The 60948-nt window shown below is 44.2% G+C and overlaps 1 protein-coding gene across 1 annotated transcript; it reads right to left on the reverse strand.

Annotated features, from left to right (window-relative positions):
- Window positions 1-18729: 18729 nt before the first annotated feature.
- Window positions 18730-57385, reverse strand: LOC115150876 (protein SHQ1 homolog). The gene is made up of 12 exons (XM_029694650.1): window positions 57279-57385; window positions 53129-53317; window positions 52868-52932; window positions 51110-51232; window positions 49922-50085; window positions 49648-49760; window positions 49414-49511; window positions 44552-44709; window positions 43376-43429; window positions 34353-34476; window positions 30839-30959; window positions 18730-19672 (listed from the first exon to the last, which is right to left on the reverse strand). The coding sequence occupies exons 2-12, from the start codon at window positions 53269-53271 to the stop codon at window positions 19009-19011; spliced, it is 1827 nt and encodes a 608-aa protein (XP_029550510.1). The 5' UTR covers window positions 53272-53317; window positions 57279-57385; the 3' UTR covers window positions 18730-19008.
- Between the last annotated feature and the right edge of the window lie 3563 nt (window positions 57386-60948).

Here is a 60948-nt window from a genome sequence, read left to right on the forward strand (position 1 = left end):
TTTTTGGTTCCAGGTAAACACCTTTTTGGTTCCAGAAATAGTGGAAATAGTTTTACCCACTGGACACAGAAGTCTGTAAAACAACATTTTTTAAATGTACATTTGGCTGAATTGTCAACTAACATGAATTCAACGTGAAATCCTGAAAAAAATTACACACAATGTCATTGGATTTAGGTTAAAAGTTGGGTGAAAAAAAATACAAAGTGTCCAGTGTGTACATGGAACCCAAAATGGTTCTACTTGGAACCAAAAAGGGTTATTCAAAGGATTCTCCTATGGGGACTGTCAAATAACCCAATTATGTTCGTAGATAGCAATTTCTAAGCGAGTGTAAGATTATCTTATGCTGCACATTTCCAAAACTCCAAAATGTCTGTATGATGTAAAATGTGTCCCGGTGCTACCCCATGCAGCTGCTCTGGGGGAAAGGGAAGGTGTGTGAGTATTCATTTGTGGTTCTTCAACACTAATAAATCTGGGAGCAATGCTAACACTGCACAGATGTGAGGAGGCTGGAGTTTTCCCTGGCTTTAAACTGGGAGCCCAAAGTCTACCACTACAGGAGATGAATGGTGTGTGGGTGGCCGCCTCATTGATTTTGTGTCGGAAAGATTAGTGCATGTTAAGGTTACACACTCAGGGATGGGATATACTTAGTGGAACATACCCCTTTAGCCCCATTGCAAATTCCTCCCATCCTCAGCTCAGAGACTGGTCTCGTCCCAGTCAGGAGTTGTGTCTGCGCTAGTGTTAAGCTTCCAGGAGACAGAGAGGATTCTTCTGCCTGCCCGTCTCTCCTCTCAGCTCTGCCTAGTGCTTAATCATCACATCTACCTCTGGAATGGATCTCCAGAACTGCATATTCCTCTAACACCACAATCAGCTGTGCTGGGCAATGCTGACTTGTGAGAATAGCTTTCGAACCATATTTTTCCCAGATAACAGCTTTAAAAAATGTAATAGTCCAAGTGATGCAGTCCGCAGACTACCCCTAATAAACAAACAACAGATTCACACACAGGCCCACTTAATTATCAACAAGCGCCATTGAATGCCCCATCTAAAGGTCAGTCCCAGCATGCACTTACTTGAGGTCCAGAGTTCCATGGCCTCTTTCTAAGAGCCTGTTGGCCAATAGCGCTCCTTTCCCAAGTGGAGCTCCTACAGTGAGCAGAGCAGTTTTATTACCAATTAGTACTCTTTATTGCATCTGACATACTTTCCAGGGCGTGACACAATGTAGACTAAAACACTTAGCATACTGCATGGGTATTACATTGCTGAATGTCAGGAAAATTCCACAAACTGCTAGCTGAGCAACACTCAACTTAGTTTCTTATATCGAGGCGGAGTTGAGTTTTGATATCTGGTCACAGGATCTGCTAGCAACAACATTGAGTCACCATCAAATAAAATACAATTTTATTTGTCACATGTTCCGAATACAACAGGTGTAGCCCTTACTGTGAAATGCTTACTTACAAGCCCTTAACCAACAATGCAGTTGATACTTGTAAAAATGTCAATTCTGAAAATGCTTACCTGTACCCATGTTTGTCCTGTACAACTGCGGTCCTTCTGCGGGATGCTGAAATTCATACTTTAAATGAAAACTTTTAACGAATACAACCACTGCATTTTCAGAATTGACATTTTTACAAGAATCGACTGATGGTGACTCAATGTTGTTGCTATCAAAACTCAACTCTGCCTTGATATAAGAGAACAGAGTTGAGCGTTCCTCAGCTAACAAACTGCCAGTCACACCACAGTAGACGTACAGTACAAAGAGGAACTAAGGCCTGTGCTTTACCATACAGACTACTTAAAGAGCTGACATCCCAATGTTGTTGTTCCTGTCTTTCTTCTAACACGCTTATTTTGCGCATTTCGTTTAGCCTCAGGTCTAATCCTTTGATGATAATCAGGAGGTCCCTGGGACCCATCTAAAGAAACAGAGAGGAAGTGCGAGGCTCAAACAGCCATGTGACATGTTCTAATGACATGCCACGCTGATGGGAATCTGCTGTTCCCTCCCACATCTCCTCCCACTTGTCTTAATCTCCCCGCTCCCCCCCCCACCATCCCCCCGTCTAAACCTCTTCCCCCTCTCCTCCTCTCTGGTGCTGCTGGTGTGTGTTGGCTGAGATCCTCTCTCGGCATGCCATGCAGATGTAATCTACACCTCTTAGTGCTGAGAGCAGCGATTGAATCACAGAGGGCGCCGCCTCGGTGAAGGGCTGACAGGTTTGGCGTAGCGACATGTAAGGGGATCTGCTTTCATACATGTCGTCCCAAGGGGCCGGAGCGAGAGCGACCTTTGTGATGCATACAGGGGTGAAACTGAGAGGCGGCGGAACACTGGAGGCGTGTGACAGCCAGGCTCAGGGCAGAGACAGAGAAAGGGAGTGAGAGACAGAGGGAAACATTCAGAAAAGGAGTGAGAGAGGCCTGGTGAGACAAGGACTGAGAGACTGCGAGAGACAGAGTGAGAGACATTGAGAAAATTAGAACTTGAGAGACTGAGATTAAGGGAGCCCTTTGAAGAGAGAAAGACTGATTGACAAAGATACTGATAAAGGGAGAGGGACTGGGAGAGAGAAACCCCCTAAGCTTAGAAAGTGAGGTACTAGAGACAGCACTCAGTGCCCCTGTCACATACTCCAGTATCCATGCACATTGTACATTTGGTACTGGCTCTGACCGTGTACATAGCTTCCTATTTCATGTATTATTTCTCATGTTTTTATTTGTATTATTTTGTTTATTAGTTATACTATTTTGAAGACTGCACTGTTGGGTAGGGCTTGCAAGTTAAGAGTTTCACTGTACTGGTGCATGTGACAAATAAAACTTGAGCATCGAGGGTGGATTATTATTGCAGTGGAAAGCCCATGCAGTTGTTTGCTCAGAGCTAATGACAGGAGCAGGAGCCCTTTAGACTGTAGAGCCGATTTACAGGGGGTGTATGTGTGTAGAATCCTCTCAGAAGCCTGTGTTTAGAGTGTCAAGGGAGAGCCTTGGTTCCAGGCCTGTTAGCTACATGCTAACGTCCGTGAGGCATCATTAGAGTGCAGACTGGTCTGTGCCCAGCGCAGAACGAAAAGGGGAGAACAGACACAGGCACTTCAGAGAGAGTCCAGAGGTCAGTGTCCCCTGGACACACCAACCACAGAACAAAACACAGCCCCTGCTATGCTGACTGCCTCTAAGGCTGATATGTGAGCCTCCCGCTTTGCTCAGTGCTACAGTGCAGCGACTCTTTTGCTTTGAAGAAGAAATATGTGTTGAAACGTGTAAGCACCTTTATGATGATTGTAAATCCGGCGCTCGGCTTAAAATGAAGTGATCCATCAAGAGCTCATTGACGTTATGAGACCTGTCCCTGGTTTACTTTTTCTTCTTCATCCGGCACTAGTTCATTTCAGGACTCATAAAATAAGCACTTTGAAGCACGATGAAAAAACAGAGGAGAGGATAGGAGAAGACAGAGGGAGGAAGCGAGAGTGAACATCGGAGCAGCTTTGGCTTGTTGTTTAAATACTCCCACAGCACTTACTGGCTCCCTCCAGCAGTATCTCATGCTAAAATATTAATCATGTTTGACAGCTGTTTAAACTATAAAAACAAATAAAAGAATGTGGCTGGGAAAGCAAAAAAATCCCAGATGAGGACTGGAAATAGCTAAAAAGTCAGAGACAAGAGGTTTTATTATATTCCGTGCGGCATCATTCAAAACATTCCAGGTAGAATGTTAATATGACCCTATGACCTGTCCTGGTGTAAAAGAACCCTGCTGGTATCTCCATCTCATGACTCTTTCTCTGGAACTGCCGGGAAAAGCAGTGTCAATGGAGACGGACAGTGTTTAATGAGATAAATGGGGTATAATCACGAGAGAGGTGTGCGATGATGTGCTAGTGCACACATGCTGACACATACATGCGGACAAACACACAGCCCGAGCAAGGCAGAAGTAATTTGCTGCATTTAGCAGCCTGATAGCACACGTCCACTGAGAATGGGGAGTGATTTAACAGACATTGTTCATACCAATTAGGGTGAATCAGTGAGCCAGCGCTGCGGCAGACAAGTGGATACAGGCCCCGTCAACACACAAACACAATGCATGGAGGTATCCTGTTCCGCCTGAAACAGCCTCCAACATTCCATAGTGCAATAAACATTACTCATAGAAGGCCAACAGTTCAGTGCTATAACATAGCCTACAGTGCCTTGCGAAAGTATTCACCCCACTTGGCATTTTTCCTATTTTGTTGCATTACAACCTGTAATTTAAATTGATTTTTATTTGGATTTCATTGAATGGACGTACACAAAATAGTCCAAATTGGTGAAGTGAAAAAAATTACTTGTTTAAAAAATAATAATAATAATTAAAACGGAAAAGAGGTGCGTGCATATATATTCACCCCCTTTGCTATGAAGCCCCTAAATAAGATCTGGTGCGACCAATTACCTTCAGAAGTCACCTAATTAGCTAAATAAAGTTTACCTGTGTTCAATCTAAGTGTCACATGATCTGTCACGATCTCAGTATATATATATATATATATATATATATATATATATATATATACACATACACACACACACCTGTTCTGAAAGGCCCCAGAGCCTGCAACACCACTAAGCAAGGGGAACCACCAAGCAAGCGGCACTATGAAGACCAAGGAGCTCTCCAAACAGATCAGGGTTGGGTTATAAAAAAATATCCGAAACTTTGAACATCCCACGGAGCACCATTAAATCCATTATTAAAAAATGGAAAGAATATGGCACCACAACAAACCTGCCAAGAGAGAGCCGCCCACCAAAACTCACAGACCGGGCATGGAGGGCATTAATCAGAGGCAACAAAGAGACCAAAGATAACCCTGATGGAGCTGCAAAGCTCCACAGCGGAGATTAGAATATCTGTCCATAGGACCACTTTAAGCCATACACTCCACAGAGCTGGGCTTTACGGAAGAGTGGCCAGAAAAAAGCCATTGCTTAAAGAAAAAAATAAGCAAACACGTTTAGTGTTCACCAAAAGGCATGTGGGAGACTCCCCAAATATATGGAAGAAGTTACTCTGGTCAGATGAGACCAAAATTTTGCTTTTGGCCATCAAGGATAACGCTATATCTGGCGCAAACCCAACACCTCTCATCGCCCTGAGAACACCATCCCCACAGAGAAGCATGGTGGTGGCAGCATCTTGCTGTGGGGACGTTTTTCATCGGTAGGGATTGGGAAACTGGTCAGAATTGAAGGAATGATGGATGGCGCAATATACAGGGAAATTCTTGAGGGATACCTGTTTCAGTCTTCCAGAGATTTGAGAGTGGGACAGAGGTTCACCTTCCAGCAGGACAATGACCCTAAGCATACTGCTAAAGCAACACTCAAGTGGTTTAAGGGGAAACATTAAAATGTATTGGAATGGCCTAGTCAAAGCCCATACCTCAATCCAATTGAGAATCTGTGGTATGACTTAAAGATTGCTGTACACCAGCGGAACTCATCCAACTTGAAGGAGCTGGAGCAGTTTTACCTTGAAGAATGGGCAAAACTCCCAGTGGCTAGATGTGCCAAGCTTATAAAGACATACCCCAAAAGACTTGCAGCTGTAATTGCTGCAAAAGGTGGCTCTACAAAGTATTGACTTTGGGGGGGTGAATAGTTATGCACGCTCAAATTTTCAGTTTGTCATATTTCTTGTTTGTTTCACAAGAAAAAATATTTTGCCGCTTCAAAGTGGTAGGCATGTTGTGTAAATCAAATGATACAAACCCCCCAAAAATCCAATTTAATTCTAGGTTGTAAGGCAACAAAATAGGAAAAATGCCAAGGGGAGTGAATACTTTCGCAAGCCACTGTATATATCAACCATGTGAAGATGCTACAGAATGGCTGAGAGAGACAGACAGTCCCAAGTACACCAACACACCACTTCTCCTGGTTCCCTTCCTGTCCTCTGAAGCTGGAGCTGGAGCTGCTCTTGGTTTCAGCGCCATGCAGCCTAGGGAAAGATGATACTGTAGACCAGGGCCACAAAGGGAGAACGGAGCCCGCCTGCCTGCCTGCGCCACATAGCAGCATGTTAGAAAGAGGGAGCACAAAATAAATTATATTTACACACCTATTGGAGGAGTCAAGCCCTGGAGACCACCTGATACATTTCTTCTTGAGGGCTATTCATATTTTCAAGCACAAGAATCACTATGCCTCTCAGGAAGGGGAGATGAGATTGAGTTTTCTATTAGTATGAACCAAAGCCGCTGCTCTGTATGTGTGAGAGGACTGCGACTACGCTGTCCTTGCCCCCCACCCTCCCATTGAAAACAGGAGAGGAAATGTGTTTTCCCGTCTGGAATAATGCAGTAAAGGTACATTTTTATGTAGGATTTCCCACCTTTACAGTGTGTTTAGTACTGAGGAGCAACAAGGTCTCAGCAAATACAGTAAGCATTAGCAGTGACAGTAAACAACTTCCTCTGTAAGAATCCACTATTGGTCCTCCTCTGCAGAACATGTGTCTTCAGAGACATTTGACCCAAGACATTCTTTGTACTGTTGGTCTTCCATCGGTTCAAACCCAATTGATGATCTACTCACACAAAGCAGATGTCACCACCAGTCCCAACTACACTCTGGTCTGACCCTCTCTTCTTATCTTCAGCAGTGATGGATAGATCGTCCTTTGTAGCTGCCTGCCACCAATCTCTCACATTAGTCCAGACCAAAGAGTAATTACTGCGGTGTGTTGACCTCTGGGGTCAAAGGGCAAGCACACTGCCAAAAAAGGTGGGCCTATTTATCAAATCTCAGTCAAAACACAGCATACGCATTCCATTAATTAATGTCTTGTATAATTTATAAGGCACATTACTTAAACTGTAGTCCATTGAAAAATGTTCCTTGGTGACCAGTATTAATTGCAGAAGCACAAACTGAAATGCAGAGCTTGGCTGTGGTCCTCTTGTCGAGCTCTGAGAAGGCTGCGGTAATGGGAGATACCGAGGCCACTTTAAGATGAAAAACGGCTACGGAACCTAGTGTCACTTAATCAATGTGAAACCCCAGTAGGGAGAGGTAGCCACGTCCCGCAGGGCCACACAGTCCCCAGAATGGAGGAGGTTTTAAAATGGGCCACAGTCTCATACTGCACCTCATCCCAGTCACACTGATTATTAGGCACCTAGGGGCTGGTAGGGAGGTTACCTGTTCTTGGGACTCACTTAACGACACCATCCATCTCCCTAACCCAATACTACAGAGACCACCTACCTAAGAAACCATCATGACCACTGACTCCTGAGCCTTACTTCTGCAATATCCTTCAGGAAATATTCTGGTCTGCCAACCATGTGCTACAATGATGCACGATCACTCCCTCGCTCACCCACTAATCACTTGAGTTATACTGTAGACCACAGGAGGTTGGTGGCACCTTAATTGGGGAGGACGGACTGATAGTCACGACTGGAATGGAATAGATGGAATGGTAATCTAACTCAAACACATGGTTTCCATGCGTTTGATACCATTCCATTCCAGCCGTCCTCGTCTCAGCAGCCTCCTGTGTTGTTGGCATCATAAACCCTGGTAAGTTCTCCCATCAAAGCAGTGGTGGCCAACACTCTTCTTGGAGAGCTATACTTCTGATTGACGCTGATTTGAGCATGTCCTAGTGCTAGTACAGTATGTGGTAGATCACTGCAGAACTCGTACGCATGTATCGTATGTGTATCGGTATGTATGGAGTGTGGCGGTTTGTCTCTGCCTGCTCTCTGGCCACCTATCTATGCGCTGCTTGAGGCGCTATTATCGCCCAAACAAACAGCTCCTGTTCTCAGCTCCACACAGAGCCCTCATCTATCTGCCTGACGTGACATGTGCTTCCTTGTTTGTTTTCCATCCTCACCCATGAGATGCAAGCAGTTGATGATATTGAGCTGTGTCGACGGCACTCCTCCACTCATGCCAGATAAATCAATCACCCCTCCTGCACGCTGCTGTGTCCCCGTTTAGACACCAATCTCATCTACTCCGCTCCGATCAATCTGGAGCTTCTGTAGGGGCTTACTGTACTGCTGCCTCTCAGAGCGAAAATAGCAAATCGCTTCCCGGCAAGGCACCCCAGCAGCTGACTGATAGAACAGAGGGGTCTTCAACCTTTTGTTCCCAAGGGACGCCCTCCGAGGCAAACCGGCCACTCAGGGACCCCCATCAAACGTTAGCAAAAATGTTGTCTATCATCAGGCCAATGATCATTTCAAGGAGAAGTAATTTACATTTCAAAATTAATAGATTTGGTAGATAAGAGTTCAGGTGAGCCTTAGTGCTTCAGCAAACAAAGGAAAGCTCTACACTGCAGCTGAATCTGGTAATGAATGGTATGGCTTTTGAACAAGTGGAGGAAACTAAATGACTTGGTGTTACCTTAGACTGTAAACTGTCATGGTCAAAACATATAGATTACATTTTGTAAAGATAGGGAGATGTGTCCATAAAAGAGATGCTGTGCTTTTTTTGACACCACACTCCAAAAATCAAGTCGTGCAGGCTCTAGTTTTGTCTTATCTTGATTATTGTCCAGTCATGAGGTGAAGTGCTGCAAAGAAAGACCTAGTTAAGCTGCAGCTGGCCCAGAACAGTGCGGCACATCTTGCTCTTCATTGCAATCAGAGGGCTGATATAAATACTATGCATGCCAGTCTCTCTTGGTTAAAGTTAAGGAAAGACTGAGGCTGAGTATAGCCCACGAAGCTCTCCTCCACCACAAGAGTCAGAGGAGGTGCAAAAACAGACAGGAAATATCATGTCGGTGACTCAACCCACTCAAGTAGAGTATAAGGAAAAAAAGCCTGGCACGACATGATGCACCCTTCCTAGGGACGGCATGGAAGAGCACTAGGAAGCCATTGACAACCCCCGTAATAGGCAGAGAATCCCAGTAGAGAAGGGAGCCGGCCAGGCAGAGACAGTAAGGGCGGTTCGTCACTCCAGTGCCTTGCCATTTACCTTCGCACCCCTGGGCCGACCACACTCAATCAAATCAAATTGTATTGCTCACATACACATATTTAGCAGATGTTTGTGTTCCTAGCTCCAACAGCTCAGTAGTATCTAAAGATTCACAACAATACACAGAAATCTAAAAGTGAAAGAATGGAATTAAGTAATATATAAATATTAGGATGAGCAATGTCTGAGCGGCATTGACTAAAATACAGTAGAGTACAGTATATACATATGAAATGAGTAAAACAGAATGTAAATATTATTAAAGTGACCAGTGACTCCATGTCTATGTACATTTATTATTTTATTTTACCTTTATTTAACTAGGCAAGTCAGTTAAGAAGAAATTCTTATTTTCAATGAAGGCCTAGGAACAGTGGATTTACTGCCTTGTTCAGGGGCAGAACGACAGATTTTTACCTTGTCGGCTCGGGGATTTGACCTTGCAACCTTTCGGTTACAAGTCCAACACTCGCCCCATAGGGCAGTAGCCTCTAAGGAACAGGGTTGAGTAACCGGGCGGAAGCCAGCTAGTGATGGCTATTTAACAGTCTAATGGCCTTGAGACTGAAAAACAGCTGCTGTCTCTCGGTCACAGCTTTGATGCACCTGTACTGACCTCGCAGTGATGCATTGGGCAGAGTAGCACCACCCTCTGGAGAGCCCTGCGGTTGTGGCCTGTGCAGCTGCCGTACCAGGTGGTGATACAGCCCGACAGGATGCTCTCAATTGTACATCTGTAAAAGTTTGTGAGGCTCTTAGGGGCCAAGCCAAATGTCATCAGCCTCTTGAGGTTGAAGAGGCGCTGTTGCACCTTCTTCACCATATTGTCTGTGTGGGTGGACCATTTCAGATTGTCAGTGAGGTGTACGCTGGGGAACTTGAAGCTTTTCACCTTCTCCACTGCGGTCCCGTCGATGTGAATAGGGGTGTGCTCTTCCTGTTTTCTCCTGAAGTCCACGATCAGCTCCTTCGTTTTGTTGATGTTGAGGTTATTTTCCTGGCACCACTCTGCCAGGGCCCTCACCTCCTCCCTGTAAGCGGTCTCGTCATTTGTTGGTAATCAGGCCTACTACTGTTGTCTGCAAACTTGATGATTGAGTTGGATGCGTGCTTGGCCCCTAAGACCCTCATGGGTGAACAGGGGGCACAGGAAGGGGCTGAGCACGCACCCTTGTGGCGTCCTTGTGTTGAGGATCAGTTGATTGAAGGTGTTGTTTCCTACCTTCACCACCTGGGGGCGGCCCGTCAGGAAGTCCAGGACCCAGTTGCACAGGGCGGGTTTCACACCCAAGTTTAATGATGAGCTTGGAGGGTACTACGGTGTTGAAGGCTGAGCTATAGTCAACGAACAGCATTCTTACATTGGTATTCCTCTTGTCCAGATGGGATAGGGCAGTGTGCAGTGCAATGGCGATTGCATCATCTGTGGATCTATTGGGGCGTTACTGAAATTGAAGTGGGTCTAGGGTGTCAGGTAATGTGGAGGTGATATGATCCTTAACTAGCCTCTCTAAGCACTTCATGATGACAGAAGTGAGTGCTACAGGGCAATAGTCATTTAGTTCAGTTACCTTTGTTTTCTTGGGTACAGGAACAATGGTGGACTTCTTGAAGCAAGTGGGGACAGCAGACTGGGATAGGGAATATGTCCGTAAACACTCCAGCCAGCTGGTCTGCGCATGCTCTGAGAATGCGGCTAGGGATACCGTCAGAACTGGCAGCCTTGCAAAGGTTAACACGCTTAAAATGTCTTACTCACATCGGTCACGGAGAATGAGAGCCCATAGTCCTTGGGAGCAGACCGTGCTGATGGCACTGTGTTATCCTCAAAGCGGGCGAAGAAGGTGTTTAGCTTGTCAGGGAGCAAGACGTCGGTGTCCGCGACGTGGCTGGTTTTCCCTTTGTAATCCGTGAATGTCTGTAGACCTTACCACATACGTCTCGTGTCTGAGCCGTTGAATTCCGACTCCACGTTGTCTGTACTGACATTTTCCCCTTTTGATTGCCTTACGGAGGAAATAATTACACTCTTTGTATTCAACCATATTCCCAGTCACCTTGCCGTGGTTAAATGCTGTGGTTTGCGCTTTCAGTTTTGCGCGAATGCTGCCATCTATCCAGTTTTTGGTTTGGGTAGGTTTTAATAGTCACAGCGGGAACAACATCCCCTATATGTCAATGTTATTCTCAGAGGCAACCCGGAACATATCCCAGTCCGCGTGATCAAAACAATCTTGAAGCATAGATTCTGATTGGTCAGACCAGCGTTGAATAGACCTTAGCACGGGTACTTCCTGTTTGAGTTTCTGCCTATAGGAAGGGAGGAGCAAAATGGTGTCGTGATCTGATTTGCCGAAGGGAAGGCAGGGAAGGTTCTTGTAGCCATCCCGGAAGGGAGAGTAACAATGGTTGAGATTTTTTGTAGCGCGAGTACTACAGGCAATGTGTTGATAGAACTTCGGTGTAGTTCCTTGAGGGCCGTCGAGGTATCAGCTTGAGGGGGAATATACACGGCTGTGACTATAACCGAAGACAATACTCTTGGGAGGTAATACGGCCGAGTGAACAAAAGGACTTGAGTTACTGTACGTTATCACAATCACACCATGAGTAGTTAATCGTGAAACATACACCACCGCCTTTCTTCATCACGGAGAGTTCTTTATTCCTGTCTGCATGATGTACTGAGAACCCAGCTGGCTGTATGGACGGGGACAGTATATCCGGAGAGAGCCATGATTCCTTGAAACAGAGTATGTTACAGTCCCTGATGTCTCTCTGGAAGGAGATCCTCGGCCTGAGCTCATCTACTTTATTGTCCAAGGACTAAACATTAGCGAGTAAAATACTCAGAAGCGGTGGATGGTGTGCACGCCTCCTGAGTCGGACTAGAAGTCCACTCCAAATACCTCTTCTCTGCCGGCGGCATCTTGGAGCAGCCTCTGGGTTAAGTTAAATTGCCCTGGGGGGTATGAACATAGGTTCCAATTTGGAAAAGTCCGATTTCTGGTCGTAATGCTGGTGAGTTTTTTTGCTATTGTTTTTACCCCCCTTTCTCCCCAATTTCGTTATATCCAAATTGGTAGTTACAGTCTTGTCCCATCGCTGCAACTCCCGCACGGACTCCGGGAGAGGCGAAGGTTGAGAGCCATACGTCCTCCGAAACACGACCCTGCCAAACCACACTACTTCTTTACACACTGCAAGCTTAACCCTTAAGCCAGCCTCACCAATGTGTCAGAGGAAACACCGTACAACTGGAGACCGTGTCAGCGTGCATGCGTCTGGCCCCCCACAGGAGTCGCTAGAGCGCGATGGGACAAGGACATCCCAGCCAGCCAAACCCTCCCCTAACCCTGACGACGCTGGGCCAATTGTGCGCCGCCTCACGAGTTTCCTGGTCGCGGCTGGCTGCGACACAGCCCGGGATCGAACCTGGATCTGTACTGATGCCTCTAGCACTGTGATGCAGTGCCTTAGACCGCTGTGCCAATTGGGAGGCATAACGCTGGTGAGTTACAGCCACTCTGATATCCAAAAGTAACTTCCGTCTGTATGTAATAACATAAAACGTTCTGGGCTAATAATGTAAGAAATAACACACCAAAAAAATGAAATACTGCAAAGTTGCTTAGGAGCTAGAAGCAGAGCTTCCATGTCTGTCGGCACCATCTTGCAGTATAATAGGACCTACTGAAGAGATTAGTCTTCAGCAAAGACTTAAAGGCTGAGATCGAGTCTGCGTCTCTCACATGGATAGGCAGACCATTCCATAGAAATGGAGCTCTATAGGAGAAAGCTCTGCCGCCAGCTGTTTGTTTAGAAATTCTAGGGACAATAAGGAGGCCTGCGTATTGTGACTGTAGCATACGTGTAGTTATGTATGGCAGGACCAAATCGGAGAGATAGGTAGGAGCAAGTCCATGTAATGCTTTGTAGGTTAGCAGTAAAACCTTGAAATCACCCCTAGCCTTAACAGGAAGCCAGTGTAGAAGCGCTAGCACTGGAGTAATATGATACAAGTTTGGGGTTCTAGTCAAGAATCTAGCAGCTGTATTTAGCACTAACTGAAGTTTATTTTGTGCTTTATCTGGGTAGCCAGAGAGTAGAGCGTTGCAGTAGTCTAATCTAGAAGTGACAAAAGCATGGATGAGTTTTTCTGCATAATTTTTGGACAAAAGCAGTGAAATATGCATTTGTTGCTGGCATATCATGCCTAAATTTGACAAGATAAGCAATGAAAGTCATTAAAGTAGTTGGCAATATTAGTGGGTTTTGTGATGAATCTGATTCAATGAATGATGGAGCCGAGTTTACCCTTTTCCCCAAAATTTCATTTAAGGTGCTCCAAAGCTTTTTACTATCATTCTTTAAATAATTTATTTTACCAATAGTTCAAATATTTCCAGGTCAAGGTTTAACTTTTTCAGGAGAGGCTTTATTACTGCAACTTTTAGTGAGTTTGGTACACATCCGGAGAACAGGGAGCCATTTATTGTGTTCAACATAGGAGGGCCAAGAACAGGAAGTAGAGCTTTCAGTAGTTTAGTTGGAATAGGGTCCAGTAGGCAGCTGGAAGGTTTAGAGGCCATTACTATTTTCGTAAATGTGTCGAGAAATACAGAATGAAAAACTTGAGTCTCCATTGATCCTAGGTCCTGGCAGTTCTGTGTAGAGGTTTGGAGAAATATGCAGATTCAAAGAGGAGTCCATAATTTGCTTTCTAATGACTATGATCTTTTCGTCAAAGAAGTTCATGAATTCATCACTGCTGAAGTGAAGGCCATCCTCACTTAAGGAAAGCTGCTTTTTAGTTAGCTTTGCGACAGTAACAAATAATACATTTAGGATTGTTTTTATTCTCAATGATGTAGGAAAAGTAGGCTGATCGAGCAGCAGTGAGGGCTCTTTGAAATTGCACGGTACTGTCTTTCCAAGCTAGTCGGAAGAATTCCAGTTTGGTGGAGCACCATTTCCGCTCCAATTTTCTGGAAGCTTGCTTCAGGACTTCGACGTCCTTGGGTAGGTGGAGGGAGTCTGGAAGGGCATCTAGGAATACATGGGTTGTCAGAATTTATTGCACTGCTTTTGATAATCCTTGGTTCGGATTTGAGCAGATTATTTGTTGCGACTGCAAACATAAAATGGTGGTCCGATAGTCCAGGATTATGAGGAAAACCATTTAGATACACAATATTTATTCCACGAGACAAAACTAGATCAGGGCATGACTGTGGCAATGTGTAGGTCCGGAGACATGTTGGACAAAATCCACTGAATTGATTATGGCTCCGAAAGCCTTTTGGAGTGGGTATTTGGCCTTTTCCATGTGAATATTGAAGTCACCAAAAATGAGAAGATTATCTGCCATGGCTACAAGGTCAGAAAGCAATTCAGGAAAGTCAGTGAGGAACGCTGTATACGGCCCAGGAGGCCTGTAAACAGTAGCTATAAAAAAAGCGATTGAGTAGGCTGGATAGATTTCATGACTAGAAGCTCAAGACAGAAACGCAGTAATTATTGTTTCCGTAATTTGGAAAAAGGTGGCAGGTTTCGGCGGCTCAGACCCAGTAACGAGCGGAGCAGAGACCCGAGAATGCTCGGGCTCTGACTCCGAATCATTGCTTAGTGGGGAAAACTGGTTTAATGCTTCTATCTATGAATGAGCAACAACAATTGAGCATGCTGAAAGCATTTCTTTCCAGAAGCTATGAGAAAATTGTCCGGCTGAGGGGACTGTGCAGGGTGTTTAACACTACTACCTGTATTTACTGGTGGCACAGACGCTGTACCATCAAATCCTACACTTAAATTTGCCCTTGCCTAACGGCTGCATCTGAAGCCAAGCTTGCAAAGCGGCTATCCTCACCATAAGGGCGGTAGTTGTGTACAGCGACTGCAATGAGAATTATATATCTATATTTTTTTACCTTTATTTAACTAGGCAAGTCAGTTAAGAACAAATTCTTATTTTCAATGACGCCTAGGAACAGTGGGTTCAGTCTATTAATGTTATGTATTGTGTCATATTTCATGTGGACCCCAGGAAGAGTAGCTGCTGCTTTCACAACAGCTAATGGGAATCCTAATAAAATACCAAATATCAAGGAGCTCAACAACAATGACAAAAATCATGAAACGGGCTTACCATGAAAAATTTCCAAAAAGACTAATTCGAGGGAGAAGAGTTGGAGCACTCAACTAAAAATGACAGATAATATATTTTAGCTCACTTTAAACCATTGTTCAGGATCAGTACAGGTGACTAACGTTTCTTCACTGAATAAAATGTCAGCTTGATGTCAAAACGTCAGTTTCTTCATTATTTTCACCTCCCAATAATTAAAAGAGGAAGTGTAAACTCTAACATAACCTATTAGCTGGAAAGGTAGCGTCAAACATATTTTCGCTAAGAGCAGCTGTTGAGCTGGTTGAACAATGGTTAGCCATGTGTTGGCAAAAATCTCCAAGTCAAGAAAGCTTACTAGCCGCCACTGGTAGCCTATTCGCGGGTGCTCAAAGCCTATGTCAGATACTCCAGACATATATTTTCCTCTTTTCTACTGTAGGTAGGTCATTCAAAATGGTTTATTCTGTTGTTTCTAGCGATATTCATTAAAACAAAATATATAGATTTTCCATATACACATATATAGACACACAAAAGTATGTGGATATCCTCTGACATGAGTGAATTCAGCTATTTCAGCCACACCAGTTGCGTACAGGTGTATAAAATCGAGCACACTGCCATGCAATCTCCAAAGACAAACATTGGCAGTAGAATGGCCTTACTGAAGAGCTCAGCGACTTTCAACGTGGCACAGTCATAGGATGCCACCTTTCCAACAAGTTGGTTAGTCAAATTTCTGCCCTGCTCGAGCTGCCCCGGTCAACTGTAAGTGCTGTTATTGTGAAGTGGAAACGTATAGGAGCAACAACGGCTTAGCTGCAAAGTAGTAGGCCACACAAGCTCACAGAACGGGATAGCTGAACGCTGAAGCGCATAAAAATAGTCTGTCCTCGGTTGCAACACTCACGACCGAGTTCCAAACTGCTTCTGGAAGCAACGTCAGCACAATAACTGTTTGTCAGGAGCTTCATGGCAGTGTAGCCACACACAACCCTAAGATCATCATGCACATGGCCAAGCGTCAGCTGGAGTGGTGTAAAGCTCGCTACCATCAGACTCTGGAGCAGTGGAAGCGCATTCTCTGGAGGGATAATCACGTTTCACCATCTGGCAGTCCGACGGACAAATCTGGGTTTGGAGGATGCCAGGAGAATGCGATGTACCCCAATGCATAGTGCCAACAATTTTGTAATTAAAGTTCAGACAGTAACAATGTGTGAACACGAGTTTAAACTAACGTTTTTAGTGTTGGCAGGGTACAATGAATTGTACCAGTGTTGGCGGTAAAGTCACTGCATTCTACATGAGAACTCAATGTCTCAAGTAGAGGTCGACCGATTATGATTTTTCAATGTCGATACCGATTATTGGAGGACCAAAAAAAGCCGGTACCGATTAAATCAGCCAATTTTTTAAATGTATTTGTAATAATGACAATTACAGCAATACTGAATGAACACTTAATAACTTAATATAATACATTAATAAAATCAATTTAGCCTCAAATAAATAATGAAACATGTTATATTTGGTTAAATTAATGCAAAAACAAAGTGTTGGAGAAGAAAGTAAAAGTGCAATATGTGCCATGTAAAAAAGCTAACCTTTAAGTGCCTTGCTCAGAACATGAGAACATATGAAAGCTGGTGGTTCCTTTTAACATGAGTCTTCAATATTCCCAGGTAAGAAGTTTTAGGTTGTAGTTATTATAGGAATTATAGGACTATTTCTCTCTATACGATTTGTATTTCATATACCTTTGACTATTGGATGTTCTTATAGGCACTTTAGTATTGCCAGTGTAACAGTATAGCTTCCGTCCCTCACCTCGCACCTACCTGGGCTCGAACCAGGAACGCATCGACAACAGCCACCATTGAAGCAGCGTTACCCATGCAGAGCAAGGGAAACAACTACTCCAAGTCTCAGAGCGAGTGACGTTTGAAACGCTATTAGCGCGCACCCCGCTAACTAGCTAGCCATTTCACATCAGTTACACCAGCCTAATCTCGGGAGTTGATAAACAGCGCAATGCTTGAAGCACAGCGAAGAGCTGCTGGCAAAACGGACGAAAGTGCTGTTTGAATGAATGCTTACGAGCCTGCTGCTGCCTACCACCGCTCAGTCAGACTGCTTTATCAAATCATAGACTTAATTCTAACATAATAACGCACAGAAATACGAGCCTTTGGTCATTAATATGGTCGAATCTGGAAACTATCATCTCGAAAACGAAACGTTTTTCCTGACAGTGAAATACGGAACCGTTCCCTATTTTATCTAACGGGTGGCATCCCTAAGTCTAAATATTCCTGTTACATTGCACAACCTTCAATGTTATATCATAATTACGTAAAATTCTGGCAAATTACTTCGCAACGAACCAGGCGGCCCAAACTGTTGCATATACCTTGACTCTGCGTGAAATGAACGCAAAATGACAATTTCACCTGGTTAATATTGCCTGCTAACCTGGATTTCTTTTAGCTAAATATGCAGGTTTAAAAATATATACTTCTGTGTATTGATTTTAAGAAAGGCATTGATGTTTATGGTTAGGTACAGTCGTGCAACGATTGTGCTTTTTTCGCAAATGCGCTTTGTTAAATCATCCCCCGTTTGGCGAAGTTGGCTGTCTTTGTTAGGAAGAAATAGTCTTCACAGTTCGCAACGAGCCATGCGGCCCAAACTGCTGCATATACCATGACTCTGTTGCAAGAGAAGTGACACATTTTCCCTAGTTAAAAGAAATTCATGTTAGCAGGCAATATTAACTAAATATGCAGGTTTAAAAATATATACTTGTGTATTGATTTTAAGAAAGGCATTGATGTTTATGGTTGGAGCAACGTGTACCTAAGCAATTATATGCAACGCAGGACAGGCTAGATAAACTAGTAATATCATCAACCATGTGTAGTTAAGTAGTGATAATGATTGATTGATTGTTTTTTATGAGATAAGTTTAATGCTAGCTAGCAACTTACCTTGGCTTCTTACTGCATTTGCGTAACAGGCAGGCTCCTCGTGGAGTGCAATGTAAAGCAGGTGGTTAGAGTGTTGGACTAGTTAACCGTAAGATTGCAAGATTGAATCCCCGAGCTGACAAGGTAAAAATCTGTCGTTCTGCCCCTGAACAAGGCAGTTAACCCACCGTTCCTAGGCCGTCATTGAAAATAAGAATGTGTTCTTAACTGACTTGCCTAGTTAAATAAAGGTGTAAAAAAAAATGAAAGAAAATCGGACAAATTGGCGTCCCAAAATACCGATTTCTGATTGTTATGAAAACTTGGAAATCGGCCCTGATTAATCGTCCATTCCGATTAATCGTCCATTCCGATTAATCGGTCGACCTCTAGTCTCAAGAGAAATTCTGAAGCAGCAGCTGACATTTCCTGTTGGGGTCTGTCCCATTTCTTATCTCCCAACAACCACCTCTTCTCCTTTCTTGGGAGGAAATGGCTGTGCATGAAATGCATATGCTAATCTAAGAGCCTACAAACAAAGTGCAACGCAATGGCTGCATCCCCTTGAATAGATTTGAGTAATCTGCATAATTCATATAATCAGTTTTATTATCAAAATGCTTAGCTTGGTATGAAAAGCTTTGCACATAGACACAAAGTATGGAAGCTTTTGAAACTCCTCAAGTTAGCTATAACACTAAACTGAGCCATGCTATATATCTATAAATTAATCAACATTTCCATGTTAGAAGTTAGAAAATACAAAAATAATACAGAAGTCATTATTGATTGTGGGCAAATAAGCATCCGCGACATCAGCTGTCATGCATGCATGTAAAAGTTCCTTAACGACATGTTCTGTGACATCTGCTAATAGTCCTCCTCATCGATATCATCCTCATCAAGATCATCACCAGTATCTGTTTTGACAATCAGAAGAGGGTTTCTGCGAGGACTCAGCTCTAGGAAAGTCCTTGTACGGGCAGTATCTGTGGCAGTGGCTGTGGCAGTCGCAGACTGTGAACAGTCTCTCTCTGCCTCTCCCTGTGCACTGCTCCTGGAAAGCCTGCTGCCCTGAGGCTGTACTGAAATCCACAGCCCCTCCTCCACCCTCTCTCCCAGCTCCTGGATCAGCTGGCTGGGGCAGGCCACAGCAGATGGGAGGGTGCTGGGCTTCCTCTCGGCTGATGTCAGAACAGCACAGGACTCCTGGTGGATGGGAGGGGCAGCAGGCTGGGGATGTATGGGGATGACCTCGGCTCTCTCTCCTCCTCCCTCTGTTCTGTCAGCACAGTCCTTCCCTTCAGCCTCCTCACTCTCCTCAGATGAGTCGCTGCTACTGTCGTCGCTGTCGGACTCCTCTCCGCTGTGTGACAAAGGAGTTCTACTGGGGCTTTTCCCCCCGTCCTCCACCTTCTCTTCTTCCTCTACCAGCGTTGCCGCCGTCTCCAGCACCTCCAACTCCAGCTCCAGGTCTCCTTTCCGTAGGGACACTTTCCGTAAGGGATCGGCCAGAGCTGTCACCTTCCTGGACCTGACAAAGAGAGAGAAAGAACGTGATGAGACAGTAAGGAAAGTACAGCAAAGGTGGATCAGTTTCTCGTTTTCAACTTGTGGAAGTAAATATTTACAAATCCCCCCCAAAAAACTACAGAATCTATTTCAAGAGCTACTTGTCCAACACTGATGAGTAGTAGGTATTACGACTATGCTATATGTATGACTGCACTTCCTACAAAAAAAATATAGCAACGAGATCTCAATCTACAAATCTAATATCCATTACCCAAATCCCAGCCTCATCTGAATGCTAAGTAGACAGCGATTCACAGAGGCATGAGCTCAATGAAATATGGAAATCATGTTTAATAATGTAGGAAGATGAGCGTGTCTGATATGCAGGTTCTGCCCCTAAAGTCTCCCACTGAAGCTCTCCCTGCAGGAGATAAGAGCGAGGCGGATGACAGAGTGATACACGCCTTATAGATTATTCATGAAGCTAAACCAGCGCAGGATGTTGCCAAAACTCAAGTGGCTGCTATTCTTCCACGGTGCAGCCGATCGGCCTTCATTGCCATGATGATTACCAGCTGACCTCTGCGCGGCTCAGGACGGGTCCATTCAGGGAGGGATAAAGCACATGAGCCTGCGGTCGTCCACAGCCATTCAGCTCCTCACACACAGCCACACTGTGACCCCTGCTGCCCTCCCTGGCCCAATTAACCGACCGCTGAGAGCCAAGATGGCTCCTTATTACCGCAAAGCCTTAATTTACTCCCACCGTGGGGAGGAAACCGTTTACACAGCCAACAGAGGGATGTACTCATTTAGGACCTCGGGAGACTGTGTAAACAGACCATATAGCTAGTCGCCGTACTCTATCAAAGACATCTCTCCTAGGCCTACATGAATATCAAATGTCCATTCAGGAAATAAAAGGGGAGTAATAGTATTTGGAAAGAGAGGAGGAAAAACAAAAACATGACTGACTCATGGCCCAAGCCCTATAATATTATTTTTTTTAATTAAAGGAGAACAATTACTGACAATGAGTAAGGGATGGCTAGGCATAAATACAACCCACAACACCCCCACCACCGCGTGTGCAGAGAGGAAACCGTAGAAAATCTGAACTCATCAAGAGTGGCCACAGTGGCTCACGGGTCTGCGTACCCATATCTACACATGCAGTTACTTTTGGGGCCCATTTTTCCCCCCTTCCACACCTTGCGACCAAAACATTTTAGCAGCCCCCCTCCTGACGGCGAGCAGACATACTTCTTTTGTTTAGGATTTAATTTCCTGCAATTGTCCACATTTTGCCGTGGGACGTGAAGAAATGATTGCCAGTTTAAAGCAAGTTCACTGCAATTCCCCACACGTTGCCATTGTATGGCAAGAAATGTTTGCCATTTTTAGTATGATATCTGAGTGAGTGTGGCTACAAAATCAAAATCGGGGTCCCCCGGTCGGTAATTCGACCACGATTACTACAAGACTAGATAGCTGGCTAGACTAACTTACCAATCTAAAACATTTTAGCTGACATGGGCTAATTGAGTGATTTTCAGAGACTGACAAGAGAAAAACTGCTGATGCGCAACCAAATTTCTGTGTTCTAAATTGCAACAGCAAATGGAGAGTTTGTTTGTATATACACAGTAGCAGTCAAAGGTTCAGACACCTACTCATTCAAGGGTTTTTTATTTATTTTTACTATTTTCTACATTGTAGAATAATAGTGAAGACTATTAAATAACACATATGGAATCATGTAGAAAACCAAAAAATAAAAAAGTCTACTCTTCACCTTGATGACAGTTTTGCACTCTGGGCATTCTCTCAGCCAGCTTCATGAGAAATGCTTTTCCAACAGTCTTGGAGTTCCCACAAACATTGAGCACTTGTTGGCTGCTTTTCCTTCACTCCGCAGGCCAACTCATCCAACTATCTCAATTGGGTTGAGATCGGGTGATTGTGGAGGCCAGGTCATCTGATGCAACACTCTCACTCTCCTTCTTGGTCAAATAGCCCTTACACAGCCTGGAGGTGTGTTTTGGGTCATTGTCCTGTTGAGAAAAGAAAAAAAAAAAGTGTCCCACTAAGCACAAACCAGATGGGATGGCGTATCGCTGCAGAATGCTGTGGTAGCCATGCTGGTTAAGTGTGCCTTGAATTCTAAATAAAATCACTGACAGTGTCACCAGAAAAGCACCCCCACCACATCACACCTCCTCCTCCATGCTTCACGGTGGGAACCACACAAGCCGGAGATCCGTTCACCTTCTCTGCATCTCACAGACATGACAGTTGGAACCAAAAATCTCAAATTTGGACTCATCAGACCAAAGGACAGATATCCACCAGTCTGTCAATTGCTCGTGTTTCTTGGCCGAAGCAAGTCTCTTATTATTGGTGTCCTTTAGTAGTGGTTTCTTTGCAGCAATTCAACGATGCAGGCCTGATTCACACAGTCTACTCTGAACAGTTGATGTTGAGATGTGTCTAACTTGAACTCTGTGAAGCATTTATTTGGGCTGCAATCTGAGGTGCAGTTAATTGGTGGTGTGCTGCAGAGATGGTTGTCCTGGAAGGTTCTCTCATCTCCACAGAGGAACTCCGGAGCTCTGTCAGAGTGACCATCTGGTTACAAGGCCCTTCTCCCCTGATTGCTCAGTTTGGCTGGGCGGCCAGCTCTAGGAAGAGTCTTGGTGGTTACAAACATCTTTCACTTAAGAATGATGAAGGCCACTGTGTTCTTGGGGACCTTCAATGCTGCAGACATTTTCTTGGTATCCTTCCCCAGATCTGTGCCTTGACACAATCCTGTCTCGGAACTCGCCAGAGAATTCCTTCAACCTCATGGCTTGGTTTTTGCTCGGACATGCACTGTCAACAGTGGGAGCAATGCGACCACTAAGACCTGATTCACGCAGTCTCCTCTGAACAGCAGATGTTGAGATGCCCCTGTTATTTGAACTCATGAAGCATTTATTTGGGCTGCAATTTCTGAGGCTGGTAACTCTAATGAACTTATCCTCTGCAGCAGAGGTAACTCTGGATCTTCCTTTCCTGTGGCGGTCCTGATGAGACAGTTTCATTATAGCGCTTGATGGTTTGTGACGGCACTTGAAGAAACGTTCAAAGTGCTTGGAATTTTCTACACTGACTGATTATGTCTTAAAAGTAATGGGACTGTTATTTCTCTTTGCTTATTTGAGCTATTCTTGCCATAATATGGACTTGGTCTTTTACCAAATAGAGCCATCTTCTGTAAACCACCCCTACCTTGTCACAACACAACCGATAGGCTCAAACGCATTAAGGAGGAAAGAAATTCCACAAATCCACTTTTAACAAGGCACAACTGTTAATTGAAATGCATTCCAGGTGACTACCTCATGAAGCTGGTTGAGAGAATGTCAAGTGTGCAAAGCTGTCATCAAGGCTAAGGGTGGCTACTTTGAAGAATCTCAAATATAAAATATAGTTTGATTTGTTTAACATGTGTTACTCCATAGTTCTGATGTCTTCACTATTATTCTACAATGTAGAAAATAGTAAAAAAAAAAGAAAACTCATGAATGAGTAGGTGTGTCCAAACTTGACTGGAACAGCGGTTGTATAAATAAATAAATACATCAATAAATAAAACACTTCCGTTCAAAAGTTTGGGGTCACTTAGAAATGTCCTTGTTTTTGAAAGAAAAACACGTTTTTTTTGTCCATTAAAATAACATCAAATTGATCAGAAATACAGTGTATACATTGTTAATGTTGTAAATGACTATTGTAGCTGGAAACAGCAGATTTCTTAAACTGTTGTTCTGATTAAAGAAGCAATAAAACTGGCCTTCTTTAGACTAGCTGAGTATCTGGAGCATCAGCATTTGTGGGTTCGATTACAGGCTCAAAATGGCCAGAAACAAAGACATTTCTTCTGAAACTCATCAGTCTATTCTTGTTCTGAGAAATGAAGGCTATTCCATGTGAGAAATTGCCAAGAAACTGAAGATCTCGTACAACGCTGTGTAGTACTCCCTTCACAGAACAGCGCAAACTGTCTCTAACCAGAATAGAAAGAGTGGGAGGCCCTGGTGCACAACTGAGCAAGAGGACAAGTACATTAGTGTGTCTAGTTTGAGAAACAGACGCCTCACAAGTCCTCAACTGGCAGCTTCATTAAACAGTACCCGCAAAACACCAGTCTCAACGTCAACAGTGAAGAGATGACTCCAGGATGCTGGCCTTCTAGGCAGAGTTGCAAATAAAAAGCCATATCTCAGACTGGCCAATAAAAAGAAAAGATTAAGATGGGCAAAAGAACACAGACATGGACAGAGGAACTCTGCCTAGAAGGCCAGCATCCCGGAGTCACCGCTTCACTGTTGACTTTGAGAGTGGTGTCTGTGGGTACTATTTAATGAAGCTGCCAGTTGAGGACTTGTGAAGCGTCTGTTGACTCATTAGTCCAGAGCACCTGCTGACATTTTTCTGCACCCCAGTTCCTGTGTTTTCGTGCATAGTTGAGTCACTTGGCCTTGTTTCCACGTCGGAGGTATGGCTTTTTGTTCGCAAGTCTTCCACGAAGGCCACTTCTGACCAGACTTCTCAGGACAGTAGATGGGTGTACCAGGGCCCCACTGTTTTCTGCCAATTCTGAGCTGATAGCACTGCTGGACATCTCCGATTGCGAAGGGAAGGAAGCATGATGTGTCTTATCTGCTGCAGTAAGTTTCCTTGGCCGACTACTGCGTCTACGGTCCTCAACGTTGCCCGTTTCTTTGTGCTTCTTCAAGAGCTTGGACAGCACATCTGGAAACCCCTGTCTGCCTTGACATTTCTGCCTGGGAGAGACCTTGCTGCTGATGCAGTATAACTACCCTGTGTCTTGTTGCTGTGCTCAGTCTTGCCATGGTGTATGACTTTTGACAGTAAACTGTCTTCAGCAACCTCACCTTGTTAGCTGATTTTGGCTGTTCCTCACCCAGTTTATTCCTCCTACACAGCTGTTTCTGTTTCAGTTAATGATTGTGTTTCAACCTACATATTGAATTGATGATCATTAGCACGTGTACTAATATAAAAATACAGAGAAAGAGAGAATAATGGTCTGTTTTTCATGGTTTGGGCCCCTTAGTTCGATGGTGTTATTGGGACTCAGCAGAGTGGCCGTACCGACTTCAAGACAACTTCTGTCTCTGGTGTACGAACAGTTTGGGCTACACACTAATATGACCCCTCTGTGTAAAGGTGCGACTCTCACGAACATGTTGGTCACAAGAATTACCCCACAGTACCAGTTGAAAATATGAACGGAAGTATATATATATTGAGACTGTTTAGTGCCTGATCTTTCTTTTATCTCTCAGATATAGGACAGACACTTCAGAACAAACTTCCTATTGATATTTTTTGGGGGCGACTATCTGTTGTTCCATGTAGAAAATCCGTTACACAATGCATTTGTAAGGGCTAATAGCAGTAACGGCAAAAAAAAATATTAAAAAATCAAATAATTGTTTTATATATTTTTTTTATACTTCAGGGGGTCTTAAAATTCAAAATCAAATAGATAAATTATCCTTGGTAGGACCTTCTTAAAACAATTCCTTATAGCTTAGTAGAACCCTCCCCCTGCTTAGACAGGGCTTAAGCCCTTGCTGGAGTTGAGCAGGCTGGCTGACTGGCTCTGGCTGGAGAGCCTCCTGTAGCACTGCAACTTCAAAGCAGAAACCCTCCTCCATCCCCCACCTCCCGCATTCGCTTTCCCCCGTGGGAAGTCATTATTGAGTTAGCATTGGAGAGGCTACGTGCTTGTTCTCTCCCCTCGCTCCCCCTCTCCCTGCGCTACAGTGCGAGAAGCCCGGCTTGCGGTGAGCACAAAGGCTGCTTTTGGAGGGAATAAATAACGTTGTACACAGTTCAGTCATTACTAATGTCGTGGGCTCCCTTCATTAACTGAGGAGGGGTGGCTTTTCAAGGTTGGAACACTTCTGTCACCACAAAGACGCTTCCATCTGTCAGACAACAAACAAGTCCTTGGATGAGGACAGGGAGCAGGGGGGTGGGTGGGGGAGAAGGACAACTAGACTTAGTCAATTACAGACTTTCATTTCTATCAGCAGCCTCATGGTCAATGATCCCAGAAGACATTCAACACATGTTCCTACTCATACTTCCTAGTTAATCTTAAATGTACAAATTCATTTCACAAGATTTGTCAAGGGAGTGCATGTACATTATCCAATGGATATAGTAGCTGGACAGTCAGACACTGTTTGCTAACTGTATTCCATTTGAATTGTCCAACATCTCATTCAGGGAACAATACGTAGACGGTAGTTGTTTGTGACAAAGTTGGCTTGTTTTATAAGACTGAAAGACTTATAAATGGATGCTTGGATTTCCTGACTTCCTGAGTATGATGGTTTGAGGGAGTGTGTGAGGACATGTGTGATGACGGCGTGTGCGAGTAACATTGAAGACCTGTGTCAGAGGCATTAGGCCAGGGGTGTTTCATTCGGTCTTCAACGAGGTTCTGGAAAAGATTAGTCCTCTATCCATCGTTTTGGGATTTTTCCAATGCTCCCCGACTGTCTAGTCAATTTTTGGTTTTAGTTATTTTAAAATATATTGATTGATTCCCCCTCCCCCAAAACAATATTTCAACCCACCCGCCCGTATGTATGTTTGACACCCCTGCATTAGGCTATATAACACAGTAGGGATTACAATCTAAGGAAGTGCTTTCTTACTGTATAAAGAGACCATTAGTTAATGTGCAACATGAAGAGAGCTGGTAAAACTGCCTGCAGAGCTTGTTGTTTACCTACACTCCTAATCAAAACAAGGACACCAGGAGAGGAAGTTACCTCGTACAAAGGAAGGCTGCATCATTCATTATTAGTGTAGCACGGATGCAACAACACTGTCAGTATTTCTCTCTCTCTGCGCGTGTGGTGGGCTGCCTGTGTAAGTACACAAAATCTGGACGTCACGCAGAGAGGAAATCTGTAGTACTTCTCCCCATTAGCTGTGAGACCGTCTTGGCTTTGTCGAGCCCAGCGGGACACAGAGACTATCTACCGTCTCTGTGGTGGGGAGGGCTCTAAACACACAGACCATATACACGGAGTACACAAAACATTCACTTTGTGAGAGACTGACCAGGTGAAAACTATGATCCCTAATTGAGGTCACTTGTTAAATCCACTTCAAAATCAGTGTAGATGAAGGGGAGGAGACAGGTTAAAGAATGATTTTTAAACCTTGAGACAATTAAGACATGGATTGTGTATGTGTGCCATTCAGAGGGTGAATGGGCAAGAGAAAAGATTTAAAGTGCCTTTGAGTGGGGTTCGGTAGTGTGTGCCAGGCGCACCAGTTTGTGTCAAGAACTGCAACGCTGCTGGGTTTGTCAAGCTCAACAGTTTCCTGTGTGTATGAAGAATGGTCTACCACCCAAAGGACAATCAGCCAACGTGACACAACTGTGGAAAGCGTTAGAGTCAACATGGGCCAGCATCAATGTGGAATGCTGTTGACATCTTGAAGAGTCCATTCCCCAATGAGTTGAGGCTGCTGGAAGGGCAAAAAAAATGCAATATTAGGAAGGTGTTCCTAATGTTTAGCATACACCATCTACTACATCACAGGATGAGTGTGGGTAGAATACACTAGCAGGTGCATGAAAAGGATTAAAACCAGAGAAAATGTATCCGAAGCTTTTTCACCTGCATTCCGCCTTTTCTAAGAATATATATTTTTTAAATTACAAAAACTACAACGATCAACTTGCCATTCCTGCACACGCACTGGACGCCGAGTTGGCAGTCCCTGGAGCATTAAAACCACCAGCAAGCCCCCACGAGGCTTAACCGGCGCACTTAACTGACCTTGCCGGGGGGGGGGGGTGGTCAGCCTGGTTACAGCAGCAGTAGGTTGTCCCCCGTGTCCCCTGGGACTGTGGAGAAGAGAGCTCTCCTCTGGGCATTGTCACGCACACAATGTGTGTAGAGGCTGAATGGATGGGTGTGAGCGAGAGAGAAAAAGATCCTTGTTTCCTCCTCCAAGACTAGCAAACCCTTGAGCTCGACACTCACAGGTTGCCATGGTTTTTTGCTCTGGAATTTAATCGACCCAATTAATTGATTGTGCGGCAGACAACGGGTAAAGGGGGAGGAATGTGTGAGCGCTGAAAGAGGAAGGGGAGTTAGAGGCCTGCTGATTTCACTGAGATACAGTAACACAGATCTGATGAGATTTGTTGGACTGGTCACAGTCAATCTACATTGGACTCCTTCCAAGCCTTTTGATGAGAAAAGAGGAAAGACTGAGAATGAAAACGAGGACTGGGTTTTCATTTCAGTCTAGCAACACTGCAGGGGTTCGGCATCGGAGGATCATCAAAAGCACCCATTGAAACGAATGGTAGAGAGGTTCTCTTTATTTGATAGTGGCAATGCATCTGATACAAAGATATCTGCAAATTACACAAATTCCCTGGGTAATGTGGAAACGGCTGTAAGCGCGTTAATAATCCTCTTTGGTCAACACCTTTTATCAGGACAAATACAAAATGGTGTCAGAAGGATTTTCTCCACCCTCATACTCCTCCTGTTGACCGGAGAGTGGACTGTCCACTTGTTTGTCTGTGTGCGGGAGTCTGTGGAGGGAGAGGGGTTCGCTGGAGTCTCAGTCACTGTGAAGTCTTTATGATGCTGTAAATTTGAGTATGGTCTCAGCAGTCAGAGGGACTTTAAGAGCATGAACACATGTGGGACAGCCCAGGGAGAGCCAGACAGTATAAATCAACCCACCGAGCAACGCATTCATTCAATCGCCGTGTCCATCATGAGCAGCTGATCGTGTCTGGGAGTCGACTGTGGGGAGGACTGACAAGATACAGGATATAGATTACATCTTATCTTACCACAGGACTCACAGGGAGAGACGGCACAGTCACTTAGCAGGAATGACAAATGGGGGATATCTAGCAGGGAGGAGAGCAATGCTTATACAATCTGTCATCAAACCGGTCACATGCACAAACGTCTGCCACAACAAACCACAAGTGATAAGAGCACTGTCTACGCAAACCACAGCTGGCTGCTGCTTGAGTGCTGCCTGCCAGCCTTGTCATCTCCGATCTAGACTACTGCAACTCTGTTGGCTGGGCTCCCCGCTTGTGGCAGCAAACCCCTTCAACTTATCCAGAACGACGCAGCACGCCTGGTGTTCAATCTTCCAAAGCTCTCCCATGTCACCCCAGTCCTCCGCACACTCCACTGGCTTCCAGTCTAAGCTCACATCATCTTCAAGACGCTGGTGCTTGCCTACGGAGCAGCGAAGGGAACTGCCCATCCCTACCTTCAGGCTATGATCAAACCCTACACCCCAACCCGAGCCCTCCGTTCTGCCACCTCCGGTCTCTTGGCCCTCCAACCCCTACAGGAGAGCAGTTCCCACTCAACCCAGTCAAAACTCTTCTTTGTCCTGGCACCCCAATGGTGGAACAACCTTCCCTCTAATGTCAAGACAGAGGAGTCCCTGCCCATCTTCCAAAAACGTCTGAACCCTATCTCTGTAAAGAGCATCTTAAATAAATCCCACGGCATACTTGCTATGATTGGGATATGTTGTTGTCTCACCGTGAATGCACTGATGTAAGACGCTCAGGATAAAAGCGTGTGCTAAATGACTTATGTAAATGCCTGCTAGCTCATAGAAAGACAGCTCTCCTCTCTGCTGCTTTGAATGGCAAGTGGACTGCTCGCTTTTATTCCACATTCAGAAGGGAAAGAAATGTAGTCTGTGCAGCACAACAATATAAGATAGACTTTTCATAACTATCTGGGAATTGATTCACAGCAACACAATGAAATTGAATGCCTGGGCTCTAGAGGTTTTCCCAGCCAGGTGCCCTGAGGCAGCATCTTCAACAGGAGAGGGTTAGTAACTCTTCCTGGATGCTGGACAGCCTCTGTCTCTCTCTCTCCATCTCTCTGCCTCTGTTGACACCACAGCTGATATGAGCCAGGTCTCAGGGCAGAAAGAGAGAAAAAAAGCTTCGCTTTGTTTATCGACTGAAAAACATAAACAGAAAAGGGAAATGTAACAATTCAATCATAGGTAAAGGCGGCGAGCACAAGGTCTAATCCATTTAATGATCGATGCGGGGTTGCAGCCAGTGGAAGCCAGCTTGTTGATAGGTCAAGCTGACATTTGGCTCCAATGTACAGCGGTGGAGGGAAAGAGGGAGGCGGATTGGAAAGCACTCAACCACAGATGCCCTTCTGCCGTTTCATCTCCTTGACTGACTGAAATGAGACTGATTGAGTTTTCCAGTGGCTTGACAGTGCTGCTGCTTCTGCTCAAAGCGTACGCTGAGCTGAGAGAGCACTCAAGACCAGGACTCTCTGTTCTCTTCGTCTGCTGCAGCGAAACAGACAGACCAACCGGGACTGCAGCGCCGATCTCCACCATTGATTTTTATACATCTATTATTAATTGGCCATCGAGGCGTTTTCTTTTCCAGAGAGAAAAGCTCCATCAAACACCCGGCAGAGCTTTTATCATGTCTGCATCTGGGCGCTGGGCCTACATCATCACTGGCGCACATTTTTCAAATCTGGCTTTTTCCAGACTAGCACACCACTCGGCTGAACCCCTGCCAAGAATAAAACAGAGCTCATTACCGAATAATGCCCTTGCAGGCTTACATTTTTAACGTGTAAGTAATTGTAAAATATGTACACGGGTGAGGAAAGAGCCATGCATGCTATATCAATTAGGGAAGACACTACACAGATCTCTCGCGAGTTGACACACATCTTGTACTGCACAGTGCACTGTCCATCTGCTTCTTCTCATCTGTGTGTACTGTCACAGAGGCTTCTGTCTCAGTCACTGGGACTCCACTGCAGCACTGAGGGAGACAGTACAGTCCACACACTCTCCAACGGCACCTTTGACATGGGAGAATGGATACGTCTCACAGCGTCTCTGTCAGTCAAGTAGCCGTGCTGTGACAAATGACTCGTCTAATCCTCTCCTCCAGTGCAGCGCACTGAAGCAGCATGAAAGCCACTTTGCTTGGCCCCTGGACCTGGGAGGTAATTATGCTCTAGGGGCTGAAGGTCCCTGCAGAGGGAGAAAGAGGACGGGGGGACGGGACGGGGGGGGATAGTGAACTTACTTGACCCTCTGGATCCAGACGCAGTAGTCTGTGATGTAGAGGTCGTTCAATATGTAGGCCGGTTCATTCTCCCGGAAGACTTTGTGAATATCCAACAAGCACTTCAGGACGCAGGCTTTCCCTGGACAGGAAAAACAGAAGGAGTAGAAATTGAAAAATGTTGTTGTTCTACGGCAATGTGAAGAATGGTAAATATAGCAGTGTTGCTAGCAGGGACTGAGGTTACAAAAATCTCATTGTTCCATACAGCCTTCCTTCAAATTATAGGCTGAACAGGCTATGAGAGATCATGTGAGCATTGCAAGACCATCCAACTGCAGACCACTGAGAGTCATTTATACTCATGACAGAGAGCAATTAATCAACTTTCAGGCCTCGTTTATCTAGTTTAAATAGTCCAGAATTTCAACTCAAGTGGGCCAAGATAATGCAAAGGGTTCATTTCATACCAGTTTATGAAAAAAAGATTGGGCCTGATGTTCCTCGAAGGGAAAGCCAAAGATTACCATTACAAAAAGGGACACACCTGGAGGGAGCCACGTTTGATCCATAACATTTGCTGCCACAAACCCCAGGAGTATAAATAGCCCCTTAATGGGACAGAGCTGGCCCATTGCAGAGCACGGAGGTCTACAGACAATCCTCTTGTCCAGGATTGGCTGGCAGCAGACAGACATTCCAGTCCATTCCAAACAAACAGCACACTCGCTCTGAGGAAAACCTTGCACAAACATTTGGTTCTCATTTAGAGCATGAGCGCTCACAGAGGACCAGGAGCCTCACCTCTCCCTGCTTCCAAACTCACTGCAGACACAAAGCCCTCCCTGCTTCCAAACTCACTGCAGACACAAAGCCCTCCCTGCTTCCAAACTCACTGCAGACACAAAGCCCTCCCTGCTTCCAAACTCACTGCAGACACTAAGCCCTCCCTGCTTCCAAACTCACTGCAGACACTAAGCCCTCCCTGCTTCCAAACTTACTGCAGACACAAAGCCCTCCCTGCTTCCAAACTCACTGCAGACACTAAGCCCTCCCTGCTTCCAAACTCACTGCAGACACTAAGCCCTCCCTGCTTCCAAACTCACTGCAGACACTAAGCCCTCCCTGCTTCCAAACTCACTGCAGACACTAAGCCCTCCCTGCTTCCAAACTCACTGCAGACACAAAGCCCTCCCTGCTTCCAAACTTACTGCAGACACAAAGCCCTCCCTGCTTCCAAACTCACTGCAGACACTAAGCCCTCCCTGCTTCCAAACTCACTGCAGACACAAAGCCCTCCCTGCTTCCAAACTCACTGCAGACACAAAGCCCTCCCTGCTTCCAAACTCAAGGCAACCCCACCACATCCCTGGAGGTTTTACATTTCTCCCTCTCTGGGAGCGATGGAGACCGTGCAGTTGTTTCACCTCCAACCGTGCCACGTTATGAATCCTGCACTCGTCTGTTTTTCCACGCTGATGACAAGTTGAGCCAGTTAAACACGTTGGTGGCGAGCTTTGGCTGATCCTTGGAGAGGGGAAGACAGGCAGGCAGGCAGAGTCTGGCCCGGGTGGGGGGTGGGGGGGGTGTGTCATGGGCACAGCGACACAGCTGCCACAGGGGCACTGGCCACTAACATCCATCATGGCAAGGTGACAAGACAGCATAAGCAACACATTTACACACTGTAGTCAAGTACACACACACGTTCCAAACACTCCATGTGCATTCCTAATGCTGCGCAGAAAACATTCCATTGGCATCACTACCACACTGGACATGGTAACAGAACACTTCAAGTGTTTCAACTACTGGGAGGGCCATGTGCACCCCAACAGCCCACTGTACTAGCTCATTACAGTGGCGACCCAAACCCTTTCTAGTGGCATATTTAAGTAGAGTAACTGCTCAATTATAGCCAGCTAAAATGTTACAAAGCCAAGAGACGTGTAAAAACATGGACACAGGGAAATGTGAGTTAAGCTACACTGAGGAACCGCAATTCCGGAACATTTCCGGCTCGGTATAGGCTACTCAACTCCAGTGAGTCCTTCGGTCAGCTACACGACTGCAGCCGTGCTAAAGCCTCCCTGCCTAGGAGGCCCTGCCCCGCTCTCCCTGCCTAGGAGGCCCTGCCCCGCTCTCCCTGCCTAGGAGGCCCTGCCCCGCTCTCCCTGCCTAGGAGGCCCTGCCCCGCTCTCCCTGCCTAGGAGGCCCTGCCCCGCTCTCCCTGCGCCCCGCTCTCCCTGCCTAGGAGGCCCATTGGTTCCAGCCACTTAGCGGGCAGCTGGATGAGCGCCTTGAGAAGGACAGTCCGTGATGCCAGAGGGCTGTTCAAATATTTACCCCGGATAACATTTCCTTTAAGGCCTTAACATGTGGCTCCCGCAAGGCATTAATGGGTTTGTTTTCCTAATACCTACCAATGTTTGCTTTCACAGCCATTTAAGTCAAGTGCCTTCAAATTAGAGCACACATTCCATTAGCCTTATCCTGACAAATGAATTAGCTGTGTGGAGTAAACCTGGGAGGAAACGTGTCGTGCCCTCTCAAGACGTACGCCAGCCAGACTGCATTACTGTAGCTTTACAGTTCATTAACGAGAGCCCCATTACTCACTCTCACTCACCTGATGCACGCAAATAAAACAAAATTGCAGAGGCAAACTCATTTAAATGAAGAGGCACTTGCTATCGTTTGCCTGCTTAGACTAACTATCACCAATTAGGTTAGTTTGCATTTTCCAGCACAGAAACAAAATGGGTATGTGACTGTTGAACAAATGTCCAGCGTCAGGAGAGAGATTAAAAAGCTTCATTAGGCTATAACAGGTGAAGTTGTGTGTTTGTTTCTAGAGGATGAAGGTAGATGGTGTCGTGTATTACAGGGAAGCCCACTTCACAGTGACAACCTGGGATTCTCGGATTCCCTCAGCCAGTCTGATCTAATCTGGAGTTTAAAAAGACTTAATTTGCTGTCATTTACAAGCATTCAAATCCCCACAAACCAGCTAATCTCACCCCACACACATCCTAAATGTGTTTACATGGCAGCGCCTTCATCTAGCTACCCGCGGGGCTTTGATTTAAAGATGAATCTTTGCTAGGAGATATCAAAGTCAACAGTCCGTATAGAACAAATCCACACTTCCTGCTTGGAGAGGTTGCTCAGCTTGTGGTGGTATAGTGATGTATGACTGTGGGTGCATGCTGGCTGTAAAGCAGTCTTTGTCAGTCTCCAAAGCACTGAACAGGCAAGCTGCAGCCCACAGCTACTATGCAGGCTTTACCTTCAACAGAAATGCATCAAAGCACATACTGTCCCTCAGGAGTCTCAGAAAACATTGGCCAGAGTCCAGAGACACATTAATTGGGAGGGAAACTAGGCCATATCGAGGGCTTTATAATCTGGGCATGACACGGAGGCTGCCAATACTGCTCTAACCAGCGTCCAGAAAGTGGCCATTGAGGTGTGGAGGTGCCAAGCTGCCTCAGGTCAGGGGTGAGAGGTCACAGAGAGCATAGTCTAGACTCACCTGACTGGAAGATCTGAGCCGCATCCTGCACGGCTGCAGAGACCAGAGAAAAATGCCTGTAGAGCGGGTAACACAACACCCTCCTCCCAAAGGACACCAGGACCTCCTGCAACGAGCTGTATGTCTGAAAGGCAACAACAAAAAAGACATGCTGCATTTTCCTCATGGCCACTCACTATAAACAGACTGATCTTACAAAAAAAGAAAAGGGACTTCACTTCCTCTTAAAATGTTTGGCAGCCTCTTGCTTTTCTCCTTCCCTCCAGCACGAAGCAGGCTAGGCTAGCCCACTCCTAATTGCAGTCATTGGTAAACTAATTACTCCTAACGACTTCCCTTTCATAGAGGGGGAAACGGGCGAGGAACTCTTAAACACCTTCTGCAGTCGCCGCCTTTTAATTGTTGCTGGTCCTTAATCACTGTGTAAACTCGAGGCTTTTCTCCGCACCAGTGGACAAAAGAGCTGAGAGAGAGCCCTCTGCTTTCTCTTTTTATTAATTCTCCCTAGCTTGTTAAAAGTGCGCTCAGAGTGTGACTCGTTGCATGTCATCAGGGCTCATCCCCTCTCCCCCGGGGCTGTTTAGCAGCCTGCCTGGAAATAACACTCAGCCGCACAACAACCACCAACCTGGTCTGTCTGGTTAGGAGGCTGGTTAACAGCGAGCAGATGGAGAGAGGGAGGGGGAAAAGAGAGAGATAAGGGTGAGAGTGAGACGAGGGGGAGAGGGAGAATAAAGAGAAAGACAAAAACAGGGGAGAAAAAACAGGGAAAGATAGAGAGATGGGGAAAAGAGACCTAGTAAGGGAGAGGGTTAGAGAGAGAATGAGAGCAATAGCGATAATGAGCAAAAGAGTGGATGAGAGCGAGTGAGAAACAGAGCAGATGAGAGCGAGCGGACGGGAGAGAGTGAGTGGGTGGATGAGAGCGAGAGAGCGACTGAGAGGGCGTGTCCCGTCAGTCTCTCCCAGACAGATAGCTCTACTGAAGAGGGCTTTCAGGCAGCTGCAGGATGTCATTACTACCTCCTCCATTATCTCCATTATGGCCAAACTGCTGCCGCTCAGGCTTAGGCTCAGACCGCGGCATCCGATTACCAGTCCTTATTGTCAGGTTCACAGGGAAAATGCTACTGATTAAGGGGCTCGCACATCCCAAGGTATAAGACGAGCAGCACACACGCCCTGCTGCGCGGTCCTCTAGTGCGCACACACACCATCGATCGGCGCGCAGACGGCCATCTCACTCCCTCTCCGTCTGTCTGTCAGTTGGGAGCACACACACACACACACACACACACACACACACCTGGGCCTGTTCACAGCCTTGGGGCACACCTTAATACTCCAACCTCAGACACACAAACTCACACGCACAAACCTAAGAGGAACCATTTGTCATAGCCATAACCTGGCCTTCTCTTCCCCTCCAAAACAATGCACTACCAGTGCACCAGTAGGAGATGACAATCAGTTTGTTTATATACAGTGCATTTGGAAAGAATTCATACCCGTTGACTTTTTCCACATTATGTTACAGCCTTATTCTACAATGGATTAAATAGATTTTTCCCTCATCAATATACCCACAAAACCCCATAATGACAAAGCAAAAACTGTCTAGAAAATTTTGCAAAGGTATTTATAAAAAATATGTTTTTACTGAAATATTACATTTACATAAGTATTCAGACCCTTCACTCAGTACTTTGTTGAAGCACCTTTGGCAGCGATTACAGCCTCGAGTCTTCTTGGGTATGACGATACAAGCTTGGCACACCTGTATCTGTGGAGTTTCTCCAATTCTTCTCTGCAGATCATCTCAAGCTCTGTCAGATTAGATGGGGAGCATCGTTGCACAGCTATTTTCAGGTCTCTTCAGTGATCTTCGATTGGGTTCAAGTCCAGGCTCTGGCTGGGCCACTCAAGGACATTCAGAGACTTGTCCCGGCTGTGTGCTTAGGGTCATTGTCCTGTAGAAGGTGAACCTTCACCCCAGTCTGAGGTCCTGAGCGCTCTGGAGCAGGTTTTCATCAAGGATCTCTGTTCTTTGCTCCGTTCATCTTTCCAACGATCTTGACTAGTCTCCCAGTCCCTGCCGCAGAAAAACATCCTCAAAGCACGATGCTGCCATTACCATGCTTCACTGTAGGGATTGTCCCAGGTTTCCCCCAGACTTGACGCTTGTCATTGAGGTCAAAGAGACCAATCAGACCAGAGAATCTTGTTTCTCATGGTCTGAGTCCTATAAGTGCCTTTTGGCAAACTCCAAGTGGGCTGTCATATGCCTTTTACTGAGGAGTGGCTTCCATCTGGACACTACCATAAAGGCATGATTGGCCGAGTGCTGCAGAGATGGTTGTCCTTCTGGAAGGTTCTCCCATCGCCACAGAGGAACTCTGGAGCTCTGTCAGAGTGACCATTGGGTTCTTGGTCACCTCCCTGACCAAGGCCCTTCTCCCTCTGTTCAGTTTGGAAGGGCGGCCAGCTCTAGGAAAAGTCTTGGTGGTCCCAAACGTATTTTTTTTGATACTTTTCCCTCAGAGCTCTAGGGAAAATTCCTTCTACCTCATGACATGGTTTTTGCTCTGACATGCATGGGACCTTATACAGGCAGTTGTGTGCCTTACCAAATCATGTCCAATCAATTAAATATACCACAGGTATACAGACCCGTAGCACTCACATCCGTAGCCATGAAGTGCTTTGAAAGGCTGGTAATGGCTCACAACACCATTATCCCAGAAACCCTAGACCCACTCCAATTTGCATACCGCCCAAACAGATCCACAGATGCAATCTCTATTGCACTCCATGCTGCCCTTTCCCAAAAGGAACACCTATGTGAGAATGCTATTCATTGACTACAGCTCAGCGTTCAACACCATAGTAACCTCAAAGCTCATCACTAAGCTAAGGAACCTGGGACGAAACACCTCCCTCTGCAACTGGATCCTGGGCTTCCTGACGGGCCGCCCCCAGGTGGTGAGGGTAGGTAGCAACACATCTGCCACGCTGATCCTCAACACTGGAGCTCCCCAGGGGTGCGTGCTCAGTCCCCTCCTGTACTCCCGGTTCACCCACGACTGCATGGCCAGGCACGACTCCAACACCATCATTAAGTTTGCAGACGACACAACAGTGGTAGGCCTGATCACCGACAACGACGAGACAGCCTATGGGGAGGAGATCAGAGACCTGGCCAGGTGGTGCCAGAATAACAACCTATCCCTCAACGTAACCAAGACTAAGGAGATGATTGTGGACGACAGGAAAAGGAGCACCGAGCACGCCCCCATTCTCATCGACAGGGCTGTAGTGGAGCAGGACGAGAGCTTCAAGTTCCTTGGTGTCCACATCAACAACAAACTAGAATGGTCCAAACACACCAAGACAGTCGTGAAGAGGGCACGACAAAGTCTATTCCCCCTCAGGAAACTAAAAAGATTTGGCATGGGTCCTGAGAGGTTCTACAGCTGCAACATTGAGAGCATCCTGACCGGTTGCATCACTGCCTGGTACCGCAATTGCTCAGCCTCCGACCGCAAGGCACTTCAGAGGATAGTGCGTACGGCCCAGTACATCACTGGGGCAAAGCTGCCTGCCATCCAGGACCTCGACACCAGGCGGTGTCAGAGGAAGGCCCTAAAAATTGTCAAAGACCCCAGCCAACCCAGTCATAGACTGTTCTCTCTACTACCGCATGGCAAGCGGTACCGGAGTGCCAAGTCTAGGACAAAAAGGCTTCTCAACAGTTTTTACCCCCAAGCCATAAGACTCCTGAACAGGTAACCAAATGGTTACCCGGACTATTTGCATTGTGTGCCCCCCACTACTCTCTGTTGATCATATATGCATAGTCACTTTAACTATACATTCATGTACATACTACCTCAATTGGCTCGACCAACCAGTGTCCCCGCACATTGGCTAACCGGGCTATCTGCATTGTGTCCCACCACCCGCCAACCCCTCTTTTTACGCAACTGCTACTCTCTGTTCATCATATATGCATAGTCACTTTACCATACCTACATGTACATACTACCTCAATAAGCCTGACTAACCGGTGTCTGTATATAGCCTTGCTACTGTTATTTTCAAATGTCTTTATGTTGCTTTATTTCTTTACTTTCCTACACACACACACACACACACACACACACACACACACACACACACTTTTTTCACACTATTGGTTAGAGCCTGTAAGTAAGCATTTCACTGTTGTATTCGGTGCACGTGACAAATAAACTTTGATTTGAGGTGGACTCCAATCAGTTGTAGAAACATCTCAAGGATGATCAATGGAAACAGGATGCACCTGAGCTCAATTTCGAGTCTCAAAGCAAAGGGTCTGAATACTTAAATGTGTTTATTTTTTATTTGTATACATTTGCAAAAAAATTGAAAAACCTATTTTCACTCTGATGAGGAAAATGTTTTATTTAATCTATTTTAGAATATGGATGTAACGTAACAACATTTTGAAAAAGTCAAGGGGTCGGAATACTTTCCGAATGCATGGTATATACAGTACCAGTCAAAAGTTGACACCTACTCATTCCAGGGTTTTTCTTTACTTTTACTACTTTCTATATTGTAGAATAATGAAGACATCAAATCAAAACTATTAAATAACACATTTAGTAACCCCAAAAAAAGTCTTAAATCAAAATATATTTTAGATTCTTCAAAGTAGCCACCCTTTGCCTTGATGACAGCTTTGCACACTCTTTGCATTCTCTCAACCAGCTTCACCTGGAATGCTTTTCCAACAGTTTTGAAAGAGTTCCCACATAATCTGAGCACTTGATGGCTTCTTCTCCTTCACTCTGCAGTCCAACTCATCCCTAACCATCTCAATTGGGTTGAGGTCGGTTGATTGTGGAGGCCAGGTCATCTGATGCAGCACTCCACCACTCTCCTTCTTGGTCAAATAGCCCTTACACAGCCTGGAGGTGTGTTGGGTCATTGTCGTGTTGAAAAACAAATGATAGTCCCACTAAGCACATACCAGATGGTATGGCGTATCGCTGCAGAATGCTGTGGTAGCAATGCTGGTTAAGTGTGCCTTGAATTCTAAATAAATTACTGACAGTATTACTAACAAAGCACCCCCACACCATCACATCTTCCCCTCCATGCTTCACTTTGGGAACTACACATGCAGAGGATCCTTCGTTCACCTACTCTGCATCTCACAAAGACACAGCGGTTGGAACCAAAAATCTCAAATTTGGGACAGATTTCCACCGGTCTAGTGTCCATCGCTCGTTTTCTTGGCCCAAGCAAGTCTCTTCTTCTAATTGGTGTCCTTTAGTAGTTGTTTCTTTGCAGCAAGTCAACCATGAAGGTCTCCTCTGAACAGTTGATGTTGAGATGTGTCTTTTTAACTCTGAAGCATTTATTTGGGCTGCAATTTCTGAGGCTGGTAACTCCAATGAACTTATCCTCTGCAGTAGAGGTAACTCTGGGTCTTCCTTTCCTGTTTCATCATAGCGCTTGATGGTTTTTGCAACTGCACCTGAAGAAACTTTCAAAGTTCTTGAAATTTTTCGGATTGACTGACCTTCATGTCTTATAGTCGTTTCTCTTTGCTTATTTGAGCTGTTCTTGCCATAGCCCTATTTGGTAAAAGACCAAGTCCATACTATCTTCTGTATACCACCTCTACCTTGTCACAACACAACGATTGGCTCAAACGCATTAAGTAGGAAAGAAATTCCACAAATGAACTTTTAACAAGGCACACCTGTTAATTGAAATGCATTCCAGGTGACTACCTCATGAAGCTGGTTGAAAGAATACCAAGAGTGTGCAAAGCTGTCATCAAGGCAAAGGGTGGCTACTTTGAAGAATCTAAAATGTAAAATATATTTAGATTTTCGGTTACTACATGATTCCATACATGTTAATTCGTAATTTTGACGTCTTCACTATTATTCTACAATGTAGAAAACAGTACAAATAAAGAAAAACTCTTGAATGAGTAGGTGTGTCCGAACTTTTGACTGGTACTGTGTGTAATATATATTACACACTGAACAAAAATATAAACACAACATGCGACAATTTCAAAGATGTTACTGAGTAGAGGTTGACCGATTATGATTTTTCAACGCCGATACATATTATTGGAGGACCGGAAACCGCCGATACCGATAAATCGGCCGATTTTTTACATTTATTTGTAATAATGACAATTACAACAATACTGAATGAACACTTATTTTAACTTTATATAATACATCAATAAAATCAATTTAGCCTCAAATAAATAATGAAACATGTTCAATTTGGTTTAAATAATGCAAAAACAAAGTGTTGGAGAAGAAAGTAAAAGTGCAATATGTGCCATGTAAAAAAGCTAACGTTTAAGTGCCTTGCTCAGAACATGAGAACATATGAAAGCTGGTGGTTCCTTTTTACATGAGTCTTCAATATTCGCAGGAAAGAAGTTTTAGGTTGTAGTCATTATAGGACTATTTCTCTCTATACGATTTGTATTTCATATGCACCTTTGACTATTGGATGTTCTTATAGGCACTTTAGTATTGCCAGTGTAACAGTATAGCTTCCGTCCCTCTCCTCGCTCCTACCTGGGCTCGAACCAGGAACACATCGACAACAGCCACCCTCGAAGCAGCGTTACCCATGTAGAGGAAGGGGAACAACTACTCCAAGTCTTAGAGCGAGTGACGTTTGAAACGCTATTAGCGCGCACCCGGCTAACTAGCTTGCCATTTCACATCAGTTACACCAGCCTAATCTTGGGAGTTGATAGGCTTGAAGTCATAAACAGCGCAATGCATTGCGAAGGGCTGCTGGCAAACGCACGAAAGTGCTGTTTGAATTAACACTTACGAGCCTGCTGCTGCCTACCACCGCTCAGTCAGACTGCTCTATCAAATCATAGACTTAATTCTAACATAATAACGCACAGAAATACGAGCCTTAGGTCATTAATATGGTCGAATCCGGAAACTATCATCTCGAAAACCAAACGTTTTTCCTGCCAGTGAAATACGGAACCGGTCCCTATTTTATCTAATGGGTGGCATCCCTAAGTCTAAATATTCCTGTTACATTGCACAACCTTCAATGTTGTCATAATTACGTAAAATTCTGGTAAATTACTTCGCGACGAGCCAGGCGGCCCAAACTGTTGCATATACCCTTACTCTGCGTGCAATGAACGCAAAATGACACAATTTCACCTGGTTAATATTGCCTGCTAACCTGGATTTCTTTTAGCTAAATATGCAGGTTTAAAAATATATACTTCTGTGTATTGATTTTAAGAAAGGCATTGATGTTTATGGTTAGGTACAGTCGTGCAACGATTGTGCTTTTTTCGCAAATGCGCTTTTGTTAAATCATCCCCCGTTTGGCGAAGTTGGCTGTCTTTGTTAGGAAGAAATAGTCTTCACAGTTCGCAACGAGCCAGGCGGCCCAAACTGCTGCATATACCCTGACTCTGTTGCAGAGAAGTGACACATTTTCCCTAGTTAAAAGAAATTCATGTTAGCAGGCAATATGAACTAAATATGCAAGTTTAAAAATATATACTTGTGTATTGATTTTAAGAAAGGCATTGATGTTTATGGTTTGAGCAACGTGTACCTAAGCGATTATATGCAATGCAGGACAGGCTAGATAAACTAGTAATATCATCAACCATGTGTAGTTAAGTAGTGATAATGATTGATTGATTGTTTTTTATGAGATAAGTTTAATGCTAGCTAGCAACTTATCTTGGCTTCTTACTGCATTCGCGTAACAGGCAGGCTCCTCGTGGAGTGCAATGTAAAGCAGGTGGTTAGAGCGTTGGACTAGTTAACCGTAAGGTTGCAAGATTGAATCCCCGAGCTGACAAGGTAAAAATCTGTCGTTCTCCCCTGAACAAGGCAGTTAACCCACCGTTCCTAGGCCGTCATTGAAAATAAGAATGTGTTCTTAACTGACTTGCCTAGTTAAAGGTCTAAAAAAATAAAATATATATATTTTTTTAAATTGGCCAAATCGGCATCCAAAAATACCGATTTCCGATTGTTATGAAAACTTGAAATCGGCCCCAATTAATCGGCAATTCCGATTAATCGGTCGACCTCTATTACCGAGTTACAGTTCATGTGAGGAAATCAGTCAATGTAAATAAATTAGGCCATAATCTATGGATTTCACATGACTGGGCAGGGGTGCAGCCATGGGTGGGCATAGGCCCACCCACTTGGCTGCCAGCCACCCCCACCCCCCACTGGGGAGCCAGGCCCAGCCAATCATAATTTGGTTATCCCCCCAAAAGGGCTTTATTACAGACAGAAATACTCCTCAGCACTCCCCTCCCCCCACCTCAGACAATACTGCAGGTGAAGAAGCCAGATGTGGTCTGCAGTTGTGAGGCTGGTTGGACGTACTGCCAAATTCTCTAAAATGACTTTAGAGGCAGCTTATGGTAGAGAAATGAACATTACATGATCTGGCAACAGCTCTGGTGGACATTCCTGCAGTCAGCATGCCACTTGCACGCTCCCTCAAAACTTGAGACATCTCTGGCATTGTGTCATGTGACCAATAGGCACATTTTAAAGTGGCCTTTTATTGTCCCTAGCACAAGGTGGGCCTGTGTAATGATCATGCTGTTCACCTGTCAGGTGGATGGATTATCTTGGCAAAGGAGAAATTCTCACTAACAGTTTCTGGGATTTTCCTATTTCAGCTCATGAAATATGGATCAACATTTTACATGTTGTGTTTATATATTTTTTTTATACAAACTTTCCACCCAGCTGCAGCAAACTCAATCAAATGGTAATTTCCTAGGGCTGGTTGAGAGCTTTCCTCCGTCAGCGGCTGGAGCAGACACATTTAAATCAATAAAAGCCTTTAGCTCAAGATGGGGCCAGAAGCTGAAAATAGCCAGAATAGGGAAGCCATGCCCAAGGTCATACTAAGGGATTTATTATTCCATGATAATTTGACTTTAATTGACTTAAAATGGGGACTGCCTCCCCATTACTTACCTCAAGCCAGCAGAGAGTCCCACTGAGTTTTCTGATGGTCCACGGTGATTCAACCTGCAGTCATAATGAGAGGACAGAGGTCAACTTCTACACGCGCTTTAGAGAATCAAGGTAGGCCTACAACACATGAGAAAGCAATGTTACCAATAACAGGCAAACTCAGGCCACACTCTCTTTAACACTCCGTCCCTAGTGTCCATTATAGATACCTTACAACACGATCTCTGGAAAAGCAGACTGCTCCAGAATCTCGAAGGAGTATAAGGCCGTAACACCCCAGATGTTCATAGAACGTTCACAGATGACTTCACAGGTTGCTGTCTAAAGTATGTGTTTACGGCAGTACTAAGAACTACAGCTCCGGATCTGACCCAATGATGTATATAAACACATGAATATGTGACCATGGTCTAACCTCACCATCTCCCATAGTAGACCTTTATTTAAGCAATAGGGCTCAAGGTGGTGTGGTATATGGCCAATTTACCACGGCGCAACGTGGAGTGCCTGGATACAGCCCTTAGCCGTGAGGTGCCTGATTGCTATTATAAACTGGTTACCAACGTAATTGGAGGTAACAATGTATTTTTTGTCATAGCTGTGGTATACGGTCTGATATTCAGGGTTCAAACGACCCAGTCTATAATCTATTTTAGAACGAGCAACTGGGTCGAGCCCATAGATGTTGAACAAAAAGACTAAGACTCGGTCGCGTCTCTGGCAACCTAACCGATAGGCAGCTTGGGTAGCAACCGTAGATTTGTGCCGGGACTAGATCTTGTGGAAGGATGAAATAGTATGAATTATTTCATCATTAAAAAAATTTTAAAACAATTTATAAAAGCATGTCTGTCATTATTTGAATATGTTGGTAACCAGTTGTGGAAAAGTGATTATGTCCTCAAAGGATGTGTTTGGAGGATATATTGGCCCGGTTTGTGGGAACAACACTCATGCCAATATATCCTCCAAAACACCAGCTTCTTGGGCATTATCACTTAAACATCTATTTCCATCTGTGCAACAACAGACTGGGAGTTCTATGCATTGCGGGTTAGTGACAGTAAGACAACATAAAAAAAAAACTCAAGATCCCTATAGGAACTTGGTGTAAGTCCATGTTAAAGCTTTGACCTGGAGGGAGATGTAGAGGCTAATTGTCGGTCACTAACTCACGTTGTGCTCTCCCTCTGTAGTGCGCAATTCGTAGCAGTATGCCAGGATGATGTCCACCAGGCTGAGCCACACCTGGAAACGGGACTTCTTGTCCAGGATGTAGGAATGGTTGGTAAACTTTCTTAGCTGCTCCTTCTCATCATCAGTGAAGGACACCGCTGCAAAACAACAGTCCACCCTTAGACTCACTGGGTTTTACATAGGTCTAATCATGACTGCAAACACATTCATTTCTAACAGTTCATGCACATATTCTACTATGAAGCAAAAGAGGGATCCATCATTTCTATTATGTGGCAGAGATGGCCCATGGCTTGAATTGTGAGGAAAACACTAGGTTATCAGTTCTTTTGGAAAGAATCAAAGTCCCTGAGTTTCTTCCTCAGTTACTGATCAAGATACCTTCGACCCAAACTCAATTGGTAAAGTTTTATGTGCAACGTTCAGTGCTGAAAACAAAGCTTAAGGTCTGCAAGAACAGATTCCAAGTCAGCACTTTCTCTGCAGCTTATGGAACAGCTGAAAGCAATCCTTCCCTTTGCCTGTCGAGGACAGCCCCTATACTGAGCCCCTGAGTGTGTGGGCTTGACTGTGCGTGCACACACTACAGCAGCAGTTTCAAATGATCCTCTTGGCTGCACTGGGCTCTTGGCTCTGCTGGGAACTGGATTCCTGCTCCATTACATCAGGGCTTAGATCCCTGCAGACGGTACCCCGATTCCCTTGCCAGTGCAGCTGCAGCAGCCCAGCCTGGCCAAGCGGAGCACACACGCACACCTCCCCCTTACCGCACCTCCCCGGGAGATCAGCCAGGACGCTGGGGAGAAACTCAGCGCCCCACTGGCCTACATCCAGCAGTCTGCAGAGTGTAGGAAACACACACAGACTATTGAGAAGGCGGGGTGGTTACATATCGGGATATTTTTTTTTTTAAAGCTATATCGTATTGTTTTCAAAATGTCGCAATACTCTTTTTGCGCTAGTTGGCTATACTTGCGCAAAAACTTATAGCTTGTTCTCCATCTTTGTAAATAGGGAGCCAATTTGTTTTCCAGGACTGATCAAAACTTGTTTTCTCATGGCTCCCCTTTGTCCCTCTGCAGCAGACACACTATATATGAAAAGGACACCCCTTCAAATTAGTGGATTCAGCTATTTCAGCAACATGTATAAAATTGAGCACACAGCCATGCAGTCTCCATAAACAAACATTGGCAGTAGAATGCCCTTACGTGGCACCCTCATAGCATGCCGCCTTTCCAACAAGTCAGTTCCTCAAGCCAAGTGCTGAAGCGCGTAAAAATCATATGTCCTCAGTTAAAACACTCACTACCATGGTTGAGCAGTTGCACACAGGCCTCAGATCCCCATGCGCGATGCCAAGCGCCGGCTGGAGTGGTGGAAAGCGCGCCGCCATTGGAATCCGGAGCAGTGATGAATCACGCTTCACCATCTGGCAAGCCGACGGACGAATCTGGGTTTGGCGGATGCCAGGAGAACGCTACCTGCCCTAAGGCATACAGTAGTGCCAACTGTAAAGTTTGGTGGTGGAGGAATAATGGTCTGTGGCTGTTTTTCATGGTTCGGGGTTGGACCCTTAGTTCCAGTGAAGGGAAATATTAAAGCTACAGCATGCAATGACATTCTAGCCGATTCTGTGCTTCGAACTTTGCGGCAACAGTTTGGGGAAGGCCCTGTCCTTTTTCAGCATGACAATGCCCCCGTGCAAAGAGAGGTCCATACAGAAATGGTTTGTCGAGATCGGTGTGGAAGAACTTGACTGGCCTGCACAGAGCCTTGACCTCAATCCCGTCCAACACCTTTGGGATGAATTGGAACGTCGACTGACAGCCAGGCCTAATCGCCCAACATCAGTGCCCAACCTCACTAATGCTCGTGGCTAAATGGATGCAAGTCCCTGCAGCAATATTCCAAAATCTTGGATGGTCGAGTACATCACTGGGGCCAAGCTTCCTGCCATCCAGGACCTCTTTACCAGGCAGTGTCAGAGGAAGGCCCTGAAAATTGTCAAAGACTCCAGCCGCCATCGTCATAGACTGTTCTCTCTGCTACCGCACGGCAAGCGGTACCGGAGCGCCAAGTCCAGGTCCAAAAGGCTTCTCTACAACTTCTACCCCCAAAGCCATAAGACTCCTGAACAGCTAATCAAATGACAACCCAGACTATTTGCATTGGGGATCAGGTAAAAGTGATAGGGCTGCTGGCAAACAGGTTCCTTTGTTTCTTTATTAGAACAGCAGTCCAGCACTTATCAAGATGTTCCAAAAAGTGTATACACGCGCTGTCATTCAGTGACATCTAGCGAGGGCATCAGTTGCTGTAACTCCTGTTTTTGTCCACATGTAATGGATCTAAAAATACATTTTAAAACAGGATGAACATAGGATTACTGCTGAACATTAAACTGTCAATAACAAGCTAACTAGGCCTGCATATTGCAGCCGCAGCGCTCCATTCATCCAAGAGACATCTGGATGAGATTAGAAGATCTAATGGGACAATCTGAAAGGCACTCGCTGATCTCAGCTTTGATCCTAGCCAATCGAGTGTGAGGGGGGGGGGGGCAGGGTCAGATGAATGGAGATTCATTTGTCACTTAGTTCCTCCAGTCTTCTGAGCCCATAGTATGGCCCTACCCCAGGTACAGATGGTACCAGTGACATGGAGCAAATATACCTCTGCTAATCGTGCACTAGGCTGGAAATTACCTTCAACTCTACTTAACTCAGAAGCTTCTGACGTATGACCTTGGTAGTACAGAACAATGCGTGTGGGGCAACGTAAATACAGCTTACGTTGATTGCCTTCGATTCAAACATCAACACTCAATATTAAAGCGTAATTGTTTAAGATCGAAATTTTCTGACGTGAAAGAGCCTGCGAGTCAATGCATAGTGATGAATCACAGACTGCCGCTGGCATGTCAAACCAGCCATAAGAAGAGCTGCAGGTAGAGACAGGGCTGTCATGTTGGATTAACACCGCCCACTCAGTTAATGTGGACCCAGTGGAAAGCTGTGGCATGTCAGTGCTCTGGCCTCAACCCGGGGAACAGAGAGGGGGCACAAAGGTCCAGGGTGAGGTTTCTACTTAATTACCACTAGTGTCTACACCCATCTGTCAGCTGACATATACTGTATATCTCTGTCTTACTGGAGGCAAGGGAGGGGGGGAAAAAAACAGAAAGAGGCCAAAATTTGGAAGCATAAGAATTTAGCTTCCCCACATTATATACAGTACCAGTCAAAAGTTGACACACCTAATCATTCAAAGTTTCTTAATTTTTACTATTTTCTACATTGCACAAAACTATTAAATAACACATATGGAATCATGTAGTAACAAAAATATTAAATCAAAATATGCAATATTTTAGATGCTTCAAAGTAGCGACCGCTTGCCTTGATGACAGCTTTGCACACTCTTAGCACTCTCTCAACCAGCTTCATGAGGAATGCTTTTCCAACAGTCTTGAAGGAGTTCCCACATATGCTGAGCACTTGTTGGCTGCTTTTCTTCACTCTGCGGTCCAACTCATCCCAAACCATCTCAATTGGGTTGAGGTCAGGTGATTGTAGAGGCCAGGTCATCTGATGCAGCACTCCATCCATCCATGACCAATACTCTTCCGACAGGCAGGGGAAGGCTAATGTGCATCCAGCTGTCAGTTAAGTCATTAGTTTAAATTTGGCACCTTCATCTGCGCTGGGGCTCCGGCCGAGTGCTCAGAATACAGAATGAGAAAAGGGAGTCCACAGAGTTGCAGGAAAACTTAATGCTGGATTCCTCCTGCCTACGGCTAATGGGCCGTGTATGAGTGCTATGTAGTATTGACTGATGGCTGTTCGGCAGTGTGCGATCTCTCCTGTGCTAGGCAGAGACGGGGATCCTGGCACTGTCAACCCAGCATATCCTCCTGTGATAATGTTTCATCTAAATCCTTTCCTGAGCGTACAGTACGACATCCTGTACTAACATAAGCTGTGGCTAAGGGCCATGTGTTCGTTGAGGCGGTGGGAGCAGAGGAATTAGCAGGCTGTTAAGAGAGCTGGATGGCACAATTGAATTGTTCCATAAGCCCTTATCGCTCTCATCTGAGAGAGAAGAGAGGAAAACAAACCTGTAGGGCCCAGCCAGAAGTGGATCACACCTTTTAAATGACTCATTGATTTCTTATGTCATGGATTGATAAGAGATAAATAAGAGAAATAGGATTTGTGGGAGAGTGAGGTAATCTGGATGGGTGGTGGCTAGGAGAAAAGGGCAATTGGGTTAAATTCTGCATTTTAAGGAAAGCCCTAGGAGATGAAAACTGAAATGATGATCTAGACAGAATATGTTCTATAAACAAAGGCAACCAAATGAAGCAATACCACAGGGATGCATTTCCAAATGACCATTACAGAACTAACACTGTAGGCTTAATGTCAAACTCAATCCAGTGAAATGTTAAACTCCACGCCACAAACTCACAACTGACAGCACTCAACAAAACAATTCAACAATACTGGACATATATACATGTTAAAACAGTAATTATTTATACATTAACACAAGTGGGTTTTTCTGGGGGTCACTTGTTTGACACCAAAGTTAAGTTCCTTTTTCGTTGTCAGTATTTATACACCACCTGCTGGTGGAAATCTCTTACTGTTCTTTGTGTGATCTGAGCTTAAACTACAGGTTATCATTACTCTGTAGTACAATGCTACTACATGAAATACAGCATCATTTAACCGATATAAGAGCAACTTAGGGTCAAATTTTAGTACACGATTTGAAGATGAACTATTCCTTGATGTGCGGTAGTGATGGGATAGATAGGGAGGACTCCAGCTCACCTGCCTCTCCCTGCCGAATGGAGTCTGGGCACAGATCAGACCACCAAGGGCGGAACTTCAGCAGACCCTGGATCTCCTCGTCTTCAAACAGGTCAGCACTACAGACACAAACAGCTCAGTGTCATAACAATGAAAGTGATAGAACACGATGCAATACATTTGTGACATCATCTGTGCATTTGTTAATGTTGAACAATGATTTAATTAGGGGGCACTATTCTCTGGATAACTCACAGGTAATGGTCAGGGCAGAATATGGACGTCTCAGCGTCCAGTCGTTTCCTTCTTCTCTCTGACGCTGTGGTTCCATCTGGGTTTCGGATGTCGATGACATCACTCAGCTCCTCCTGATTGGACAATACTCCATTAGATCTTCACATGCTGTACTTTATGTTATTTTCCTGGTCAGGTCACATGGTCAGGAAGAACTCCTGGCCCTACTTATGTGAACGATACCAATCGCATTATAAAACTCTGCAGTACTGCCAAAGCCAATGAATGACCTTACCTGCAGTCGAGTGAACACTCCGGACCTCTGACTCCCAAAGCCATACTTCTGCAGTTCCTTCAGCTGCTCCTCTGAGGTGTCCATGTACACCTCCTGCTCAACCTGCCAGTCAAACTCATCTTCGTCATCCTCTTCCTCACCGTCCATAATACCACTGCACGCTTCTGTAATGTAAAGACAGCATCAATGTCTTAATGAGAAACAAAACCATTCAGCCAAATCTTATTACAACATCACCGATGACAAAATCCAGTGTTTTTTCCCCCTGTTCTTAGTCCTTACTCCAGTGGTTTCGTTGGGAGATATAGATTTGAGCTTAACATGAACATCAATATGTCTTCCAGCAATATACTAGACTCTGGAGCAGTGGAAACGCCTTCTCTGGAGTGATGAATCAAGCTTCACCATCTGGCAGTCCGACGGACTAATCTGGATTTGGCAGATGCCAAGAGAACGCTACCTGCCTCAACGCACAGTGCCAACTAAAGTTTGGTGGTGGAGGAATAATGTTCTGTGGCTGTTTTTTCATGGTTCGGGGTTGGACCCTTAGTTCCAGTGAAGGGAAATATTAACGCTACAGCATACAATGACATTCTAGATGATTCTTTGCTTCCAGATTTGTGCCAACAGTTTGGAAAACGCCCTTTCCTGTTTAAGCTTGACAATGTCCCTGTGCACAAAGCGAGGTCTATACAGAAATGGTTTGTCGAGAACGGTGTGGAAGAACTTGACTGGCCTGCGTTGAGCCCTGACCTCAACCCTGGCGATTACATTTGGGATGAACTGGAAAGCTGACTGCGAGCCAGGCCTAATCACCCATCATCAGTGCCCGACCTCACAAATGCTCGTGGCTAAATGGAAGCAAGTCCCCGCAGCAATGTTCCAACATCTAGCATTTCCAGAAGACTGGAGGCTGTTATAGCGGCAAAGGGGGGACCAACTCCATATTATGATTTTGGAATGAGATGTTAGACGAGCAGATGTCCACACACACACACACACATATATATTTTCCTACTAGCACTGACTTTGCTGACATCTACTTCGAGGGAAAATGTACTTGCTACCACTGTGATATGTGGTTGTCTCACCTAGGCATCTTAAGATGAATGCACTAATTGCAAGTCGCTTTGGATAAGAGCGTCTGCTAAATGACTACAATGTAAATGTTATGACACTTCAACATACCCATGTCTTCCACCAGAGGCTTGGCTGAGCGGGAGCCTTTGGGAGCCAGGAGACTAGTCAGCATCTGGAGCCCTTCAAAGTGCTCTCCTGCTGTCTCTTTGGGGACACGCAGGGTAAAAAGACCTGGGACACAGAGAGAACATCAGGGAGCAGGTGAAACAATTGGCAGCACTGCGGCAGAGATCTGCAGTTTGAGAAATGCAACAACTGAATGTGTAGAGAGGTAGACAATGTGGATGCAAATCGGATAGCATTGTCTACCTTTAAACAGTCCTGGAGAATTTTTCATCAAGAAGACATGGCTGTTCACATGTAGTACAATGAATGTTCACGATAAATGCATGACTGTCTCTGCAGACACATTCAGTCAAAAGCAGAGGTTTACTTCTCTCAAAACAGCAATTGAATGAGAAAGACTACAAAATCTATAAAATATATGACCATTCCACCTCTAGCCAAGGAGATAATTTCCTAGACTTAATCCCTTTTAAAAGACCTCATAAAACTTTCAACACTTTGTTGGAGTATTTAACTTAAAAACACTTTATGCTAGTTGGCTAATTGCCTTGGCTATGGGCCCCTTAAGAGGAGGCTGCCTAGGAGAGTCCAAAGGCAGTAGGGCTGGCTGATATATCGCAAAAACTGGTATATGGATTTTTACAATACCGTCAATAACGATATGTTGACACAGTGCTGGATAAACATACAAATTTCTCCAAATTGTACTACTTGAATGTGTCTAAAACAAATCAGAACGGAGAAAGCCCATAAAATGTATTTGTTGCCATTCAAGGGTCATGCACTACTAATAAAACATATTTCTAACTTGTACTATTCAGAAGCATTAAATAGCGTCAAATACCACCATACATGAGACAAATATGGTGATATGATATTTTGGCTATATTGCCCAGCCCCAAAAAAGATGCATCGTAATCATTTCTAATTGAGAGTATAAACCGGGACTCCCATTAGAGAAGCTATATTAGCAGCAGTTAGTGGCTTATTCAGACACAGTATGTCAAACAGGGCGTCGCTGATCCAAGGGCCAATGATGTGTCAGCGTGCATAAAGCGAACGCTTCACCAACCCAACATAATCACGAGGGATAATTGGAAATTAAATTCATTAAAAGAATGATCTGAGTATTCCACTCCTAACTGAAAATAAATTGCTTTGAACCAAAGTAGCCTCATGAGAATGAGTTGGTAAATAGAATAAATACATGAATAAAACAAAAAGGCCAAGAGCCACTATAAATGAGCAGAAATAAAAGTAGGGCTGCAGGAGGCATTCATTACATCAGACGGGTCAAATGGCCCTCCATATCTAATAGCATAACCAGTAATTAAGTCTGTGTGGGCGTCTCTGTAGTGAGTGCTAAAGAGGCACCAGGGATCAATCCCACTGACTCTGCTATCAGCCCCATCACTCAGGGTCCTGCTACTCTCTGGCTAGCTGTAGTACTAACCACACACTGTGGAGTCTGGTGAGAGGATCCTCCTAACAACCAGTAATGCTGATTTGATTACTGGGAGGTCAAGAGGACACACGCACTGACAAAGATAGGGTCACATTGCGTTTCAATGAACGGGTCAATAATGCATTAGGGGGTCTGTTTTCATCAGAATATGAAAGACTGCATTATCTTTCAACCACATGCATCCATTCCAAAATGCAAAGGGCCCACAGCAAAATGACTAATGAATGATTCCTTATCAATAAAAACATGAACAAACTCTAAAAACCAAACATTACCTTTATCAATGTCGAAAGTGGCCTTTTCCCTCCCATCCTCCACTATCTTTCCAGGTAAGGTCAGTCTTGATAAGAGATACAAGTGTTAGAACTAAACAAGAAGGTAGCCTATGAGCCTGTTGACACAATTACAGCATATCATGGTGCAACTGTGTGCATTTAATTACCACACACACACACATATACATACATACAAAATGAAATTTTCAACAAAAAAAACATGAATGAAGTGACTTCAATAATGGCAGCACAAAAATTCACCTGAGGAAGTAAGGCTTGGCATAGAATTTGAAATCATCTCCATCGATGTAGAGATCGAACTCTGATGTTCTCGTGTAGGGCACACGGATGGTCAGGATTAGGAAAGCTGGGTCCTGGCTCAACTCAAACGCTGGAGTTAACATGATGAACAGAACACCGCAGGTGAAGATCTACAGGGGTCTGTGAGAGCTGTGAAGTAGGGAGTTTGATTAGCCCACAAGATATTATACACATTTTATAATGCTTAGCAGTAGCACTGCTTGACATCAAACTGATCTTCTCCTGAGCCCACTTATTTCTTCTTTAATCCTGGAATTGGGAAATCACAGTGTTGATACTTTTGTACCAGCAGCCACTAACAGATCTGATCATCCAACTAATCAACTACCATGAACCTGTTTAAATCAGGGATGCGTTCAGTATGACAGAACAGTGTTCAACGTTGAATTCAACAGAAACTGTACTGAACGACCAGTTGAAAACGATTTTGGCGGCTCAGAGTCATTATTACTAGAGGTCGACCGATTAAATTAGGGCCAATATCAAGTTTTCATAACATTCGGTAATCGGCATTTTTGGACACCGATTGTGGCCGATTACATTGCACTCTACGAGGAGCCTGCGTGGCAGACTGACTACATGTTACGCGAGTGCAGCAAGAAGCCATGGTAAGTTGCTAGCTAGCATTAAACTTATCTTATAAAAAAAACAATCAAACTACACATAGTTGATGATATTACTAGTTTATCTAGCTTGTCCTGCGTTACATATAATCAATGCAGTGCCTGTTAATTTCTCATCGAATCACAGCCTACTTCCTCAAACAGGTGATGATTTAACTAGCGCATTCGCGAAAAAAGCACTGTCGTTGCACCAATGTGTACATAACCATAAACATCAATGCCTTTCTTTAAAATCAATACACAAGTATATATGTTTAAACCTGCATATTTACTTAATATTGCCTGCTAACATGAATTTCTTATAACTAGGGAAACTGTGTCACTTCTCTTGCGTTCCGTGCAAGTAGTCAGGGTATATGCAGCAGTTTGGGCCGCCTGGCTCGTTGCGAACTGTGTGAAGACCAATTATTCCGAACAAAGACCGTAATTAATTTGCCAGAATTGTATATAATTATGACATAACATTGAAGGTTGTACAATGTAACAGCAATATTTAGACTTGGGGATGCCACCCGTTAGATAAAATACGGAACGGTTCCGTATTTCACTGAAAATGATAGTTTCCGGATTTGACCATATTAATGACCTAAGGCTCGTATTTCTGTGTGTTATGTTATAATTAAGTATGATTTGATAGAGCAGTCTGACTGAGCGGTGGTAGGCAGCAGCAGGCTCGTAAGCATTCATCCAAATAGCACTTTCGTGCGTTTGCCAGCAGCTCTTCGCTGTGCTTCAAGCATTGAGCTGTTTATCAACTCCCGAGATTAGGCTGGTGTAACCGATGTGAAATGGCTATCTAGTTAGCGGGGTGTGCACTAATAGCGTTTCAATCGGTGACGTCACCCGCTCTGAGACCTTGAAGTAGTTGTTCCCCTTGCTCTGCAAGGGCCGCGGCTTTTGTGGAGCGATGGGTAACGATGCTTCGAGGGTGGCTGTTGTCGATGTGGTAGGGGCGAGGAGAGGGATGGAAGCTATACTGTTACACTGGGAATACTAAAATGCCTATAAGAACATCCAATAGTCAAAGGTATATGAAATACAAATGGTATAGAGAAATAGTCCTATAATAACTACAACCTAAAACTTCTTACCTGGGAATATTGAAGACTCATGTTAAAAGGAACCACCAGCTTTCATATGTTCTGAGCAAGGAACTTAAACATTAGCTTTTTCACATGGCACATATTGCACTTTTACGTTCTTCTCCAACACTTTGTTTTTGCATTATTTAAACCAAATTGAACATGTTTCATTATTTGAGGCTAAATTGATTTTATTGATATATTATATTAAGTTAAAATAAAAGTGTTAATTCAGTATTGTTGTAATTGTCATTATTACAAACAAATAAATACCAAAATAAACGTACGATTAATCGGTATTGGCTTTTTTTGGTCCTCCAATAATCGGTATAGACGTTGAAAAATCATAATCGGTCGACCTCTAATTATTACCGTATGGTGTGTTGCACGAGTTTGGTCACACCCATATTGATCAGGACATCATCGCAACACCCACAAAACGGGAGCAAATGTACCTCAGACTGTTAAAGAACAATGTGCACCGTTTTGAGGAAACGTGTCGTTCAGTGCAAACAGTCACACAACGTAGCAAATGTTGAGGTGAACTGAACGCACCCCAGGTGTGTCTGTGTGAAGTGCCTGAGATCCATTGTCATGTAACTGACAGACATTTCCCGCCATTTCTCCCCACATGAACTCTGTTTCTACAAAGTTTGTTGCTAATATGTTTGCTGACCTAACTATGCTATCGCTAGCCCCATCCAACATTGTGATTCACTACATGTAAAAGAAACACACCGGAGTCTTGTTATCATTATAATTTTTTTGTTTTTTTTTGTTTGAATGCTGCATTCATAACATCTGGTAAATAACAGAATACGACAGGGGAAAAAAATCCACTGGTAATTACTGGTGTGAAGCTCGTCTACCGTCACTAAACTATCATCTCTGAGCTACGAATACTCCCACATGCTGAACTCTGATGTCACATACTAAGGAAATTACCTCGATAACAGCATTTTCTGCAGTTAGAAACGTTTCTTTTTTTTACCTATTAATTTGGTTTATGAACCCTGCTATTTGTTTACCAGCATGAAAGCTCTACTTTTAGATGGTTGACGCAGCTTGTTTGGCATTAGCCAATCAGCGTTCTCAACAAATTCAAAGCATGTGAATGTACACAACTCAGAGTTTCCCCACATGTTATGAACGCATCATAATGCCAATCTGTCTGCACTCACCACTGCTCCATAAAGTTCACGGCTTTAGCCACAGGTTGTGCGCCTAGAAGTATTAGATTTCTGCATTTTAGGCGGCGTTTTCATTGTTTATTGGAAACATTCAAGTTAATGTAAATTACCTCTTACATGCGAAATGTGCATTAGTGCTAATTAATAATTTACTTAGTGGTTTATGCCAGGTTAGGCCGGGCAGGTAATTTTAGGATGCCCATGGTCCTCATTCTAGGTCCAGGAGAAACATCTTGTCAAAGTAACAGAGTTTATAGCTCAGAGTTTATTCTATTGACAAATAATATCAAAAAGTGTGTTTGTCATGTGCTCCGAATACAACAGGTTTACATTTTCACCTTACAGTGAAATGCTAACTTACAAGCCCTAACCAATAGTGCCATTTTTAAAGAAAAAAAATACGTATTAGGTAAACAATAAGTAAAGAAACACATTTTTAATGACAGTGAAAATGACAGTGAAAATAACAGCAGCTAGGCTATATACAGGTCGTGCCGGTACAGAGTCAATGTGCGGGGGCACCGGTTAGTCGGCTAATTGAGGTAATACGTACCTGTGCATAGACGATAAACAGAGAGAAGTAGCAGCGTAAAAGAGGGGACACTCTGGTTACACAGGCAGACCAATTTGGACCTGATCTACTGACATGTCTCAACTGCTTCTCCAGAACCTCCTAAATAAGCTGCAGGGTCCTCTTTAACAGTCAGTACTGGGCTGGAACAAAAACCTGCGCTCCATGCCTGAGTCCACAAGACCACGTTTGAAAAGTGGCAAACAACTCCACCTTGTGGTTGGTTTTGTACTAAAGTGTACGGTGTTGTTTACCCCCACGTGCCATTGACACACTGTCAGTAGCCTAAAGCGTTACGAAGATCACGTTGAACTGTTTACAGTAGCACCCACTTAAACGTTTCAAACACATTTATAATGAATGGTCAAATACGACTTTGAATATTATATAGGTAAGTGTGTTTAAGACTGAGTAGCTTAGCTAGTTAGCTAGCTACGTTTATTCAATATAGTGTTATAAATGAGCTAACTTAGCTAGCTAACGGCAGGCCGATTTAATGTCTGGCCAGATAAGATGTTAGACTGTAGCTTTCTACAGTACTGAAAACATAACGATGTAGGCTGTTAACACGCATTAACAATTTACAGTCAGTGAACTCAAATATTTAAAAGAACACGAAATTACCTTATGAACTCGTCTCATTAGAAATCATCATGGCAAACTCGTGTAATGTGAACAGCTCCACGCACTTTAGCGTGGCATCGTCATCAGCGTCTCATCAGCAACACTAAAAATGTACTTCCGGGTCAAGGAATTTCTAAAACGTTCTAAATTAAAGTCCCCCACGTAATTGTAGAAACGTTTCAATAACCTGTATTTATTCGTGATGTATGAAAGGTATAATTGTCTAAACATGAACAATTATTAATATTTGTTCATATTCCATTGACGACCACAATGTGAATCAAATATTGGCTTATAGAGCAAAAAATATTCTGGATGCTGCAGTAAAAGTATTGTAGGGAATACTCAGTAGGGTATGTAGAATGTATATATATTGTGTAATTTCATGGGAGACTTAAGTCTATATGCCCAGCAGCAGCACTTTCTACTCCACCCACTCCATTGATCCAAAGGGAAAATACACTACAGGCCTATAAATTAAATATTGGCTTATAGAGAGAAAACTATTCTAGGTGCCGAAGTAAAATGTATGTATGCCAATGTATGTGCTGACCCTCATCCCTGATTCTCTGCTGGGTGTGCAATATCAAGTGGGCCTATATTTAGTGTGGTCTCAATCAAATTATCCATAGCCTATACTAAGCCTATACTAAGCTATAGGCTATATGAAGTGCATGCTCGGAGAAGCACAGGGCAAAGTGATATTTCTAAGAAAATGTACTTCCTGGGTTTCTGCGCTGCTAGCTCTGACTTTTCTGTTAGCTACTTTATTGAGGACAAGTGTATTTATTATGCCTGTGATGTGTGGTTGTCCCGCCTAGCTATCTTAAGATGAATGCACTAACTGTAAGTCGTTCTGGATAAGAGCATCTGCTAAATGACTAAAATATATGGCTGTGCTGTGTATGGTGGCACTTCAGGAGGTGAGTCAAAGGCTTCCGAAAATCATTGATTTGTCCCAAAAAATCTATATATCTGTGGAGGGACTGGTAAAGGGTGAACCTAGTGCAATAGTAGGATTTGACTGTACTGATAGTAACGCTGTTGTCTGTGGTGATTGTTAGCTGTGAAGTTAACCATAGTGATAAATGCATAGATCAAAATAATTTGACACAACAGATGATAAATGAAAATAATCCTGTTGAACCACCAAATCTGAAACATACATTGTATGGGGGTGGCATGGATATTGGGGAAGATCAAAATGGAAAGAAATTATAATAAATGTTTGGATTACCATGCTATTTCAATGGCAATACATTCCGTTATGCAGCATAATGAAACATTTTAGTTCCTATTTTGGGAGGAAGTTGCCAAAACTTTGCAATGGTCTATTGGAAAACCCATTGTCACTATATGTGGGACAAGAATAGAGGTAACATTTATACATATTCTATTTCTAGTGATAACAAGGTGAAATTAAGCAAAATGGTACAAACAGAGAATATAAATGAGGCTCGGGTACAAAACCTATTGCCTGTGGAGTTTAAATGAGGGAATGTCAACTGCTCAGAGAAGACCCTCAGACTGCCAACTTAATATGCAAAATGTACACACTTTTGGGGAACAGGGGGTTAACTGCCTCATTCAGGGGTAGAATGACATATTTTTACTTTGTCAGCAAGGGGATTCGATCCAGCAATCTTTCAGTTACTGACCCAGTGCTCTAACCACTAGGCTACCTGGTGTCACAACAGCATGCAAGATTATGTTTTACATGAGTTATTGGTAAGGACATCACTTGAAAGAAGTTAACACTTGAAGCTTGAATGATAGAGCAGACTGATGAAATGAAGCTATATCCTTAATATATTTAAATATAAATGTGTTATTTATTTCACATAGTGGTGGGGACCAATATCGATAATTTGATATAATATCAATACTGTTTGATATCGATATGAGCAAGGCATATCATGATATTGGTTTAACCTACACTATTCTGTAAAAAAGCATGCATCACTATCGCTGCATGCACGAAGCCTTCTCACAGACCTTCTAACAGGTAAACCCCCCCCCCCAAAAAAACAGGCTGTTTAGCAAACTTAAGTGCCTGCTGATTGGCCATCAATTGTGGATGGGCTTCCGGTTGTATTAAAACAGGTTAGGTAGGTTTATACTGTACCTACCGAAACACACCTGGCCCAATGGGCAATCCGCAAGCAGATGTCTGGACTTCACAGAAAATTGATAATTCACACAGTTGCAATGTATTTTCTACGAACCGATATACAGTAATATCAAATAAAAAAATGCAACTGATGTCGATGTCTATCATTCATTTAATGGGGGTGGGGGTTGCACAACTGAACGCATTCAACAGAAATGTGTCTTACAAAAAAAAAAAGGAAATGTGTCTTTCTCATTAAACCCAACGAATCAGAGAGGTGCGGGGGGCTGCCTTTATCAACATCACATCATCAGTGCCCGGGGAGCAGTTGTGGTTGGGGGTTAACTGTCTTGCTCAAGAGCAGAACGACAGAGTTTTACCTGTCGTCCTTGTTGACTCAAAGATTCGATCCAGCAACCTTCGGGCCACAGGTCCAACGCTCCTACCAGCTAGGCTACCTGCCACCCTCTGGCCTTATTAGATAAAGGATTGCATCGAATTAATGTATCAGAAAGTGTGTTAGACAATTCATTTTTTTAAAGAAACATTTTATGAAATGGGGACTGAAATAAATGAATGTATCCTAGGGTGTTTGACCATGCATTTTAACTGACGCATTTTCTAAAACTATTGACCGTAGTGACTGTGTCTACGATTTTTGTTTTGACTAAAAGGTTTGCCTTCTATGTTTGTTTTTTTGAGTGTTGATAGTTTAGTGTGTATATAGCCATTGTCTACAGTACCATGGATAGCACCTGGTCATTTGAAGTTAGCCAATACGTAATTTAAAGGCCTATAGTGTTTTGGGGTAAATGGAGTAGAACGTGTCGCTGGGCATATAGACCACAGTCCCCCATGAAATAACACCATATATATATTCTACAGACCCTACTAGGTATTCTTAACTCCACTTTTACATTGGCACAAATAATAGTTTTCCCTGCACAGTGCTACATTTGTTCCGTATAGTGTCCAGGCACCCAATTTTAAGCTGTTTGCCAGCAACACTCAGTATTAGTCAGAGGCCCATGAAATGACACCATATACAATCTACAGATCCTACTGAGTATTTCCTATAATACTTTTACTGCGACACCCAGAATAGTTTTTCTCTATAAGCCAATATGTATTCCATATATATTGAGTCGCATTGTAGACAATGTAATGGGTGGCGTTAAAGGCCAGCAACACTATATTATTCAGAGCCCCATGAAATGACACCATATATACATTCTACAGACCCTACTGAGTACTCCCCACCCCATTTTTACATCGGCACAAATAAAAACACATTTCTCTATAAGCCAATATGTATTCCATATACAGTGATTTACATTTGTGGCCAATGTAACGGGCAGAGTAAAAGGCAAGCAACACCCTGTATTATTCAGAGCCCTATGAAATGACACCACATTTAGAATCTACAGACCCTACTTAGTATTCCTTACTCTACTTTTACATCGGCACATATAATCGTTTTTTCCTGGACAGTGCTATATTTGTACCATATAGTGTCCAGGTACCCCTGTAAAAAAAGGTCATCCTGCTCCTCTCCTCCTT

Source organism: Salmo trutta, chromosome 16 (genome assembly GCF_901001165.1).
Source record: "Salmo trutta chromosome 16, fSalTru1.1, whole genome shotgun sequence".
Classification (NCBI taxonomy): Eukaryota; Metazoa; Chordata; class Actinopteri; order Salmoniformes; family Salmonidae; genus Salmo; species Salmo trutta.

Bases quoted from the DNA above. Each gene is read 5' to 3' on its own strand.
- LOC115150876 (XM_029694650.1), bottom strand. From the start codon at position 53,271: ATGTTAACTCCAGCGTTTGAGTTGAGCCAGGACCCAGCTTTCCTAATC. The intron at 52,933-53,128 runs GTGAATTTTTGT...TCTCTTATCAAG, and splicing joins GCCAAGCCTTACTTCCTCAG to ACTGACCTTACCTGGAAAGA. The intron at 19,673-30,838 runs GTAAGTTCACTA...TCTCTTTGTCAG, and splicing joins GTCTGGATCCAGAGGGTCAA to GTCCAGGAAGGTGACAGCTC.